Source organism: Mercenaria mercenaria, chromosome 3 (assembly GCF_021730395.1).
Source record: "Mercenaria mercenaria strain notata chromosome 3, MADL_Memer_1, whole genome shotgun sequence".
NCBI lineage: Eukaryota > Metazoa > Mollusca > Bivalvia > Venerida > Veneridae > Mercenaria > Mercenaria mercenaria.
The window spans coordinates 80,871,025-80,943,113 of record NC_069363.1 but is presented as its reverse complement, the minus strand read 5'-3'; the positions used below and the strand labels follow the sequence as shown (position 1 = coordinate 80,943,113).

General features: G+C 34.3%; 1 protein-coding gene across 2 annotated transcripts; it reads left to right on the top strand.

The window, feature by feature from the left end:
• The first annotated feature begins 53,749 nt into the window (after positions 1 to 53,749).
• LOC123525054 (gelsolin-like protein 2) lies at positions 53,750 to 66,487 on the top strand. 2 transcript variants are annotated; one of them, XM_053539037.1, is made up of 11 exons: positions 53,750 to 53,901; positions 54,087 to 54,161; positions 54,629 to 54,703; positions 55,208 to 55,335; positions 59,232 to 59,340; positions 59,762 to 59,872; positions 60,856 to 60,942; positions 61,357 to 61,441; positions 63,365 to 63,443; positions 64,349 to 64,444; positions 66,004 to 66,487. In XM_053539037.1, the coding sequence occupies exons 1-8, from the start codon at positions 53,788 to 53,790 to the stop codon at positions 61,420 to 61,422; spliced, it is 765 nt and encodes a 254-aa protein (XP_053395012.1). In that variant the 5' UTR covers positions 53,750 to 53,787; the 3' UTR covers positions 61,423 to 61,441; positions 63,365 to 63,443; positions 64,349 to 64,444; positions 66,004 to 66,487. The 2 variants fall into 2 exon arrangements, with proteins under 2 accessions (XP_053395012.1, XP_053395011.1); XM_053539036.1 differs by having other exon boundaries at positions 60,856 to 61,441.
• Positions 66,488 to 72,089: the final 5,602 nt, after the last annotated feature.

The following is a 72,089-nucleotide window of genomic DNA, read 5'->3' as shown; positions in this document are numbered from 1 at the left end:
TATTACAATAGAGGGTTGTTTTACAACGGAGGACGGTATACAGATATCATACCCTTTCAGCGCTGTGGAAGGTCTTTGACAAAACGTGATTGTCCCTTGTTCAACTTTGGATCAGATTTAGCCACAATGGAAGACTTCCGAAATACGGTTAATTATTTCAGTTTTTTACCTTTTAGTAACTGATATCTGATATTAGCTGATTTTAAGATAATTAATAATCTGTTCAATCAGTCTTTTTTGTCGTTTTACTGAGCAACAACCAATTTCATTTGACATATTCAATCGTTTGAAATGTTGCATCATATCTTAGCACTGCCTTCCTTCAGCATTTTTCCAACGGCATACAAAAAACGGTATGCCAAAATAATTAAATCACACGGGGTTTTCAAGACGAGTTTTTGATGCATGGCATCAAAGAAGCCGCAATTTCTTTGTTCCTTAAAATGTCTTAGACATAGAAATATGAAAGCTGTCTATGAAGTAAAATGCTTAGTAGAATAATGATTATAAAATTGCTTCATGTAAAATTATGATAGGTGCACGTTGATGTTAAGATTCCATAATATATCGGTTTCTTTCAAAAACTGGCCAGATCCCATTATGGGTTTTAGAGTTATGGCCCCTTAAAGGGTCAAAAATTGATATTTCTGGCTTGTGAACACGATAGAGACCACATTTTGCAATCAACTTTAATCAAACTTGCACACAACTTGTATTGGTATAATATCTCGGTTCCTTTCGAAAACTGGCCAGATCCCATGATGGGTTCCACAGTTATGCCCCCCTTAAAGGGCCAAATTTGCTATTTTGGCTTTTGCAGCCATAGAGACTTCATTTATGGTTTGATCTGAAACAAACTTGTAAAATATCTCCAACAACAATAAATCTTGGATTCCATCATGAATCTGTCAGATCCAATCATAGGTTCTGGAGTTACGGTCCCTGACTGACCCCTGAAAGAGCCAAAATTTGTTAATTTTTAGCTTGTGAAGACGATAGGAGTGACATGTTATATTTGATTTTAACAACACTTACACACAACTTAAAGCCGGCTAGATTCCATCATGGGTTCTAGAGTTACTGCTATTTTGACCCTTTCAGCCATATAGAGGTTTCATTTGTGCTTTGATTTGAGACCGTTGCCCGAGACACAGATATTTGGCTCTACAACTCAGTTCACGTACATGATTCATGGACAGACAATTTCCACAGGTAATGATGCAAAATTCCGCCGAAGATATAAATAGAGGCGCACATTAACGGGTAAAACAAACATGAAAAGAACACTTGATTCAAGAACATATAATTACGCAGACCGTATCGGCAATTATAATAATACTAATTGTTTTTTCTGTGAAATGTTTACCACATATGTACTATCGGAAGCACAACATATGATTTTAAGCGGTGCCCATTTGGGAATACATATGTTGGATCTCTCCACCCCCTCCCCCACCCCCGTCCCCCCGCCGTGAAACATATGTTAAGAATATTAAATGTTATTTTAAAAATTTAGAAATAAAGATTTGAAGAAATAGAGCCTGTGAAAATGATGTATTACAATATGATATGAGAAAAGAAATACGCTTTAAAAGAATCTACAATAATAATGGTGATAAAGTTAATAATAAGAAAAGAAATTAATGTTAGTATTATTAATAATAATAATAATAATAGAAGTAAATAATTTTCTAAAGAGGGTAAAACGTTAAGTTCTATATATTACATACAAATCTTATTTTCAATAGCAATTTATATCAGAGTAGAAACTTTGTACATGTTCGTAAAAACTAAGAAGGTTATTTAAAGTTTGATTTAGTTTTTGCTATAAATTTTGGATGGAACAAGGCAGCATCGTAATAAGTCAAACCTATAAATAAAGACGGAGCTACTGAGGGCTAAATGTGATCAAAAGTGTGGAAGAAGTCTTTATTCACATATTAAAAGATAACACAATTATTTGAATTGACCTTTTGTCCGTCCGTGACAAAATAGTATTTGGCCATTCTGACATTTTCAGCGATATGTAAGCCCTGAAACAAGACGTGTTTGTGATGCATGGCATCAAAGAAGCCGCAACTTCTTTGTTCCTTAAAATGTCTTAGACATAGAAATATGAAAGCTGTCTATGAAGTAAAATGCTTAGTAGAATAATGATTATAAAATTGCACCACGTAAAATTATGATAGGTGCACGTTGGTGATAAGATTCCATATCATCAATACTTCAGATTTATACATTTATTCAGGACAGGTGAAAATATCAGCCAATTATCCTTCTGCATGCCATACAAAATCTTAGTAATTGTTTTACACTCAAACTAGATGTGCAACATGTCAAGCTCGACAGGTGTCAAAAGGACTAACAGCACCAAGTTTTGACTTTTGACCACTAAGTATGACTTTGACCTTTGACCTTTGAGGTAGGGGTCTCCGTAAGGAAAATGAGTTTCATTTAACTCTTTCTGTCTAAAAATTATTTTAACCCGAGTTATGTTTTGAACCCATGTGCACACCGGGACAGCAGTTACTAGCAACAGCATTTGTAACAAAATGTAAATTTATACCACTGCATCACTGAAAAGAAACGGTAACTATGAAAACTGCTATCTAAAAAGAATTTTAATTCAGTTAGCAGACGTCTTGAGATATGAAATATAACTTGATTACATTTTTTGCACGGTTTGAAAATCTCCCCGATTTAAGGTTTTTAAATCATTAATACCATCTTCTGCTAATTTCAACCAAAGGCTTTACGGTGGTCATTCAGGAGATTATCTTCGATGGAATATTGGGGCTTTACACCTCTATAATTTGTCATACACGCAGAGTTAAAAATTGCCGTTAAAAATCTGATAAATTGGTGCCTATTTTGCAAAAGTCACACACATACTCCTTTCATTCCAACACAAAGAAAATTATTCTTCATTTAAATCAAAGTTATCACAATAGCAAATGTGCAAGACTTTGAAACCAAGTTTTGCAAAGTAAAGGTACTGATCTCCAGATTCCGGCTACAAATGATCTTTCTTTAGTTGTTTGGTCTGATTATAAACGTTAGAAAATGAGATTTTGTTTCTAAACTATCTTAAAAAATCAAGAAAAAATAAAGAACATCATTTCCTTTTAATTATGCCTTAATTACGTCTTTACACTTTATATTGTTAAACATCTAATCCCTTTTCTAAATCTGAATCCATTGTTAAAATATTCATTCTGCCTATGTCCACCTTTAACTCGACATCATTCAATATCTGTTTAATATTATTCTTAAATATCATTATTTTATATAAAAACAAATATTTGTTTGCAATACTTGCTATACTTGCTGCTGAGGATACATTGTTGAATATATTTGGATCAAACTGTTGTATAATGAACGGTAATTGACTTCTTATCTTATTATGCACTGTGCTATTAGATAAGACTTACTGATATCAAAGTAACATAATGCACTTCTAAATAGTTTATACATATTCATTAATCTAACCAATAAGAAGACTATTTAATATGTTTTCATTTAGGTGTCAAAGTTTTTACATAATTGTAATTGAAGATTATGGGCAATTCAGACCTTTATGATTTTTTTGGTGTATGATTTAAACTAGCCAGATTAGTAACCCAAAACTGAATCTCAACTCATGAAGACGCGCTGACCACCTGCTACTAAATGCTGATTAAGATCTCTATCCACAGATAAATTTATTGCAGTGTCATGGTTCCCGGTAATTCGACGCCGCAAGTAGGCGGAGTCGAGTATCTGGAATTTCTTATTTTGGACCATGTAAAGATGGTTTTGAATAGTTTCGAAACGATAAATTGAACACAGTGAATAGTTTATTAAAGGACCCACGATATATTGCACAACAGATTTTAGTGAATAAACAAAAAATGGCAAAAAGAAAACATAAAAAATGTATGTAATGCAACTTATTATGTGATATAAAACATTTTTATTTGTCATTCCTCTCCTTACTTGTAGAGCAGAAAATATTTTTTTTTGTATTTATAACAATCTGACTAAAGTACTTGATCTTCTAAACGAAGATCTGAGAACGACCCATTCACATTCGTCTTCTGTATATTTTGGATTTCCAGTATTGCTATTTTTATTTTATCCAATCAGACGACATGTTCGAATGTCAAAGAGTAAGAAAAATGTGCAGTTATTCCAGGGCTCGAACCCAGGACCCCTCGCTTACAAAGCAAGTGGCCTACCGACTGAGCTAACCGGCTATCTGATACATTATGACATAAGAATTGTAAATATCAAAAGGCAAGGCTACAGGTAGATGTTGTAAGTTAGGCTCTGATTGGCTAGCGAAAGGGTCGTCAGAACGAGGCAATGAATAGGTCGTTCTCAGATCCTATGCGTAGCGTAATATGATATGTACTTTAGTCAGATTGTATTTATAATATCGTCAAGATGTTGATCCGATTCATTTATAAGGGAGGGTACTCTAAGTCAAGTTTTCTATTACCTTACTATGACCTACTTACCTGATACAATGGTATAGCGCTCTCTCGTATTCTATAAATAGAACACATCGCAGATATACCATAATGCAACGCGTGAATTGCGGACAAGGAAGCGTTGTTTATATATTACGCATGTATTTTACATTAACCTTTCAGTAAACTTCGAAGAGAACTAAAAAAGTTAGAATACGGAAAATTACTTTTTGTCTGCATAAAATTCCTTGAAAACCCTGTTAACAAATTTAAGAAAGGAATCAATAAGCATATATATTGAAATGAACGTAGGAAGTACCACAGTTAACTTATTTTTAACCTTTTGTCTTATTTTCTTTGTTGATAGGTACAGTGATGTAATTTCAGAATGCGCACAATTTTGCAGAGTCCTTTAACAGTTGTTTGTGTGTGTGTTTGGGTTTAACGTCTTTTTCAAAAAAATTTCAGTCATATATAAACGACGGTGTCTACTTGTAGCAGTGAGCACAATGCCTAACTTTATAGTGCTGCCTCACTGGAGTATCACGCCGTAGACACCTGGCATGATACCCCACCCAGTCACATTATACTTACACCGGGCTGACCAGTCCTAGTACTATCCTCTTAATGCTGAGCGCCAAGCGAGGAAGCTGCTAGTACCATTTTTTACGTCTTTGGTATGACGCGGCCAGGGATCGAACCCACGACCTCAAGCACTCGAAGCGGTCGCTCTACCACTAGGCTACCGAGGCGATAAATAAACAATGTGACAATGAATATTATAATTATCAAGAAGAAGACTGCACTTTTATACAGGTAGGTGTCAGTATTTTGAAAATAAATATAACATTTACTCAAGCATTTATTAAACTAACTATAATAATTTGCAGTCGAAGTGGACGCTCTACCACAAGGCTACCGAGGCGGTTTTTGACAGTTGTATATTTAAATAGTTGTTATTGTTACCTTAACTTTGAAGCATAGAGTTTCCCATTTGTGACCACATGTTCAACTGGTCAGAATATTTGTAAATATTTTATAAACTCATCTTGATTCTAACCTTTGACTTTCATTCCTATTTGTTGCTTACGTATCATATACATGCTCATTGTTTACAGATATTCACTGTCAACTAAGGTACAATCAAGGGCTATTATTTGCCTGAATTTGTCAGTGACAAGTTAATACTTCTTTAAAATGTGGTTAGACCGAAAGATCAAAAGCCATGGGACCATAACTTATCAAAGCATCAGTGACTTTCAAATAGATTTCCTTGTTGAATTTATATTTTCTTTAATTTTATATGACTAGTCAGTTGCTCTGGTTGTATTATATTTTGTTACTTGTTTCTTTCTTTTTTACTTTTATAGATAGTTTGTTTTTGTATCTGTCCATTCCTGTCTAACTAAAAAAAAGATTTTCATTAAAACATTTTCTTCACTTTGGCAGTGGGTTATTATGCTTGCTAAATTTCTTGTAATATTAGATTTGAATCCAGACACTGACATATTCCAAGTAACCTTACGGTTCAACCAAAGATGACTTCAGGTTTACCGTTCGTCCGAAAAAACTGAATTCTATGATATGCTTTGTGTATAGGGGCAATATAGAGATTATGCATGTTATATCATTCTTTTCTTGGACAAAAATTTTGGTTGCTTTTGCAACGGAAACAGTAAAATGCTGTGTATAATCTGGGACCTACTACTCGCTATGTCAATGTCATTGCAGGTAGAGGATTTGTATTGCATGGTAATACTTTTTTATCGTGTTTATTCTTGACTGTTTTTAACAGTTTATAACATATATTGTATTATGTGCTATTGTTGATAATTTGTAACCAGTCAGTCTAATACAGTAATGATTAGGTAATTTCTGATATTGCAATAAATGTACTTCAGACTTCAGACACAATTAACACTTGGCGGCGTCTTTGATGCTAGCATCAATGAATTTCCTTGTAACTGGTTGTAAAGCAGTGGAGCCATAAATTCGAAAACCAGTCTGTATATACTTGCATTCCTACATGTACTTTATTAGAGAGAAAGAATTTCAATCGCTAATTTTGCGCGAAGAAGATCATTTCAAATATCTATTACCTTATAAATATATTTACATTTTTTACTTAAGTCAATTTATGATATAAAAATATGCGAAATTCACAGAAATAACCATCAAATAAATTGAATAAAGTGTTTAAGTAGAGGACCCTTGACAAGTCTACAAAAGTGGGGAAAAGTTCTTTTACAATTGTTGCTGACAATTTATTGTTATAATTATGTTTATATACCTGCATTAAAAAGAAATTGAATGATTTAAAAAATCAATTTAATTTTTTACTTTCAAATTTTATTAAATCATTTCGTGTTATGTACAATTTTTATAATCTAAACTCGACAGGTAATGCAACAGCTGATCCTAAATTAATGACGGCATCTCCATAGGAGAAATTTTTAAGCGTACCTATTGGAAGCCGCCTCCTGGCGGCCTCCAATGAATTAAGGTCTAAGGAGTGAATTTGATTCAGCCTATGGCATCGTTGCACAAAGAGTGACTTATACAATAGTGGGTTAAAAATGATAGCACTAGCTATGCATCTACTAAGAACTTCGACGCACTCATTCTAGGTAAATTTTGCAAATTTTATTTGAAGTAGGAATATGCACAGATGCAGATCAAAACGGACCCAAACTATAATATACCAAAACTGGTCAGAATATACCTACCAGTTTATGACGAAAATGAATGCAACCAAATGATATTATTTAAAGTTTCAATTTAATGATATCTAAATCACTGTCATAGTTAAAACATCCAGATATAGTCCTTCAACAAACTTAGATTGTCATTTGGATTTGGGTACGTTTCGGTTGTTCATATGTACAACAAAAACATTAATGATGCATCACTGTTACGGTATATGACTTTAATAATAAAACGGGGGTGGGGGTTGTAGGCGTCCTGGTAGCTCTGTCGGTAGAGCATCGGAACGGTATCCTAAGGCCCAGGGCTCGATTCCCGTGCTGGCTGCACATTTTTCTCACCCTGTGACGTCACTATTGATGTATTTTTGACATCGATGCAGGATGATAGAACAGTATTCAAACTATGACGATATCGGACAAGGAGAAACATAAATTCGCCATTGTTATTCGTGACCGGGTCGTATACGTATATAATGTCTATATTGACCAAACATTTACATAAATTTACTGTGGCTTTCATTGACTTGCATTAAATTCAAATGTGGTGATATGGAACAAAAATATACATTTTTCCCACTGTGAACATGATCATTATACACTAAAACATAATGATATTAAAAACAAAGATAAATACCACTTTCATATTGCCATCTTTTCACAGTAGATTTCTGGCGATACTGAAGATTAATTGTTGCGCAAATACTTGACCTGTCTAATTTTTAATATACAAACCTGGTGGTACCGAACTAAGTATCTGTAGCTATCCGTGACCTGTTGTATGCTTAAATTCTGGTGATATTGACAAAGACAAAAGTCATTTTGCCCTAGTTATTTATGACAGGTAAAATCCTTACATTCTGGCAATATCGAACATTTCACCGTGGTCGTCCGTGAATGGTTATAAACTGTTGATATAATTATCGAACAAAAACAAATATCATTTCACTGTGGCCATCCGCGACTTGTAATATACATAAATGAAGGTGAAAACAAACAATTACTATAATGCACTTAAATGCTGGAGTGAATGAACAAAATCTAAATTATTTTCACTATATTTGACCCGCAATATACATAAATGCTGGCGAGATCGATTAAAAACAAATCTCATTTACAGGAGCCATCCGTGACCTGTAATGTATTTTAATGCTTGTGATATCAGAACAAAAACAAACATAATTCCTCTGTGGTCATTCGTGACTTGTCATAGTCACATTCTGGCTTTACTGAGTAAGAAGAAATATGCATTTGCTAGTTATATCAAACGCTTACAAACAGCATTTTATTGTTGCCATTCCTGACCTGCACCATACAGTTACAATCTTGTGCTACTGAAAGAAAACTTGCTGTATGGTAACATTGAGAAGGCATTCATCAATTTGCTGCAACTATCCATGACCTATCTACCACAAAATTATGGTGCTATCGAAGAAAATATATATCTGTCAAATTTTTGTGCCACATATGGAAGCGATGAAAATGATACTTGTTTTAATTCGATATAACGAGCTCTTAAGCAAATTACAGGTCACAGATACCAACGTCGAATTAATCTTTTCTCAACAGAGTTCGAATTTGAATATATCAAAGGTCAAGGATGGCCACATTGAAATGACGTTTGCTGCAATACATATCCACATGGCCACATAAAATGATGTTTGTTTGTTTTCGATTTCTTCAGTATTATAGGTCCAAATTTCAATAATTTCATTCTCAATAAACTTTGTTGATCTCATATTTGCACGCCTGGTAAACTACAGAGCTACCTCTTTAAGAGGTATACGGTAAATTGCTCTGTCGCAACTTCCGAGGTAGTGCACGTCGCGATAAAAGAACATCAACAAAAGTGAGTGTCGCCATATTTTTGCATTTTTACAAGCAGTGTATCGAATATCAAAAATCGGGGAATGGTAGGCGATGTATATATGATTTAACTTTACAGAGAACTTGAAGTTTGCTAATTCATTCTTAATTTGTGGTCGTGGTGATGTTTACTAACAAGCTGATTTTGCAGTAAATTTGGCCATTTCGTCATGAAAGCAGTTTCATTGTCAAATATTTACATTTTAACTAATATTAAGATGCAAACCGAGTAGGCGTGAGATAGCTGTAAACTATACAATGCATTTGGAAATAAAATATGTACCGAAAATGGTTCGGGAGTAAAATTATTCACTTCTTATTGCGAGAGATAGCTCTGTCGTGAAGGAGATAGTCATGTCGCTAAGGAGATAGCTCTGTGTTGCATTAACAGTTTTGAGCAGTATTGAATGTATATTATTTATGTCCACTTACGAGATACAATTCAATTATCTCATTTTTATATTTATACATCATTTGTATGATACATATAGCTTATATTTTCTTATATTTATTTTGCTTGTTTTGTATTTAGTATTGTTTAAACAAGTACTTCTGGATTCAGCACCAGTACTAACTTGTTCTCAGCAACTAACTATCAAGTCCTCCTACAGACACATTGTAAAATAGTCAGGGGGTTCATACTCAAAGCCCATGATCAATAGATCTGCACTTTCACTATTGATCTAAGCTAGCGGGCTATATTTTCTAAGAATCGGCATGTTCTACTTTTTCTAGGAAAAAAAGATAAATTCAGTTAGAGAATAATTAATGCGTGAAATCATCTTGTGAAAAGAAAGGGTTGCCTGTACCTTTAGTGGAAATGGCTCTGATACTTGTTTACACTACCTGTTGCACTATATTACATTCAAATATGATTTTACAAGGCTTGTAAAATCATATCTGAATATAATGATACAATAATTGCTTTTTGTTGAGGACACGGCCAGTTTGTTTGTACGTACCTGTAAATAAAATATACTTTGTACAAATATCAGAGTCGCTGTGACTTCTCCAATGTACGAGCACGTTCAAATGCACTTATGAATCTAAAATCTGAAAGTTTTAAACAGTCATGCTGATTCGAATTTATAGGACAACTTTACGTAGCGGCTAGTCATAATGCATTTAATGTTTTGATAATGTACGCATTTAATTAGCAACCTCAATTAAACACAGTTGATGGCATAATTACTGCAGTGATCGAATTCTAAAGTCAAGACCTTTCTTTATAATTGAAATTATAATATTCTCGGCTATTTTCATTTCTATCAATTTATCTTTTATCTGAACCAATCAGACGCGTTTGTCGAAAGGGTCGAGACTTCAGATTTTGAGTAAAATTATCTTTCTTTAGAATTTTAATTTAGTCATATTATGACGTAAGACCATTAGCATGTTTAAACTGCGAAATTATGGGAAAAAAATTGCCCGGGCCGGTAATCGTATTTTCTTATTCATATACTGTGAATTCATTTAAATTCGCTAGCATGAAATTGCGCCAAACGGCAAAAAGGCAGTTTTGCTCGGGCTTTAATTAGCCCAATTTCACTTTTTTTTTCATAAATCGCATTGTCCGGTATAAAATACAGTTCAAGTTGCAAACACATTTTTGTTTTTGTTTTATTTTTCCAAGTGGCCCAGTTTTTGATCCAAGTTAACCCATTTTAAAAGCTGAACTAGATTTCAACATTTCAATCATTCTGACCAAAGTTCATGAAAATCAGTTGAAAAACTTCAACCTCTATCACATATTCAAAGCTTTCCTTTGATTTAACCAGATGACCTAGTTTTTAATTCCAGTTAACCCATATTCAAATTTATCCTAGATTTTATCCAGACAAATATTCTCATTCTCATCAAATTTCATACGATAAAGTGTAAAATGCAGTTCCTGCATTGCATTGATAAGATATTTCTTTAATTTGACATAGTGACCTAGTTTTTGACCCCATATAATACATTTTCTTACTTGACCTAGAATTAAATAAGACAACCAACCATTTTGACTAAATTTCATGAAGGTCAATTGAAAAATACAGCCTCTATTGCATACACAAGCTAAATGTTGACAGAGAGACAGACAGACGACTGACGACGGACATCGAGTGATCACAATAACTCACCTGAGCAAAAAAAGTAAACATAATGTACAACTATTCAAAATTTACAATTATAACTTCGTGAAAAACATATGTATATCAAATGGAACAGTAACTTTATATTATTCCAAATGAGGACAACTCAAAATAAATGTTAAAACGTTTAAATTAGGAACACAGAGCTCTGTTCATGCAACACAGAGCTATCTCCTTAGCGACATGTCTATCTCCTTAACGAGCTATCTCTCGCAATAAAAAGTGAATAATTTTACTCCCGAACCATTTTCGGTACATATTTTATTTCCAAATGCATTGTATAGTTTACAGCTATCTCACGCCTACTCGGTTTGCTTCTTAATATTAGTTAAAATGTAAACATTTAACATTGAAAGTGCTTTCATGACGATATGACCAAATTTACTGCAAAATCAGCTTGTTGGTAAACATCACCACGACCACAAATTAAGAATGAATTAGCAAACATAAAGTTCTCTGTAAAGTTAAATCATATCTACATCGCCTACCATTCCCCGATTTTTGATATTCGATACACTGCTTTTGAAATTGCAAAAAATATGATGTCACTCACTTTTGTTGATGTTCTTTTATCGCGACGTGCACTACCTCGGAAGTTGCGACAGAGCAGTTTACCATATACCTCTTAAAGAGGTAGCTCTGTAGTTTACCAGGCGTGTATTTGGGTACACATGTGTGACTTTTCGAAATAGTAACATTAGTTGATATATATATAGTATTGTTTTTATCTGAGTAGCATGCTGCATTTGTTGTTGTACACTCAGCATTGTCTTAACACTGTTTCATCATGTGTATCAGGGTTGTCATCACATGCATATCATATGATTTGATATGAAAATTAACTTGAAACTTAAAACAAATACTCTCATTAGACCTAAATTTTAGTGATTTGGAGCCCAAATATTTCAACCAAATACTAAACAATCAGTATTTTGAGCAACCTGTTCTATGTTTAAAAATTGTTTTTCCAACAAATTCAATTTCCTGTGCGTAATTTTAGAAAAAAACTCTTTCAGATTTTAAATGAAGATGAGGGCTGGTTCCCTATTTTTATCTTTGAGACTGGTCCCGCTGTTAAGTTTGCAAAGTGCAGGATTCGATATAACAACCCCGATGCGGATGGAAGTTTTTTGTTGGAAGAGATATGTCTGTAAGTATATAAAAATCTTTATGCGACATTTTAATACATTAATGTAAAACTTTCTAATTAAGAAAAAATAACTGATAAAAGTTTGAACAAATTATAACACTATTGTTCGTGGTTCAGTCATAACAATAGTTTACATATTTTCATTTCTTTGGAACAATGAGATGAATACTCCTATAGAAATATTTCTCTTTACAGCTCTACTTCTTCCAGTAAAAGCACTATGCGGACTGTTCATAATGTATCAACCGCCGTTTAGACTATGAAACATAATTTTCAAAATGTGAACATTCTACATATCTATCAACGTACATGATCGAGGCTTTCTATCTAAATGTTTTTTTGAAATACAGCATATATACACAAAATGTTAAATACGTCTGCTAGGTTAGTATGACAATAGGATAATGAAAAAAAAATGTTTGATGAAGGAGGTCAACCTATTTGTTGTACTAATTTGTTAGGTATAGGCTAAGTTTTGAAGCTCGCTATTAGACTATGTTAGCACAAAGGCGGATACTCCGTCACAACACCTGTTACCATTATTGATGTTTACGGGCATCTATCATCTTTTGCCACCATATTTCGATTCTGGTGTCACTTTCCCTTAGAAATGGTATGTGAACTGTTACAAATACTGTATAAGACAGCAACTATTTCTTCAGTATGAAATATACATATTTATTTCTGACTAAATCTCAAATTCAGGAAATAGTTTAGAGAGAAATAATTATAATAATTATTGTGCGCATGTCTCACGGATGACGCCAAAACGACAAGGCAGTCTGAAAGACATCTAAATCCCCCGCCACTGCTATGGATAGTGAAAGGGTAAACCTTTGATTTTAGCTGTGACCTTGACCTTGAACTGACATGGCTGACTCATGAATTCTGCACAACGTCTTGATGAGGTGATCATTTGACCCAAGTTTATGAAAAGCCTTCAAGCGGTTTAGGAGATACAAAGCTGAAACCTTTGACCTTCAGTTGTGACCTTGACCTTGAGTTGACATGGCTGACTAATGAGTTCTTGATGAGGTGAACATTTGATCCAAGTTTCATGAAAATCCTTCAAGGTGTTTAGAAGATATAGAGCGGACACAAAATGGAAGGCTCAAAACATTTGACCCTAAGTTGTGACCTTGACCTTGAATCGGCATGGCTGACTCATGGGTTCTGCACATCGTCTTGATGAGGTGATCATTTGACCCAAGTTTTATATAATTCCTCCAAGGGGTTTATGAGATATAGAGCGGACACAAAATGGCAGGCGCAAACCTTTGACCTTGAGTTGTGACCTTGACCTTGAGCCGACAAGGCTGACTCATGGGTTCTGCACATCGTCGTGATGAGGTGATCATTTGACCCAAGTTTCATGAAAATCCTTCAAGGGGTTTAGGAGATATGGACCGGACACGATTTTGTTACGGACGGAAGGACGGACGCAGACCATTCCTATAATCCCTCCGATAAAAAACACAATAACTCAACAAATAGATATTTAGATAAGATATTTGTCGTGTTGACGTCCCGCCAAATAAGGTTTTAGTGTCGGCGGGGCGAAGTCATGACAACATTAAAAATTTGAACATCATATATTTTTTAAAAATTGGCGTCAATGGGAAAATCACAATTTTGATATTTTTTCGCCAATAGATTTTTTTTCTACCGTCTAGATTTTAAAGAAACTTCTCACGGTCGTGAATGTACATAATATCGAGGGCTCAGAGCGAAACTAGTCTATCTCCTTCTATTTCTATATACACTTAGACTAGTTCCGCTCTGAACCCTCGATATATTATTATGGTCTATAAAATGGTGAAATAAAAGGTACAGGTCCGTGTGCTTGTTTTTGAGATTATTTGCCCATGATGAAAACGATCCGCCCATTACACGTCGATGACTCTCAATTATACCTATCCAATAAGCCGATAGAGGCTGTGGCTAGAAGTGAGGCCTTGCGTCGCATTGAGAGCTGTCTTGCTGAAATTGTCTCGTGGATGCATAGCAACATGCTGAAACTCAGTGCTGATAAAACGGAAGTAATGCTATTCATATCAAAGCGTAACTCCAAGTACATTGATGACCTCTCTGTGAAGGTCGGTGATAAAGTCCACAAAATGTGTTAGGAATCTTGGCGCAATATTTGACAACAGTATGGATATGGAACAAAAAGTCAACTCTGTGTGCCGGGCTGGATATGCACAACTACGCAGAATAGGTCACGTCAGACGGTATCTTACCAGTGATACTACAAAGACCCTTATCAACTGCCTGGTAACTTCACGGTTAGACTACTGTAATGCCTTGTTAAGTGGTATCCCAAACAGCACACTTAACAGGTTGCAACATGTCCAGAACACGGCACTCCTTTCCCGTAAAGATCAGGGAAGCTGACACGCTAGCTGCTTTCAAAAGCCTGCTAAAAACCCACTTCTTTGTACAATATATTGTGAACTGACCGATACATTGATGTCTTTTTTCTTCATCATAAAACAGCGTAGAACAGTATTTTATCCTAGGGTCACTTAAATACTTTTAAATATGTATGTAGGTTTATCTTGTTTAATCTATACGTTTTACATTCATGATTTTCGTTAATGTGGAATGCATTATTTTGTATGCGTATTTGTTTGTTTTTTTTTTGTTTTTTTTGTGGGGAGGGGGTGGGGGGGTGCAATTTATTCTGTAAAGCACTTTTGAACGTGTACATGTGCATGAAAAGAGTGCTATATAAATGTGTTATAATAAATAAAAATAGATAAATATTAAGACCTCGTTGGAATTAGTTAGCATGACAAACGTGTTAATAACATCTTGTATCTTTAGAAAGAGAATAACATTTCATAAATCTGCTCACAGGTTACCATTAGTTCATAAAGTGTTTTTCATCTCAGTTTACCGAAACCCATCTTAATTTATTCTACGTTATCCGGATAAACGAATATACGCCATTACTCCAAACGTGATCAACTACCTATTAACACAAAATGAAATTAACAATGCTTTAATCATCACAACGATATCATGTTGACGTCACGTCGACGTATTATTTAGCACAATGTACGCATCGAGAAATAGCGCTTTCAAATTTGATCAATTATTTTGCTTTAAAACATGTTTAAAAAGAACAAACTGTCTTAATTAATATACACACTCTGAGTTGTTTATTAGCTGTGCAGAATAATTCGCCCTCATTTGCGCCTTAATGAAACTATTCCGCAAAACGTATTATCATTTCCGGCCAAGGCGTGTATAAACAAAGGAGCGTGACGACTTACCATTTGGCGCCATACATGACAGTTCTGCCATATTTTAGATATATTAGAAACGAAATAATTTATCGCAAAACAAAAACCTTGAACAATTACTTCGTATATTTTATGTAAACACAGAATTAAGAAGTTTATGCATAATATTGTCCGTAAGTATTGATATTGCACTCATTAATCTTCGCCAATATTTTCGGACGTTTTCGTTATTTTACGCGATATTAATCGAAATAACCGATAAATCACTGTTAACCGTTAATCAATGGCACGGTGGCGTATTGGTGGGATCTCCAACTTCTATGCGCGTTACTATGGTTTCGAATACAGTTTAGGCCATTTTTTTAATTCAATATAACGTAATTGTGTCGATATTACTTTTGTTCTTACTGTAATTTACGATTCTTTTTTCTTTTTTGTGTACTGACGCCAGATCCTTGAATTGTCTTTTGAAGAACGAACACTTGCCGGTCACTAAGATTTTAGTCGACGTTTTTAGAACGGTTTACTGACATGTACTTAGAAGAATGTTAAATAGTAGAGTATTTCTTTCAATAATAAATGTGACAATTTTCCGGTCTATCAAGTTTACAGAAGAAATAGAAACAATATATGAGCCGCGCCATGAGAAAACCAACATAGTGGGTTTGCGACCAGCATGGATCCAGACCAGCCTGCGCATCCGCACAGTCTGGTCAGGATCCATGCTGTTCGCTTTTAAAGCCTAATGGAATTGGAGAAACTGTTAGCGAACAGCATGGATCCTGGCCAGACTGTGCGGATGCGCAGGCTGGTCTGGATCCATGCTGGTCGCAAACCCACTGTGTTGGTTTTCCCATGGCACGGCTCATATGAGCAGACAGAGGACTTGAACCAACAACCCTGAGACGCTTTGTACGCACAGCTATATCTGCACATGTTAAGAAATGTATATTACTGGTTTTTCAATAGTTATATCGCTATTTAGGTTCTGAGTCCGAATATTCATGAGTGCCAGGTCAATACTTACGGACAATATAACGGTTTTATGCGTTAGGTTTATAATAGTACACACTGTATACATGTTTAAAACACGGTTGTGACGTAATCCTTTGTTAGTTTTTTCCGTTATATAGGTTATTGTACCGATACCGCTATATACACACGATTATTTTATTATAACTACCCATTATTAACCTGTAACTGACCATTCTTGAAATAATGGATACTTTAAGAATGGACAGTTATCAGGTAATGGACATGTATAGTAACAACCTTGTGCGTTGAGAGGTGTGAGTACATCAACCTATGAAACTTAAAAAAAATCGAAATATAAACAGCAGCGTTTTACAGAAATTGTAGCTGCAATAAAAAGTCTGAAGGGGAACGTTTGACTTTAGCCAAAATCGGCCCCAAAGTTATCAGAAAAATTAAAATCAAAGACTATGCCAAAAGTAGTTACAGATAATTAGTTCACATCTGCCTGGTATGGCATTTTCGGCCTAAAACAGCTGAAATTAGGCAAGTACGTAATGCACAAAAATATCCTTTTCCTTTGCTGCAGACCTAGCTTTCTCATGCAGTGTGGGCGTAAAATTGGTTAAAGATTTTGCCAGACATTTATTGAAATCCTACCCAGAAATGTGCAATTTCACCTTTCTACTACAAAGTCAAAAAAAACAACGAAAACAAATTCCCGAAACTTTTACTATACGTTTTGATATTACGAGAAAAATTGACCTTCATGATCTCATTAAAATGATACGGCTTTCTTGTAGTAACAATATTATTTATTGTAATAGCGAAATATTTTCTCGTAAAACGAGATAGGAAGTCGTCATAACGAGGAAAGATCTTGTATATACGGGTAATGTTTTTGTAATAATGATAGAAACTCTCGTAATTACGGCATAAGACTCTCATTTTTTCCAAATGTTGTGGTTTTGGAGATTGCTGTCAAAATTCCATTTTCTGTTTCGGAAAACGCCACATGCATTATCACTGTACATGGTTTCATGACTCTAGGTGAAATATTTTTAAGATATATGCAACAAAAACTTTTACGTGTATTTTTCACTAAGTCAACGACCATTACTCTGGTCTGTCTGAGTGACTTCACATGCGATGTTATGTTTTTTATGGCCCTAGGTCTAATACGTTTTAAGATACGTGCGAAACAAACTTACATGTACTTTTATGATATATGTTTGACTAAGTCAAGGTCACAACTGTGGTCTGGCTGAATAAAATCTCTCACAAAGCCCCAGGTGCACAACTCCACGTGCTGAATAATATTCCTGTAATGTTTCATAATCCCAGGTCAAATACTTTTTGAGATACATGCAACACAAACTTTAAGGCCATTTTTATGCATGTTTTTTACTAGGTCAAGAACCATAACTCTGACCTAGCTGTGGGAGATCCAAATTAAAACACAGGTGCAAAACTTCACATGCTGAATAACAGTCCTGTGAGGTTTGATGACTCTGTGTCAAATATCTTTTTGAGATATGCATGACCCGCATTCGGACGGACAGACGGACGGACAGGGGCAGCTCTAAGAACCCCGCCACTCAAAAGAAGCTTTTGCAGAAAGTTCAAGTCAAGCAGAAAGATTTTCCTTCCTAGCATGATAGTAAAACAGAATTTCAACAGAATACAAAAAATTTCATAAATTAAGCGATTGTTATGGTAAAACATCATTTTCTGGGAATGTCTGTTTCGTGGTTTGATTAAAAATACTATAAAATTTGAAAAAATACATACGTTTAAGATTGTCTCCACCTGGACCTGTCATTGCATTAAATTGCTTGACTTATATAAAACTGCAAACTCAGCATGGACAAAACATGGGCAACTACTGACAAACGTATCATAAGGCCAAGTTAAATTTAAGTTTTGTAAAGGCACTTCAAAACATTTAAATGCATCAAAACGAAATTTTTTAAAAAACTTTTCTAAGAATGAGCACTGAATGTCAACAATGTTTGAAAAATCTTTAATTTGCAATAAACCGTTATATGCAATTTAATTTTAGCTCCGTCTGACTTGTTTATAGGTCAGTACAGAGACACAAATCAATAAATTGTCTTTGCCTTAAAGAGGACAATAACACAGAAATTTTACAATATCACGAAAATATTGACTTTTTCGTGAGGACCATGTTTTAAGTATAGGATAGACAACGAGTGCCGTTGTCTACGGGATATATACAACGAGCAAAGCGAGTTGTATATATTTCGTAGACAACGGCACGAGTTGTCTATCCGACTAAGACCACGTGACATAAAAACTGCAATTATTGAAAACTGTCCCACGCGTTCTATAGAAATTAGGATTATACCCGTGTTTTTATAGTCATTGTACCGTAAGCGCTTATTTGTCAGTAGGGCATATGAAGAATGCAGATTAATTTGTATAAATTAAGCTTTATCCAAATACAGTAAACCTCACTTATAAGGAACTCGGATATAAGGAACACTCGGTTATAAGGAACGGTTTTCAATTCCCCGATCTAGTTCCTTCTTTATTCAATGTAAAAATCCTCGGTTATAGGGAACTCGGTTATAAGGAACACTCGGTTATAAGGAACACTTTTTCTAGTCCCAAAGTACGAAATTCAATGGAAAACCCCTCGGTTATAGCGAACAGACATAAAGAATAAAAATTACTGAAAACTGGAAATAAACAGGGGAATCGCTGATGATGTCAGAGTAACGTCGGCACTTTCACGCGCTTTTATACATATTATTTCATTTCTATGATCTTTAGTTTGTTATTTCGCGGATATGATAAAAAGAAAATAAATAATATGACCATTACTCGAGATTGTGTTTGAGAGCCACATGTATTAGGTATTTCATGTTAACAACAGTAAACGAAAATCAGTCGTGGACACGGTCATGTCATACTATCCTAAATAAATGTGTTAATTACGCGTGATTAACAATAGCAAACAATCTAGTTTATTAAATTTCCAATTGTAAAAATTATAGCAGGTGCTAAAATGGACAGTAGCAAAACTATAGGTATAATTTACACTTTAGTCCGTATGTATGGCGCCGTTGTCTATTCGTAATGCACTGTATGTCATAAACACCCTACTTTTAAATTTTAATTAGTACCCTAATTTAACATTTTTGTATGAATTATTTGAACATTTATTTTATATTAGTATTGATGCCTTTTCACATAACATGCTGCCGAGCAAGGTAAGGGCTGCAACATATCATATAATCAAAATCAAACGTCGGTATGTTCGCTATACAAATTGTGTTCGTTACACAAACCTCGGTTACAAGGAATTAGTTCGCTATACGGATATAAGGAACCTCGGTTATAAGGAACAATTTTTAGAGGTCCCAAGCTGTTCCTTATAAGCGAGGTTTACTGTACCGGATTTACTAAAATTTGACGTTCATTAACACTTTGAGTCAATTGCAATCGCAAGTGCTAAACAGTGAAATATGGAATTCCCCAAAATAATCAAAATTGAACTGCTGAACAATAAGTTTTTGTGAGGACTTGCATGTTGGCGAAACACGTTGACAGATACGTTGATTAAGAAGATAGCCAGGTTCCGAAACTACAAAAAAAGCTGACAGCTAATCGGAGGTAAACATGTTGGATAAAAAAATTACTGTTATTTGAAGTAATCTGGTATTTTAAGTATGGACTAGTGCTTACTGGTAATATATTATCAAATTCTATTTGAAATCACTTTCAGCAATCGGTATAAAATGACAAAATAATTGTGGTTAGATTTATTTTTGTTCCTATAAGAACACTTGGGAACCTTGTTTATTTATTTATTTATTTATTTATCAGGATATAGTTAATGCGTAGATGTTCGTAGGAATACGAACCAATATTACTATATCGTGCCTTTCTTGTAAGAATGTTATAGTTGTTCTACTTTCTAACAGGGCCAAGTTGTTCGAAACTTTAATGGGCTGTTAAACTAACCGCCTGTTAAATTTCGATTCAACATACTAGTCTTGGTGGGTGGGAAACACTAGTATGATGTTTTAAGTTTACTGTAAAGATGATTTGGTGTTTATAATCCTTACCAAGTACATTTGTTTTTCCAAGATTTCTAAACTGTCGAAATATAACTCTAAAAGTTAATCGACGGTGAGCTCAGTCGCCTGTTCAAGTTTCGAACAACTGGATCTAGTTGTTTGCAAATGTAAGGATCGTGCTGACATGTCTTTTTTATAACAGTTGAACCTAAAAAGTTACAACTGTTGGAAACGTTTCAGTGAATGTGTGAATTACTTATTTACCCAGTTTGTTCTAAACTACAAATAGGCATGGGATGGGGTTTCTTGTAATTTAATTTGATTTTTACAAGTCTTGTATTTCAGTCATGTGAACCCTTTTATTGATAGCCAATAGCATGGGGTCAACTGAATTTATCACCTAGCACAGGCACCTGAAATTCTATCAATAATCAAGCCAACACAAGTATGAATAAAAATGTCCCTCTACGACGGTGAAAAACTGTGTTTTTTATTTAGAGAGGGGGTCTTTTTTATTCAGACTTGTGTTGGCTTGATTATTGATAGAATTTCAGGTTCCTGTGCTCCAAGTCAGTCTTATTTTTATCCCATTTATAACTGGTGAGAATATTGCAAGGTCATTTTACTCCGGCGTTAGCCTGTATTGTTAGATTGTAAATTGACACGAAATTCACGCGTTTTTTGCCCCAGTTTCCCCCCGATATATATGCAACGCTACTGTTGTATATGAAATATAGACGGGTACTAGTCTGCTTTGCGATTGGCTATTTACGGATTATCGTGGTGTAAGTCAGAGAAAAACTATGTGAAAGAATGGAAAATCTCGGCGCATAGCGCCTCGATTTGTCCATTCTTTCATATAATGGACAGTTTTCGACTTTTCGACTTTACATAGAAAAGCACAGTATACAGGCCATTTGTAACCCGACACCTATATAATGCCATGTAGTTTGATTATTTGTGAATATAAATAATTTAACACATTAGACTTACTTCCACATAATTCAGTCCCAATTGATAAACATTTAGGTATAAAACTTAACAAATAAAAAATGTCACAGTAAAATCCGAATTCAGAAAAAATGGCATACCGCAAAATTCTAGCAATGTGAAATGTCACTGAATCACAGAATAGTTTGTACGTCCGAGCAATTAATACTTCGGTTCTCACAACATGCATACAACTCTGCCTCATCAACATAAAATAGTTCCGGATGACCCATTGGGGAATATTCCTCCATTACTGCACAAGGCCAAAGACTCGGGCAACCTGTAAAAAAAGTCACTCAATATTAAAATCCACTGATAAATGTACCCTTGTATTATAATTTATTGTGAATAGATTTATTTTGTTAATATTTGCAATTAAAATATCTTTATATAAATAAACTCAATATTAAAATTTCACTGATAAATGTACATTTGTATTATAATGTATTGTGAATATATTCATTTTGTAAATATTTGCAGTCAAAATATCTTTATATAAATAAAATCCGATTTACTAATAAACTTTAAAATGCGGCAGTTGACCTCAATACAATCGACACTGTTTATTTTCCAATACAGGTAAATCCAATACTTGCTTTATAATGGATCTATGACAGATTATCTTTGAACACCCCTGGACTTACTCGACTCAACTGCCACATTATCAAAGCTTATTAGTACTTACTTGTCAGGGTGCAACATGCCGACTGCGCAACCTCTCTCTTGAATATTCATCCTAACCACTGCAATTTTAATAACTACATTATGCCGAGTTTTTTTTTCAGGGTGAATAGAATTCTAGAATAACTAAATGAAAATAGAAATCGATATTTTTACTTACCAACATTTCCTCGTGTAAAGTGTTGAAATCGTGCACGTACCAGGATCGTCATGGTTAAAAGATTTTATAATTTCTGAACAGCTTATACAGCCAAACAATTTTATCTATAGTTTCAAACTTATACATTGAACTGTATTTGAGAAAACGGAATTGAAAAAGTGTCGGGTTAAAAATGGCCGTATAAGTGTAAGGGTGTACTACCATTAAAATACTCATCTGGTTGTTCTTTAACAATCATCTGCTATTGTATGACATTTAATAATGAACGTAACTCTATATCCAAACTTAATTCATATATTTAAGTTCATTGGATTTCTTTAACTATTTCAGTAATCTGGAAAGCCAGATGTGTACAGACTTTACCGAACAGTCAACGCTGAGGACGAATGTGGCAGAGTAATATTGCGGAGAGGTAATAACATTGTCAAAAATAGACTTGAATGCAAGAATGAAAATAGATACAGATGATTAAATTAGTGTATACATATACATGAAGTTGAAACAAATAACACTTATTACTTATGGAAAACCTTCAGCTTTAAAGTGTTTTAGTTGAATTTAATGAAGTTTTTACGATGTAGTAAATTTCATTTTCAATAGTATTATTTGTCCTGGTCCTATTTATTCAAATTTATTAACTATTTATCTCCCATATAAAATTGATAAAAATCAACAAGTAACAAGTAATCAAGTCACGTTTTATTCTGCAATATTATCAGTATATCTTTATCTTAAAATACGTTTTTCACGTTTTGTAAGGTAATCTAGTTTTCTACAGTTTTTGTTTTAGTTTTGTATTTTTCTTCATACGGCTTTCATCCTTCTTTCTATTTTCTTATATCAAAACATGCTTTTGGCCTCGGTGAATATCATCTTGGACAGGTCTTTAAACTTGGATATTCACCTTATCATTATACAATAACTCTTTAATATCTAAAATTCTATCGGCGCTTCTTTTATGTCACAAATTGTTTTTCCGTTAGGTGATACAAATGAAGAGACGTATTACAGCCAGGATTTAAATCAGTACTTTTGGTGGGACATTTGTGACGGTAAGAACGCGGCCGGAGAATGTGAACAAGGGCACTTCATCGACCTAGCTATCAGATCGAACAGATTAGTCGGTGAGTAAAACACATGAACGTACATAAAACGACTTAAATCTTTTCACACTGTCTAAATTTATTGCAACAACAGACATATCAAAGATGTTTTATTATAATGTCATGAGGAAATTCTGAAATGGTAAGGACTTTTAAGATTTTTGTAATCATTTCACCAAATTGATACAATACGAATTATCTTGAAAAAGTAAATTGTGGCTCTGTTATATACTTAAATAGAGTATTTTCTGACAATTAAATCCTTATTTACTTTAAATATTAGAAGATAAGTATTCGCAATATTTTTATGATATCACCTATCACTTTGTTTTACTCTGATAGTGCACGGTTACAACCATCACAGATAGGACTGTTCTTCAATGAATTTCTTGTAACGCTCTCTATTCAGCAGATAGGCGAATTGTCGATATTGGTTCTGCATTACACTGTACCCTTTTAGCTCATATGAACACGAATTGCTTGGGGTGAACTGTTGTGATCACTCACCGTCCGTCGTACGTCGTCCGTCCGTACCTCCAACTGTCCATACTTTTTTCAAATGATTTTTCTTCTAAAAACATTAGATGGAAGTTGATGAAAATTGGCTGGGATGTTTCTTGGACAGTTTTCAAAAATATTTCATGCAGAACTAAGGTTGCCATTGCCACGAAATTGGAAAACTTTGAAAATCTTCCACTTAGAACACTCAGTCAGATTTCAAAATTGTTAAGAAATTTTCCTGTTTCATATTAATTTCACAGGAATGATCTTTGTTTGACCAAGATTGATCTTTTTTTCCGATTCGTAAATACGCATTGCTGCAAGGGGGCATTTTGGAAAAATAATACTAAATAGGTAATCAAGCATCATTTCCGGACTAGTCGGACAATGGCGGAAAGAAAAGATCCTAAAATGTTTTCCCTGTTAAAGGGGTATTTTCATGTTTTATGTAAGCCACTTTTTGTTTTTATTTCATTGTGGACCTATACTTGACATTTTGGAAGCATTTTAATGAGATATTTTGCATTTAACGAGATGTAAACAAACCTTATTACTCATGTGTTCATACTCACATTTTAGCTGTCAGAATGGAAGATTTTCCATAGTATTGACCTGCCAGACAAGAAATCTGTCTTAGAAGATACATGAAGCCTACTTTTCTTCGTGTTTTTGTTGTTGTCGTTTAAGAACATAAGGCTATGTGTTACAGCTCTCAGAAGAGCGTTAATTTCTTATAGATCAACTGTACAGCCTGTACACTTTTCCTCTTTGTATAGTAAGACATTTAAAAATCTTCTTGTCAGAAACTACTTGTCTGATTTTCATATAATTTCACACAAGTATTTCGTGGGCGACCCACTATCAAGATTGTCCAAGTAATTCTGTTTCGTTAAAACATGGCCGTAAAAGGGCGTGTTTACACTTCACAATATTTATTTAATGGGAATTGTAAATCTAGAGGTCACAGTTTGGGCCCAATCGCTCAGAATATTTGCCTCAATAAAGTCTAGAAAAATTCGAAACTTGATAATCTAGTTTTAAAACCTATGTCATTAGATAAAATCAAAAACACCATAGAAGACACATTTTCTGCTTGATTTTCATAAAACTTTGTTTTGTCTCTATCAACTCTTAGTCAAGTCTGAAAATTTACTTAAGGGTAAAAACGAGATCAATATGTCAAATCATAGAAAAACATTTTTAACACACAGGATGCCACACATTTTACATGATCTTCACAAAAGTTTGTCAGATTGTTTGTCTCTATGAAATCTAGGTATCGAAAATACCTGCCGTCAGAAACGATGTCAAATCATACAAAAATCCTTGTAAACAATCTAGAGGCAACATTTTCTCTTCCTGTTCTTCATAATTATTCGCCAGGATATTTGTCTCCATGGCAGATGAAGTTCGAAACTTAGTTTACTTGATGACAAACTACAGGGTCACCGGCTGAATCACTGAATAACCTTGTTAACACTCCTTGGATTCTGTGTTATTAATTTTCTGGTCCACTCAATGTTCATGGGTAATAGAGTTCCGCTTGTAATAGAGTTCCACTTAAGCCTGTGATAGGGGGCGTGAAGGGTGTTGCACTTTCCACTACCTCTCATGAAAAGATTCAATTAAACCAAGTCTGCTATTATTTTGCTTGGTTGCATTCTATGCTTCAAAAGGATCTTTCAGATTTTATTCTTCATACAACTTTGCTATAATGTTTGTCTCTATGAATTTGTGCTAAGTTCGAAACTTGGTTATTAAAGATGAAACCTAGGTAACGGTCAGATCATTGATAAACCTTGTTAACATTCTAGAGACCACATTTTCTCCCTTATCTTCATAAAAATTGTTACAAAACTTGTCTCAGTGGAATCTAGGGAACATTCAGGTGAGAGATTAAGGGCCATCTTGATCCTCTTGTTTATTTCATGATGTAGATACAGAAAATGGCCGTGTTCCTGACTTGACGTCACTACCATGGGATTTGTTTGCTGCAGATTTGAAAAATATTTATGGCAGAGATTTCAGGGATCAAGAAGTACGATATGCTGAACTCGGACAAGGTATAAACAAGTGGTAGTTTGAAACTGGTTCGTTTCATGTAAGAGTTCTGTGCTACAACCTTTCGTTGTTTTCAGTATGTAATCTGTATCGTGGCTGGCAGCATCATATTGGGTTCAACATCCGCTCTGGCCGTTGAACTCTTGTACCAGGTGAAGATATCTAGTTAAATATTAGATTGAGAATGTCTTCGGCACTGTTATGACGCCATTACAGCTAGAAAGACACCATACTATTTCAGTTGTGTTAGTTTGACTAAAATCCATCAAAATTCCATAACCGTTAGAATTACGTAATTCAAAACAGTAAAGAATAGAAATCGTCAATTTTGCTTATCTCAAAAGTTACACAATGATATTTCATTTTTTTTTCAGAATGTACACAATAGAAAGATTACTATCTCGTTAAGGTATGCAAGGATATGATTGCGAAGAAGACTTGTTTGGATAAAGTAGCCTGACCTCTATATTCGCGAATAACTAATCACTGTTTGTAATACTTAAAGGATTTCCGAAAATGGCTTTAAAATTAAAAGAATATATATGTCTTTGCTGGAACTACTCTCAGTCTTATTATATGGAACGGTCCCTTGTGCTTTTTGCTTTTTTTAAATTTTCAATATTTTGCGATTTTTAAATGTTTCAATTTTGAAATTGACTCGAGGTTTATATGTTATGGTATCGTTCTAAAGCCACACTGTTTAACATTTGAGTAATAACAACCGCGACTTTTAATTTACAAGAAGCTTTATTTTGTGAAAACGCCTAGTACTTCTACAATATATTCAACTAAAAGAAGTATTAAAAGGAAAGATAGTATTTATATATCATGTATATCAAGCTTTTTCGATATCACATCGACGCAAGTTATTCATCGATTTGACTAGGTACACGGTTATTTCGCACGGGAAATGCTCTTTTGAATGTAACAATTTAATTCATTGTGGAAGATTCAAGAAATTGCAAATTCAATTTTTGGGGTTTTACCCAAAATGATTATTTCCAAGTAATTGAAAAAATAAACGGCCAGACAAACTCAAAGGCGAAAATAAAACAACCCTTTTGTTTGTTTGTTTTGTGTTTAACGCCGTTTTTCAACAATATTTCAGTCATGTAACGGCGGGCAGTCAACCTAACCAGTGTTCCTGGATTCTGTACCAGTACAAACCTGTTCTCAGCAAGTAACTGCCAACTTCCCCACATGAATCAGAGGTGGAGGACTAATGATATCAGACACAATGTCGTTCATCAAATAGTCACGGAGAACAAACGCCCCGCCCGAGGATCGAACTCGCGACCCCGAGATCCGTAGACCAACGCTCTTACCTTTTTGAGCTAAGCGGGCGGGCTGTTGCATGACTAATCCAAACTGTATGCCAATTCCTTCTCATCGCAACAGTATGTAAACTTTGCAACATTCTTATTAAATCTTGCCTTGTATTAGATGTTGATCAAACTTAATAATATATTGCAACTGCAAAGTTTCCTAGTAGGCTGTTGATAAATGCTACGTGACGCAATCATTGATTTGAATCTTAAAGGTTAAAGATTAGCAACACTATCACGATTGAAGTCCGAAAACCCCATGTAGAAAAAAAGGATGACGGTAACATAGTGAAAATGTATGACATTCTTGTTTATTAACCACAACAGAACCAGGCAAAATACTTGTTGTGACCAAACCTAATGTAGTTACATGTTTGACTGCATGTTTGACTGCATGTACCCGCTTGATTGTCATTTAGTATTTTGACGACACGCTGATTTTCAATACAGGAACCAGTCTTGCTGTATTTCGCTTCTTACAGCTATTTCCTTCCATTAAAGACAAACAAATAAAACTATATTTAAAACGTATAAATGCAATAATTACTGTGTACAACATATATGTTTTAGCTCGATTACTGATTGTTGAAAATAAGTACTTTCGGTTAAGGTAGGCAATGGTGTATGCACTGGACATGGATATATTCTTACCGAGGGGAATTCAAAGCTATTAAAAAGAGGAAAAAACATGGATTTGATATATAAACGACAGACGCAAATTAAATCATGGAATAGGTCAGATAAAAATATTTGGAATACGTGAAATCTTTATGTTACTTAATTCTTATAATTATTATAATATCATTATTATTATATTATCTGTTGTTTTAAATACTGCCTACTAGGTAGAATCTACAGCACATTGGATCCTTGTCCTGTTATAAATGATAATGCAACAATATGCTTGCAATACCTTATTCTTTACATGCAGTTTAGGTTCAGACGAAGAAATTGTTCATTTACTTTTCATTAGGTTAGGGTGACAAATTTTTAATGAACGTAACTGTAATAGCCCCCATGTATGATATAGATACATGATAGATATTTGAACTCGTTACTCACGTTGACATTATAAAGTTACATTCATTGAAATTTGTCAAACGCGTGGTAGCTGTGACCTCTGCATTATACAGCCAACGTGAATAACGACTTCAGATCCTTATCATGTTTCTATATCATACATCGGGACTATTACGGTTACATAATGCAGGGGTCACAGCTATCGCAAACTTCTCTGTATAGTAGTTAAATGAAGTTTAATTATGATAAAATAGTCCGTCATGACAACACGTCAGTGAAACTATCTTATGTTCAGAGAAGTTATGATCAATTGTCAGATATTAAGTAAGTAAATTTCCTTATGTGTGTTATCTTATCCCTTTGCTTTCTACTGTCATCATATATTATGCTGAAAAAATGTTGCTCAGGTCAATACAATTCCCGACAGATCCAGTGAGTCGAAAGTAGACGAACGCAACGTATCAAACTGAGGGTTGCGTTTATTTAGGATACTTGCCGTTATGATAGCCGAACACCTCGAACTAATTAAAAAACACTTATTCCAGAAGTAGTAGAGTGCCCGCTTTGAGTGCGAGCGGTCGTGGATTCGCACCCTGGCCGCGTCGTACAAAGACATGAAAAAATCCTTGCCCGTGGTCATTATATTGTGTCTACGTCGTGATACTCCCGTGGAACAGCGCTATTAAGCTTTGCACTGTTCTCACTGCTACAAGCTAACACCGTCGTTTATATGACTGAAACATTTTGAAAAAAAGCTAAACCTGAACACACACACGCACACACACACGTACGCGCGCGCACACACACACACACACACACACACACACACATTAACCAATGCTGTAGAGTCATCTTAAGATACAGACAATTTGAAGCTTTACCGTCGATATGCATGTATCTTAACATGGTGTCCATCAAATTTTGATCGTGTACGACTGATCAGTTTTTACTTATTTATATTACCTTAGCTCGTAATACATGTTAGATTTTCAAATAAGGTATTTTTAAAATATGATATTTTCTAACCTAGACTGTCAACAAAGATAAAAGTTTCGACACACATATAATGTGATAAACATACTTTGCATAAGGAATGATGGGGACATGAAAGCAATTTTACTAATTTCTCATAGATTTACACTTACAATTACATTAATTGGTTGTACAACCAGGCTACACTGACAATGATTTAGTTCGAAGCATTCAAACAGTTTTACAACTTGTAATTGTTAAAGTTGTCCAATATCTATCAAAACTAGAAATTGTGTTATAATCAAAAGAAGAAGGGGATACATTTTTTTGTACTTGGTGTTTTAATGTAAGTTAAAATATCTTTCACCGAGTGGTCATAAGATGTAAAAAAAAAACTAGTGTCCACGAATGAGAGATATTTAGATCTTACATGTAAGATACAGTTTTATATCATGTATTTGCAACTACTTTTTTCTATACATTGTCGGTGTAACGCGCACTGGGCAAGATCACACGTCACAATGTTAATATTGAAAAATAGTTTAAAATTTCTTTGAGCTTTTTAAATTTCTTTTATATTTTGATATGGTGGAGCGCAAATCTTTATGTTTTTGTGGGTATTTATATATTTCTTTACTTTAATTGATGTCTATCTGGAAAATAATGTCTGATTATTTATAATGCATATTATTTTGCGTTCAAGTGTAGCTTCGTAAAAGTGAAAATTATCAAACGAAAATCCCACTGTTTTATAATGAACAATACAATCTACCGTCAACTGAAAATTTTCAAATAAGTAAATATCTTTTTGAATATGTTCACCTTAAAGATGGATTATTATAAAACAAATTCTGATGAGATCTACTTGTATGCGATTGACCTTTTTGTTCCTTTAAACATAATATATGATACGTGAAAAAGTCACAACATGTTACATGTATTCTTAGTATGTATAAAAGTCGCGATTGCTATTCTATATCTCGTTATTCTTTTGTTCGTCAATATTTTCTTTTTTTTTTTATGTTTGTAACTGCATTTCAGTGTTACGCCTTTTCCATTGTAAAACTTGTCATTCATATTTCGAATCTGGTAATCAATGTCGTATATCTCGCTTTTCTTATTGCATATTTGATATTCATATTCAAAGTTTCCTTATTCTTATGACTGATATTCAATATTTCCGAAATCATGTTGTAGAAAACGTGTCATTTGTATTCAGTCTTGAGTGTTATTGTATATCTTGTTATTCTTATTACATGTTGTTCTATATTTTAACTGCAGACGTTCGTCTTTGTAACAAGACTTTTCACTGGCAAGGTCGAGATATACGCATACATAACAATGACGAAATATATGATAAAAATAACAAACTTTACAATATGAATAAAAAACATTGAATAACAATAATAATATAGACGTATAAATTAGCAACGCTTGGCATGCCATAGTCAACTGTAAAAACAATTTAATAAAATATATTTTTATAAAAGTGGCACGTACAGATGAATATTGCAAGTGTTTTGTCAGTTCATAAGGAAGACGTTGAAAAGAAATAAAATCCAAAAATCAACAACGACAAAACAACAACAACAACAACAATAAATCTGATATTTGTTTCATCTCATTAATTTTCCTTTGTATTGTCTGTTATGATACCCCTTTAGTAAACAATATTTAAAGTTGCAATAGATTTCGGAGAATGTGCAATGTCATCTGACAAACTCTCATGAGTTCTCTAGACTGGTAGTGTAATAGTACACACCCGTTAACCGGCTGCGAGCAAGTCAGTGCGTGGCGAACTATTTTTGCCAAGATAGATCTGCATTTGGGTAAGTACATTTATTTTTGATCCAACAATCAGCTGGGTCGGACAATGTTAAAGTTCATTGTTTCTATAAAAAGTTGCATAAACGAAGAATATGCTATGTGTTTTCCGTTTAAAACCAACTTATATTTGGTACGTTATGGCGAGTTAATTGTGTGATTTTGTTGGAACAAGGCAAAAACGGACAATTAACGTGGTATATTTTATTCACTTTTCAATTTAGGGCGGTTGTATTAACGCCCTCCTTAAAACTCATGTTTGCTCTGAATAATGTTCAACTTGTAACCGACGAAAATATCCGACCAGTTATAGACTTCATACATGACACGGTCGAAAATAAAGTGTGGCGGCATTGCACAGTTAAAAAGTATTTGTGTAGCGAGCAAGTGCAGTTTTGTATCTTAAAACGGCGAAGTACTATGATGTGATGTACCCCCATTTACGAAAGTTCCACTTGAAGTTAAAACAATTATGCGATGTTTCTTTCAGGAACGCAATGCACACGCACCTGTGCTACTACTGTAATATTACAGCTTCCATATACAAGCACCTGTGATAGGTTTGATGTGTTAAAGTACAAACAACTGAAGCTTGACTGTCGTATAGGAAAAGCAGGCTATCGAACAAAAACAACTGTTTTAAAAATATTTTTCCCAAAAATTAAAATAGGTACTTTGCCAAAATTGACATTCAAACCCTTTATTTTAGCTGTATGTAAATCCCGGTATGCTCATCTTTTTGAAAATTTTTTGAGTTATTGAGGAAATGCAGATTAAACGCATAAAATACCCTCATATTTTTCTGTATTTCTAACAAAATTTCCCAAAGAAAATTTCTTTAAATCTGTTCATAATAAAAAGTTGATATTTTATAAACTTCAGTAATTTATGTTTTTATCCCCAAAAACCACTATAAGGGGCCCAAAATTGTCAATTTAACCCGCCCCAAAGTAGTTAGATTTCCCGGCTATATCGGAACCCTGAAAATGAAAATAGGGGATCCAGGGCTTACCGTGAACCCCATGAAATTATATTTGGGGGGACATTACCTTTAAATAACGGACAATAGCCTTCGCACACCCCCTTTCCGACTTTATAGACGAATCATGTCTGAATTATTTTCGGAGAAATTTTGCTCGTCGAGGTAAAATTTTTTTTAAATTTTTGATGATTTTTGCATAACGATTTTTTTTTGGAAAATTTTTGTTCATTCACGAATTCTTAACATTTATTTTTCGGCAATGATTTCTATTTGGGAGTCAGGAAAATTTTAAATTACACTTTTTCAGACTTTTGTAAATTTATTTCGAAAGAGGAGTCTAAATTTTTTCTTTTAAATATAAGAGTAAAATTTTATAAAATTTTGTATCGTGATAATTGTAAAGCACGGATCAAAAACTTATTCAAACATTTTTTAATTATGGAACGCCATTACTGCTTGTATTTTTATGTAAAACTATAGGGCAATCAGTACTGGTATGAATATATTAATTGTAATTTGAATTGTGTGCCAGTCTATACCCAATCTAATTAATGTCCGTTGTAATGTTGGCTTAGATTTTATAGGGAGCCAACATCTATAACGTTTGATTTACATTGAATTTTTTAAATTTTGTAGTTGTAAATAAAGCGCTTTTATCAGTCCGAATCTAAAAGTTTCACAATACTTTCATATCATTTTTATTTAACTTTAGTTTTTTAAGAAAAAAAATTTTTTAAAAGGAAGTAATAATGACGTATTTTAATCATGTACGTTTGAACTTATAGCACTATTTTTGTATAAGAGCAGTATTTTTTAGGGCCAACGGAGGTATGGTGTACCCAAGGAGCAGTTTTGCCCTGACTTTTTTGTTTTGCTATGGGCTTACCAAAAATTTTATATATTTTAGTTTTCTTCCCCCCAGACTTTTTTACCGGGTGATTTCAAACCCCGAAGTACAATCCCGAGGTTCACTTGTCTCACTCGCCTGGATGTGATATTCCCAGCGAGAGTTTTCGTCCCAGGTTGTCCCCGTAAACCGCAAAGCGATGTTTTTTGTTACCTCTGAAGTCAGCTCAGGATAAACCCCTACCACCATAGGGACCCAAATAGGGAATCAACGTTTTCACTTTTTTAAAGGGGACTGGATTTTGAGATAGTTTTTTTTGCTACTTAAAGTTCACAATTACTTAAAGACCTTGTCACGAGATCAAATGGACTAAAGAATTTTTGTATCTAGAGAACTGAACTTCTTTTTTTTTCTTTTTATAAAAATTTTTTTTCTTTTCAACTATTCATTGTTAATAACTTTTAGTAAATAAATTTGTAATATTGAAAAGGGGGGTTTTTAAATTGTTTTATGGTTTGCTGCGCCGGAGGGCCCCTTTCCTTCACAAGGGTCAAAGTGGGTTTGGGTCGACCAGACACAGTACTATTCGAACATTTTTAACACCCTTTTAACTGCGAAATAATTTGTAAAGTTTCCCGTTTTGTTCTTTTGTTACACAAAAAATATTTTTTTAAATTTTCATTTTTTCAGAGTGACGTCTTACCTCAGACAAAAAAGACAGATCCGAGTTTCCCTAACCAGCTTTAGTGGTCCCAGACTAATAGACAGTGCTTACGACATTTGGATTCTGGGTGTTTTCTTTTTCCTTTTATTTTTTTTTGGGGTTTATTTTGTGTCACCCCATTTAAGCACCATATATCTGTGCTAAAAGTGATCCCCCTTTGACAAGGAAGTTATCCTATCACTTTACTTGTGCGTCCCCCTACTTCTCCCAGTATCCTAATAGTATTATGTACTGAACTACAGATAATATTTTACTTTGTTGTGTTAGCAAGTTTGTTTACTTGCATTTTTTTTACCACTTTAATTTTAGTGCTACACAGTTGTGTTATACCAAAAACTTGACGGGGGGATAAAACACTTTGTTTAATTTGTTTATTTTTTTTACACTAAATTTTAACACTAGTTACAGTTATTGATATTTGAAAGCTAGGGTATTGTTGCAGCCTACGGCACTGTCTTTGTTGCTTTTGCCTAGCAACCTTTGTTTTGAACATGTACGTTCGATTTAGTGTATTATTTAGTGAGGACGTTTTGGTTAGTATAACTAAGAAAGTATTTTTTGGGGGGGGCTCATGGAACTGTAGACCTTTATGTAAACTATGTAGCTGTATTCCCTCACGACTTTATTTTGCTCGGGTTGTTATAGAGCTTAGTGCGTTGTTTATATGTTAACGAGGTAATAAAACATACTAGTTAGTAGATTTAACAAAGGGTGGGACGGAGTTGGTTATAAAGGGAAGGGATTACGTAACTTTTTTAAAGGAAAGCGGGCTGGGGAACGTGAGGAAAGACATAGAGATTGGGCAGAGAAAGATAGTTAGCAGCAAAAAGATAAGAGTAAAGCAGAGAGAAAAGAGAAAAGATGGGTTAGAAGCAAGAGATTAAGATAAAGCAAAAAAGGATAGTTAGAACAAGAGAGAAAAAAAAAAAAAAAAGGTTAGAAGCAAAGGGGAAAGATTGAGTTAGAATTTTTGGGTTTTGCAGAAGGAAAAGATGAATAGAACGACGAAAGTTTAGAGGCTAAAAGGAAAATTAGATTAGAACGTAAGTTAGAACTAGATAATTTGAAAGGGAAAAGGAGAATTAATGTTAGCTAGGAATTGAAACAGAAAGGGAGAAGCAGAAAGTGGGAATTAGAAACAGAGCATAAGTTTAAGACAGACTTAGAAAAATGAGAAAAAAAGGAAAAGGTTAAGAGTCTCCCTTTGATGAAAAATTGATTCCATGGATGCGTACTTGAATGTGAAGAAACGTACGCTGTCCAGGTTTGGGGATAAAAATGGGGTCACTTAACAAAACCGTTCCTTCAAAAGGGGTACGGCAAGGGGGTTTTTTTGATAGGCTTCCTTTGGAAGATAGGAAGGATTAGAAAACGAAACCGCTTTCTACGTCATTCGAACCCATGACAGGCTATAAAAAAAAAGTTTAGAACTGAGAGGCCTGGGGATAATGAGCCCTTTGTGAGTTTCTAGCAGAATAATAATATTTAGAGGTTTGGCTTAGCTGAAAAGTAGGAAAACGTACGAAGGATTATAAGATTTTTTTCTAGGGACCAATTTTTAGATGTATGTATGAAAACTATCCAGAATTTGAGTATAAAAATTTTAGTTAAAGCTAAGGAGTAGCAGAAACAGATTTGTTTGCAAAGACTCGGGGAGGCCCAAGTATGTCGGAATCAACCAAAGGGCCCGGGAGCTATAAACCATTTTGAAAACCTCAAGACACTACCTAGGTCGAATGGGGCCTATTAATAGGAAAACCAATTTCAAAAGAGGAGAGGTTATCAACCCTTGGGTCGAATGTTATAAGTGGGTCGAATAGGCAATTTTCATATTACTGTAGGAGGGGAAAGAGGGCGGAAACTGCTAATCAGCACAGATTTAAAGAAGGGGGAAACGGGAAAGTATAAAGGGGAAAAGAAATAGTAAGGAAAATAGGGGTAGAGGCCGTGACCGATCTAGGAAAGGGGTAAGGAAAAATAGAGATAGAATAGGAGTAAGCAATGGGTCAAGAGGGGAAATAGCATTATAAACAAGTGATTTTTGAGGAGTTGGTATGCTTAGTGAAAGTACTTTCCTAAAAAAAACCCCGGGTTTTTTGTAATGGTGGGGATGTAATCGCTATCGAGATCGGCGTACATGTTGAAGTGAAACGGAACTTAGTAAAGCAAGTCTTTTTAAAAAAACCCCGAGTTTAAAGTACTAATGGGATGAACATAGGCTAGAGTAGCTAGAATAATATTGAATTGTCCGTATTTCAAGGTACAGTAAGGCGTTGGTTGTAGATATTCCTCCCAAATATGTTATAATTGGTAACGAAGAGGGAGCAAACCTCAGTTTAAAATTTAGCGCGCGTAAAACTAGGGCGCAACCCAAAAATTAAAAACAGTAAATTTAAAATTCCGCTCAATTTTTTAGATGTAACTAAAGGGGATTCTTAGAAAACAACAGAAAACGCACTTTAGATTGGAAAAGAAGGCGGGGAAGGGAAATTAACATGAATAAAGGTTCATTTGGGTTTGGAAAAGGAATAGATTTTTTAATAGAGAGTATACCGCCCAAAATTTAGACAAAAGTAGACAGTTGTTTGTACCAAAAATGTCTTAGAGAAACGTGATAAATTGCAAAAAGATTCTTTTACTTCGGGGGGCCATTTGGGTAAAGAAAAAAAAATGATGGGGAATTAGGCGAATTTTACTGGCCAGGGAAAATGGCAGAGGTTAGGAGGTACGCAGTCATTAGTTTTTGTCAACGACTATAAAAGGGGTAGAAAGAAAGGGTTTCCGTTGGGAAAATCCCTTTTGATTGATACTCCTTTTAAAGAGAGTTGCTGTCGACATCGTTGTCCGACAACCTATGACTAAAGGGAAAAACAGGCACATTTTGACTATGGGTTTTAGCACAATATCCAAGCTATAGCACTACCAGTAGAAACTGAGAGAGTAGCAGAGGATTAGAATATTACATAGATTAGGAGTGCCAAGGAAATGCTTACCGGGGGATCGCAGTTTACGCAAACTTAGGGCAAAAGAAAGGGGGTTATTGTCAAAGGCAGAAAAAAAACACCGTATCACCCTAGTGAAGGGTTTATAGAAATTTAAAAAACGGATTTGAAGCAAATGTTGAAGCGTATGTGTAGTGAGAGCCCTAGAGTTTGGGATAGATTTAAATGCATGTTTTTGCTTACCGTGAAGTTCCGAAAAAAGTTTTGGGATTTTCCCCTTTGAGTTACTTACGAGAACAACCGGGACCGATAACTGTGCTAAGAAGTTAGGGGCTGGTAAGACGGAAATGAATGGGGTTTAAAACCACTACCAGAAATTATGGATTTGCAAAAAGTTGGAGGATCGTGAAAGATGTCAGCAACAGTTAGCAAAAAGTAGTGCTAGAACAAGAAGTTTTCCCAATGGGAAGGGCAGAGATGGGTTTTTAAGGCGGGTAAAAGGTACTTTGTATTGTTACCTACGAAAATTAATTGTTGTTAAATGGAAGGGGTCCTTACTAGAGTAAGGAGTAAATAGACAATTAAGGTAGATTAAAACGGAAATTGAAAATTTTTCACGCAAACAGCTGAAACAGTACGTGAAAGGAAATGTAGTAAATCATTTCCCGATAAAGGTATTTTAAAGTAAGGGTTTGGGGCAGCTATTGAAAAGGGGGGTCAAGGGGATATGACAGATTAGATCCGAATGAAAGTAGTGATGAGTTTTTTGAGAAGCAGAAAAGGTATAGTTTTGGTCCCATAAAAACAGGTGCAAAACGTACAAAGCGAAAGGGAAAACCAGGTTTCCAGTAAAAGTAAACAGGGAAGTAGTAGATTTTGTTAGACAATTCTCAAATTATTACAACATTTTTTTTTGTATGTGTTTTTTTTATTTATATGTTTAAGTTTTTCTCAAATTTTGGCCCATTTTGCAATTCCGCTCACAGATTTGACGAAAAAGGGTACCAAATCTTGTAAGGGGGGAAAGTCAAGAAAGGCTTTTTTAGACTTTGAAGGGACTTAAAAGGGGCCGCCATTTAAGTGCCAATTTTGATCAGACTTTTAATTGAGAGTAGAGCTTCAATGTAGGTTTAGCTCATATTGCTTCAGGGAAAATGATGGAGAAATTACCTGTAGCGTATGCTAGAAAAATTGCTACCTAGGGGAGCAAAAGTACTTTAGAAAGAAGGAGTGTTTTGCGATAGAAGGGCATAGCTAAGTTTTCCCCGGGATTTGTTCGGTAAAAACTTTGTTTAGAGACAATCATCCCCTCACTTATTTGAATAAAGCAAACTTAGGATTCCAGGCTGATGAGAGGGGGTTGGGGATTGCAGCCATATAGGATCATATCAAAGAATTCCCCGGGAAGAAAATGTAGGTGCAGATTATTTTTGGGAGAGTGTAGACAGGGCTAATTTTATGGTGTACAGATAGTGACAGTGTTTTTCTTTTTTGTTTTCTATTTTCAGTATTCATTTTGTTTTCATTTAAAAAATTATAAATTTTTTTTTTAAGGGGGGGGGTGTGCACAAATTGACATACGGGCCTTATTTTAGCTTTGTGTAAATGCATAATTGCATCACTTTTTTTAAATTTTTGATTTTTGAGGGAAATGTCAATTTTTCCCCAAAAAACCTCTCAATTTTTTTTGTATTTCATAACTTAAATTTCCCCCTGAAATTTCTTTAAAATTCTGTTCAAATAAAAGTTGATATTTATAAACTTCATAATTTTTTTTTTTAAAACCCCAAAACCACTAAATGGCTCAAATTGTCAATTTAAATCCGCAAAAGGTTTTGATTTCCCGCAAAATCGGAACCCCCGAAAAAAACAATATCGGATCCACGGGTTAGCCGTGAATCCCATGAAATTTAGTATTGGGGGGGCATTATCCTTTAAAAAACTGGACTAATAGCCTTTTCGCCACCACCCCATTTTTGTAATAGACAATCTTGTCGTTATTTTCGTCTAAAATTTATGCCGATCGAGGTAAGAAATTTATTTTTTTTAATTTTGAAAATTTTTGCATTACATTTTTATTTGGTAAATTTTTTTCATTCCTACAGAATTCTTAACATTTTTTTTTCGGGCAAAGATTTTTGCAAATTTCGGTATGTCGGGAAAATTTTTTACATTTTCAGACTTTTGAAATTATTTCGAAAGAGGGGTCTAAATGTTTCGTTTTATAAAGTAAAATTTATACTGAAATTTTATCGTGATAATTGTAAACACGTTTCAAAAACATGTCAAACATTTTTTTAATTTTGGGAAAGCCATTACTGCATTGTATTGTTAGTAAAATCATAGGCAAACTAGTACTGTGTATGTAATAAATTATTTAATTTGTAAATGTGTGCCAGTCTAACACACTAATAATTCCTTGTAAAGTAAGGCATTAGTATTAAGGATGCCAAATATCATATAACTTTTGATTTACATTTAAATTTTTTTAATTTTTTAGTTGTAAAAAATGCTGCAGTTTTTCATGCCTATCTTAAAGTTTTATCATTTCTTTTTATACATTTCTACTTTAAAAATTTTAAATCTTTTAAGTAAAAAATCTTTTAATATGGGGTAAAAGTGACGTATTTTAATCATGGACGTTTGAACTTAGTACACAATTTTTTGTATAAGACAGATAATTTATGGGGGCCTACGGAGGTATGGGTACCCAAAAGGGGCAGTTTTTTTGCCCCGACTTTTTTTTTTTGCTATGGTGTTACCATAGTTAAATTTTAGCTTCTTCCGCCAAAGATTTTTTCCTAGATGTCAAAAACCCCGGAAATACAATGCCCGAGGTTCACTTTTCTTTATCGCCTGGGTTTGGGTATTCCCACGCAGAGCTTTCGTCCCATGGTTTTTTGCGTAAACCGCAAAGACGATGATTTTTGTTATCCCTGAAGTCAGCTCAGGGGCAATCACCTACCCCATAGGAGCCCAAAACGGAATCAAAGTATTCCGTTTAAAGGGACTGGTTTTTAATATTTTTGTTTGTGCTATTAAAGTTCACAATTACATTAAAAACCCGTGTCACTCAGATTAGAAGGACTATAAAACTTTTTTATCAGAATACTGAAATTTCTTTTTTTTTTTTCTTTTAACAGTTTTTTTTTTTTTCAATCTATTCATTGTTAAAATCTCTTATTAAAAAAATTTGTAAAATTTTAAAAGGGGGTTATTTTTTTTGATGGGTTGCTGTCGCCCGGGAGGCCTTTCCGTCACATACTTTAAAAGGAAAGGAAAATGGGAAAATGATAAAAAATCAATTTGGGACAAGACGTCAGTTACATTTTAAAAATCAATTCCTTATTTTTTTCAATTTAATAACAAAACATTCAGACCTCATTTTCGCACTTTTTGAGCATTTCATGATAGAAAACCATATAGGTCATTTAGTAAACATGTCCTTATCAAAAATAGAAAAATTTGCATTTTTTGTTGAATTAAAAAAATAAAACTGTTCTGAAAACATCACCCCTAAAAAAGCCCCCCTGAAAACAGCCGTTTAGCAGTTACGCGTGGAACTTTTTCCCAAAAAAAAACTTTTTTCCAAAAATTTTCAATGAAAATGGTCTAATCTATTTTCAATACTATAAGCAATAAAAATAAGCAAAAAAAATAAATGCACCTCCTCATCCCATTAACCAGATTTTTTCCATGAGGAACACATTTTGGACTTCTTCACATGTAAACGAGTAGTCACTTCCGGTTTGTGTAATCCGTCCCTAGCCCTTATTATAAGGTTGTTGCAAAACATCACATTTGCAATTTTTTTCCGGGGTGAATTTAAGCAAGATCAAACAATTATGCCTGTAAATGTTAACAGACTTTTTTTTTTTCTTAATGTAAGGTTAAATTCAAATCTTTTGAATTACTCAAAATTTGCTGGGTTTTTATATTCATTCAAAATTGACATCAACACTGATAGTGTTTTAACAAAAAAACAAAATTTTCTACCCACATTTTTTTTTACTACCCCTGCTTTAAAACGTTCATTTAAATTGGGGTTTCCGCAATTTTTGTTTAACTAATTGCAGAAGGGAAGGGCATCAGGGGCAAGTGGTATAATGTTTTCATAAAATGGGGCAAAGCAATCATTTCATTTTCATAATTTTTTCCTCAACTGAAATTTTTCTCAAAACCGAAAAGTGGTGTGATTAAAATCGATTTAGGGAAAGCAACGTTCCAACAAAAAGCCATGGTTTTTTAAAAACTACTTATCAGGCTATGCACCTCTTTTTTTAGACACATTTAAAGATTAAAAAGCAACCGCTGACAAGAAATGAAAAAACCAAAGCAGTATACCACTTAGGGAAAAATTTTAGAGTTGTTGCAGAGAGGGTTTTTTTTTTTAAAAAGGGCCCCTCTAGAGAATTGTACTGAAGCCCAAATAAGCAGGGCAACCACATAAAAAAACAAATTGATCATTTTACCAAAACATCGGGAAAATTCTATGAAAATTTTATAAATTTACTGTTTTTTAACACTTTGTACAGAAGTGTTTTTAAAAGCTTTAACTCACAAAAAATAAAAAAAATAACAAGTCTCTGAATTACGATGTGACATTTAGAAAATTCTCGCATTATAATAGCGGACTTCTTCTAACAAGAGATCACGAGTGATCTTGGCGCCCACCATTGAGCCATTTTTGAATGTTCCAATTTCAAACTACTCAACAAAATTTTTTTTCGGGAAACAACACTGTGATGGGTCCCTGCATTTGGGGCCAAATTGAAAGCTTAGCTTGAGAATTGAAAGTGTCCAAGATCAATTTCAAGGGCCAAATTCATTTCATATAAAAAAATATCATTGCTTCAAATCGGAGGCTGCATTTGAGAAATGTGAAAGCAGGTACTAGTAAAAATCAATGCAAAATTTTAAATTTAGAACACAAAAAAATCATGTGGTCCAAAGAAAGCCTGTACCTTTAAAATGGAACGTAGGGGCCCAGGGGAATGTCAAAGGCAAAGTTTTTTCGATACACAAAATTAGCATGGGTCCAAATTTGAAAAGGGTGTACTTTTGAAAATGTGAAGTAGGTCACTAGCAAAAGCAATCAAAGTTTTTTCCGTGGGACAAAACTATGCTGTGGGCCCAAAACTGAAGGGTGTCTGAGAAAAGTAAAAATGGTCACTAGGTCAAAATCAAGTCAAATTTTATTTGGAACACGAAAATATCCAGTGGCCAAATTTTAAACCTGACCTACAAAAATGTGAAATAGGTCACAGGTCAATGCAAGGTCAAAATTTTATTTCGAACACAAACTAGCATTGGTCCAAAATTTTTAAGCCTGTACCTTCAAAAAAACGAAAATTTTTGTCACTAGTTTAAAGTTTTTTTTTTCCCCACAAAACTATGCAGCGGTCCAAATTTTAAGGCTGTACTACAGAAAAAGTGAAAGTAGGTCCTAGGCAAAAAACAAGGTCAACTCATTCAAGGTTCAACTTGCCCCTCAAAAAATATACATGTGGTCCAAATTTTAATTTGTAGGTTATTGACAAGAAAAAAAGCTTTTTTCCCCATATAACATATGAACCGTGTGACCCCAGGGCGGGCCCCTATTTGACCCTAGGGGGATAATTTGAACAAACTTAGTAGAGAACCACTAGATGATGCTACATTACAAATATCAAAGCCCTAGGCTTTGTGGTTTGGACAAGAAGATTTTCAAAGTTTTTCCCTATATAAGTCTATGTAAACCATATGACCCCCAGGGCCAGGCCATATTTGACCCTAGGGGGATAATTTGAACAATTTTATTAGAAGACCACTAGATGATGTCACATACAAAATATCAAAGCCCTAGGCCCTGTCGTGTTGGACAAGAGGCTTTTCAAAGTTTTTCCCTATATAAGTCTATATAAACCATGTGACCCCAGGGAAATAATTTGAATCATCTTGGTAGAGGACCACTAGAGGATGCTTCAAATCAAATATCAAAGCCCTAGGCTCTGTGGTTTTGGACAATAAGATTTTCATAGTTTTTCCCTATATAAATCTATGTAAATTATAGAAATAAACAAAGGGCCATAACTCACTCAAAAATTATTGAACCAGTCTGGTTTTCAGTGGGACACAACTAGGGTACCAAGAAATCATTCTGACAAAGTTTGGTCAAAATCCCCCCAGTAGTTTCTGAGGAGATACGATAACGAGAAATTGTTAACGGACGGACTGACGGACGGACGGACCACGGACGCAGAGTGATTTGAATAGCCCACCATCTGATGATGGTGGGCTAAAAACATATTGTAACGTTCACTGAATTCTTGAAAGTCGCTCTTGCAAAGCTGCATTGACGATTATATAAAGCTAAAGGAAAATGTTTTAATATTTAACGTCGGATATAACTGACAGACAACATGACCTACAAAGCTATTGTGCGCGACAAACCAGGTATTCAGATACTTACCTGGGCTGATCAATTTCAAAACTTTATACGGGAACATTCCCACTCCCCGTCTAAATAGAGAAAAAAACTTGAGTAAATCTGTAAGGTTCATGTAAAGTCTTTTGAAACAACGCCTCGGGTAAATTTTTGTTTTTGTTTTTTTTAAGCCACATATGCCTTGGTCTATCATAAAGAATAGACAAAAATGTACATAATAAGTAGAAGAAACTTTCAAGACAGGTTATTTCATTTTGAACAACACATTTTGTCTTATATCACATGTGCTTTGACTGTTCATGTTCTGTTTTGTAGAAGATATCAAGTTTCTTTTTCAAAAATATTTTGTCATTACTTTTATAATCATTGTGTGTCTAACATAATTGTCCAGGTACTCCGGCAGTTGAAAGTATTACAAACCATGTACATTTAAAAAAAATGCAAAAATTGCAAAATGAAAGTGAAAGTAGAGCTGTCAAATTGACAAAAAACTGCAGTATTTCAACAAATATAAAAGTAAACTATTTTTCATTTCCCGGAGTACCTAGATAAGTATGTAAGACACACAACAAAAACAAACTTAGAAAAAAAATGTGTTTGAAAAGGAAGTTTGATATTTTGTACAAAATATTATGTGGACAGCTGAAGTGCATGTTTTGTTAGACAAAATACATATTACCAAACAAGGTAACCTCTATAGAAAGTATTTTTTACTTCTTCTGAACAACTCCGTATATGTATGTTATGAATATTATGAGTCTGTCCGGTATAATTTCCAAAATGAAAATTTACCTAAGGGGTGGTCTCAAACGCTTTACATGAACCTTATATCAATTTTAAAACAGATATGGAGAGATGTCAATCGCAAGCGATTCAGTATTGTACTCTTAAAATTGTTAGTTCTATTTAATAACTGCTACCCCCGGCATAAAAATATCAACTATACGAGCAACGAGTGTCCGTATTTGAAAACATCATCAAGAATGGGTGAATTATTGTTGATATAGTAACCACACCTGACACATCTGAGACAAGCTAGGCAGAAATAGTTCTCAGGAATACTAATTACCTCTCGAAAAACTGCATTTCATAACCGGAAATCAATGTTGTTCAATAAGATGGAGAGGGTTTTAAAAACTGCCTCACAGATTCACATGGAAACTGTTTAACAATGTTACAAGCAGAAAAGGCTTAACTGAAATTAACTGCACAAAATATGCGTTAAATTAAAACAGTTCCTTTGTCATTCTTTAGATTATTTGGTAAACAGGTATAAAGAGTAAAGAAATCATATGAATACGACTAAACAGCAAACCTTGTAATTGTTGGATTTATTTTTTTCTAGGATTTTGCAAGACTTAATCCTGACTACGAATGTTTTTGCTAGAGTTTGCATATACTTTGTCGCAATATCATTTCATGTGCGGTTAAATAGCAGTTCGACATGAAGTTATATGATTAAAAAATAGTATTGGTACATGTTTTAGAGGTTTCAAACATAATCTTGCTCATCATCTATCTTTAAAACTTCAGGGATGTGATTAGTGGCCAAACCCTGTTCATTTCAATGATTCAATGTGTAGGTTTTAGTACTTTAAAGTTCCTTATGTAAAACGTTAATATATTGTAGACGTTAAACGATCATGACACCATAGACCACCTATTATGCTGGACTAAAACAAGAAAAGAGAAAGTTTCTGATGATTCCTTCCGGAGATATCTCTAACTCAGGTTTATGGGGAATCATGTATCAATTTATCAATTATAATAGGAGAATCGACACTATGAAATAGTTTACTTTTTTCAGCTGTTTATGCATTAGAAAGTAGCATTTTCAAAATTGCACCATGTAACAATTTTTTTTTCTATTTATTTTGCGTTCTGACCACAGTGTCGAGGCATTAATCTGACAACTCATACACATAACAAGGGTATATGGATATATATATATTATTTAATTGTGGAAGTGATAGATAATCAGACTATTTCTATTTTAATCGAAGATAATGCACCATTAAACAGGAATTTGCTCACTTAATATCGTCATTTAGTCATTTCTAACATTAATGGATTTGTTTTCATTTTAAGCATAATAAATTCAATTTCTTTTTCATAAAAATGTTTTATCTGCTAGAATAAACATAACTTTCACTAAATATATCATTTTTACAATTATAACATAGTTTTCAAAGATGTTGTTACCTTTAACTATTCAGCAGTCATACATTTTTTGCCTTATTTTCTATTTAGCTGCCACATTTATGACGGCACAACTTTTTTTCAGTCGCGTGCCCGGAAACAGATACATGGGAAATTACGATAATTCAATTCAATCTAGAATGGGGTATAGGTCTCTATATTTCTCATTATTTTTCTCACGGCGGCCCATATCCCCACAAATCATCATATACTACATACTTACTTTTGTTGATGTTCAGAAGACTTTGGTGGTGAAACAATTGATTTTCGCGTTCAGGGGTCAGTTTCTTACACCACCCATTTCTGAATGAACTCAAGCCTGGGATCTGCTAGATATGACCATAAACAGGTAACATATCAAGAGTGCAGTGTCTTACCTTTCATTTGGTACCATTTGACAACTTCACTAACTAAATTTTAATCAAGAAATAATTTGTATAACTTTCATATATGCCCATTTTTATCGAAGTTTGGTCATACTTTTAAATTCTCATTAATATTCATAAATATGCTAATTAGTTAATTTACATAAAATAACTAGAAAGGAAAGGGCAATGCTTGTACATAATTCAAAAAAGTATTTTGATTAGAATTACCAAACTTCACATAATTATTTAATAGCACATGACCTTTACTCACATGTAGCAGTATCACCATTGACATAGTAAACAGAAGTTTTCCCCTTGATTTGGTAAAAAAAAAAATTTTGACACTGTGCCCTTGATAGTTTAACTATTTATAGTTATATCTAGCAGATACCAGGCTTGAGTTAAATCAAAAGTGGGTGGGGTAAGAAATTGACCCCTGAACACGAAAATCCATTGCGTCATCATATCTTTGTCAATTTTAGACATATAAAATCCCAAAGAGGGTCATATCTAGCAGATACCAATCAATCATAAGATCATCATATCTAGCAGATACCAATTCAATCATAAGAGGGTGGGTAAGAAATTGACACCTGAATACGAAAATCCATTGTGTCATCATATCTTGGTCAATCTTTGATATATAAGAACCCAAAGAGTATCAAAATGTACCTAAACCATTGCCCTTTCCCTTCTAGTTATTTTATGTAAATTAACTAATTAGCATATTTATGAATATTAATGAGAATTTAAAAGTATGACCAAATTTCGATAGAAATGGGCATATATGAAAGTTATACAAATTATTTCTTGATTAAATTTAGTTAGTGAAGTTGTTAAATGGTACCAAATGAAAGGTAAGACACTACACTCTTGATATGTTATCTGTTTATGGTCATATCTAGCAGATCCCAGGCTTGAGTTCATTCAAAAAAGGGGTGGTGTAAGAAACTGACCAACATCAGCAAAAGTAAGTATGTAGTACATGATGATTTGTGGGGATATGGGCCGCCGTGAGAAAAATATTGAGAAATATGGAGACCTATACCCCATTCTAGATTGAAGTGAATTTATGCCGTCATAAATGTGGCAGCTAAAGAGAAAATAAGGCAAAAAATGTATGACTGCTGAATAGTTACAGGTAACAACATCTTTGATAACTATGTTATAATTGTAAAAATGATATATTTAGTGAAAGTTATGTTTATTCTAGCAGATAAAACATTTTTATGAAAAAGAAATTGAATTTATTATGCTTAAAATGAAAACAAATCCATTAATGTTAGAAATGACTAAATGACGATATTAAGTGAGCAAATTTCTGTTTAATGGTGCATTATCTTCGATTAGAATAGAAATAGTCTGATTATCTATCACTTCCATAATTAAATAACATATATATATCCACATACCCTTGTTATGTGTATGAGTTGTCAGATTAATGCCTGGACACTGTCAGAACGCAAAATAAATAAAAAAAATTGTTACATGGTGCAATTTTGAAAATGCTACTTTCTAATGCATAAACAGCTGAAAAAAGTAAACTATTTCATAGTGTCGATTCTCCTATTATAATTGATAAATTGATACATGATTCCCCATAAACCTGAGAGAGAGAGGAGAAATGGCACAAATCGGACCAAAATCAGACCAAATAATGCTTTGTTTCTATTGTTGCTACCTTTTGTCACAATTAGGTTTCGTTCATTATAACTTGATCTTTAAATTATTGTTCTTTATTTTATTTCATTTTTACAGAGCCTGCGCCAGGGAGTACCGCAACACTGCCAGGTATGTCAGGTATGCAACGTTTTTTTTTTTATATTTTATTTAGAAACAAACCGTTCATTAAATAGTGTGGACGTCTTGAGGTTAAAGTGTCGGCATCTGGTTCGAGCCAAACTAAGCACATGGCGGAACTAAATAAACATCAGCTGTTTATAATTATACAGTATTACATTTATTTCTTTTTAGTCAAAGTGACAGAAACAAATGCTCAGAACCAGACAAAACATATTTGCCATGAATAGAATCAAATGTTATTATTTACCTGTCATTTTGAGGGTCCTGCACAAAGTTCTGTCACTAATTGGCTTCCTTAGTTTTATCCCAAATATTTTTTAAAACGCTTCATTGTACTTGAATGGCGGGTCCTATAGCTAACGACATCTGTTGAATTTGTGCAAATTGCTTTTCAAACGATCGAGTTATCTTAAATCGAAATACATGCAGACATAATTATACACTGGCCAATTGACTTGTCACTTTGTGAAATGGACGAAAAGACTGAAATTCATAGCTATCTAAATGCCGCATTGATACGGATTGAAAGAAGATGTTTGATGAATTGTGTGGTATATATGGACTTCAGTTTGGCATATCAAAAGGCAGTGTGTAAACAATTCTGAAAAAGCGTTTTGACCTAAGAAAGGTAGTCTCTCATTTGTTCACAAAGGAGCAAAAGAAACAACGCCTTAAATGTGCCCGGAAACTTTTGAAAACATACAAAGGCTGTGATAGTCGGGTTATTTCTTACCTGCTAACAGGTGACGAAACTTAGGTGCACATGTTTGAGCCATAATAAGCAATGGAAGCGGAAAGATAAAAGTGGAAGTGGTAAACCATCCGCCTTATTTACCTGACCTGAGTCTCTGTGACTTATTTGATTTCCAAGGCTTAAGAAAATGCTTTCCGGAAAGAAATATAAGTCAGAAGTTCTCGTCAACCAGCGCCATCTGTCAGTGTCTCCAACAGATACCAAAAGAAGACTATTTTTGTTTTGTTTTTGGCGATTGGGTAAAAAGGTTAAAAATGTATTTCGGTAAAGGGGGAATAATTTGAAAGTTTCTAATATTTGTTTTCTTGATAAAACATAGCGCTTAAGAAATCCGAACCCAGTGACAAAACTTTTTGCAGGACTCTCGTAGTGTTTGTTTGTTTGTTTTGGGTTTAACGCCGTTTTCAACAGTATTTCAGTCATGTAACGGTGGACAGTTAACCTAACCAGTGTTCCTGGATTCTGTACCAGTACAAACCTGTTAGTGTTGGTTTCTCCTGATTTGATTTGATTTTGATTTAATAATATTTTATTGCCTTTGAAAAACATGTAACATAATACAAATGTAAGTGCACAATAGAGTAAATAGGGAAGAAGGAACATGTAACTTCTTTAAAGTAAACGGGTCAGACCACAAGTTTGACCAACTTCCCTAACAAAGTTACGTAACAAAATATTCAGTTCATAGGTCGTAATGTATGAGTAACATTTAATCCATGTGCAGAAGAGAAAAAACAAGAAAAAACAAAAAGAATTTACTAAAGCAAGAGATTAAAAAATACATTTATAAAGTAAGAACGTACTGAGTGTAAACAATTTTTAATCAAAAAAAAAAAAAAAAAAAAAAAAAAAAAACAGCAACAGAGAGAGGGAGACACACACGCATAAAAACAACAACAAAAAGAAAAAGAAAAAATGAAATGAAAATAACAAGAAAAGCTGAAAAAGCAGAAAGAGGTATTTGCTCGCCGTTCCACACCCTACATTAATTGAAGGTTCGTTTTCCCAAAACTCGGGTTACAAGCACAGCGGCTGTGAAGAATTAATTCGGTAAATTTCGATTCAGTTAAAACGTTTACTTTTCTTAATATAACCTTGTACATGACCAAAAATGATGCCATGATTTTTTGTGATAAGTTATCGAATCAAAACAATTATTTGACATTTAAGGAACGGTACTGACGGGTATCAATGAATAACTATTGACGTTGTTGGGAAAAGAACGGACATCTTAAAAATAAATGTTCCGCGTCTTCTGTAGTATATCCACAGTAACACATTTGATCGTCACGTAAATGGTTGTAAAATAAGTCTGAATTAAGATTACTACATTTGATACGTATTCTTGCATGATGGATTTGAGAAAATCTGTCACCAGAAAGGTAAAAATAAGGAACCTTGGGCGGTTTGAATTTTTGTTTTAAATTATATTTAAAGGCTGATATAGTGTCCGCATTGTATGATAGATGACGGTATTACAGATTTAGCATAGATTTCAAGCATTGTTTTTCAACGCATAGGTATTGGTTTCAAATACAGTATTGGGAAATTGCTGAGATTTATAAATCAAAATTAATTTTGGCATATGTCATCTGTCGGATAATTACGGAAGAGCATAAGTGCAAGGTGTATTTAGAGTTACTAAGTCGAAATTGTGAGTTACTAACTACAACAGTTTACGTTGATGTATATGTTCTGGCCAAGATTAGGTACCTGGTGTATCCAACGGGGAGCAACATTTGCTCATAAAAATAACGCTATTAAACCATGTTTAAGTCTGGAAGGTTTTCAACCGACCCCATATGGCAAGAAAATATAGACATACCCTACATGAACGTGTAGTAATGAGTCTGACCAAGCTACCTGGATAGATCTAGCTTTTAAGGAGAGGTCATAGAAGGTGACTTTGAAAACTTGGAATATTTCATTATTATGACCATATTTGGAAGGTTTTCAACCTAGTTTGAGCCCCTACCACCTGAACATATTATACATGTAAATGAATGTATATATCCTGGATAATTTTGAAATTTGGATTAGCTCTAGAGGCTATGGAGTAGGTCGTACATTGATGACTACATTACGACTTCTAACCTCTAGCTCCACCTCCAAAAATGGTGATAAGAGGAGCTGTCGACATTTCCGCGGTGCAGCTTTCAGCGGTTTCAAAGCGTAAACAGCTGAGTAAAATTTCCATTTTACGTTAAAGAAAAAGAAAGAAAGTTTGCCTGTCCCACAAGTAAGATCAAAATATCTTTTACTCAGGAACACCATGTCTTAAATCTTCAATCTCGGCTAAGCCAACTCGTGACAATGTTGCATATTATGCACTGACGTGAAAGATACTTCTATCTTACACTACAACAACCAAATAAACAAACACATTTAGGTCAGTGGTTGAAAAAGATGTAGGGTAAACCCGTAAGAATTAATGAGACGTAAACTGATTGGATGAAAAGGATATGTTTACAAACCATAAAATTTGTGTCAAAATGAAGCAATCCAATATTTCTTATGAAATTTGGAATATTTTACACGTGTCTGGCTGAATGCTTGACTTTTCATTCTCTCTTTAGAACAATAAAGGTATCAGTGGGCATTTTGCCTCTGAATGCCATTCAACAAATGGGGTATGTTTGTCTGAAGAAAAATCGTAAGAAAATGGATTGGATAAGCCTGTATAAAATTGCTGTTTTTATGTCTGAAATGCTGTCTTATTGAAAAATCGTTTCTCAATTTTGTGGTATGTGACAGGATCATTTCTTATAATGGACGTTAATGGAAAAGACAACAGCAGTGTCTGATTATTGCCTGCGGCCTAAAGGCTGCAGGTATATTGGAATGCAACAAGTAGTGTAGCACATGGGGACTGGGTGATTTCACGTGACTTTTTACCGATATGCGATTGGCTTATCGCATTTATGGAACGCCGTTTTTGCAATAAAGCTGGCACTCTATATAGAGAAATATTTGTGACCAGAATTCCTCTTTCATTATTTCATATAATTTATTCAAACTTTCAGCAATGATAAATACTGATACCTAGTTGTGCATAAAGGATATTTTAAATGGCTCTTTAGTTCCCTGGATTATTGTCCTTTGTTGTCTTGCTCTATATGTTAACGAATTCCAGGTGAAGGCAGAATTACTTTTGTGATAGCTCTAGTAAAGAATTTCAATAGTCAAGGAATGTGAGTTGAGTTTAAATTTATGTTATACATGAAAGGGAATATAGTTATTTTTGCTCAAAACAATAACCTTCATAAATTAAGAAATACATCATAGATCTACCTGTAAATCATGTAGAATGGAGTAATATTTCCTACATTAAAGCGTAATTGTAGTAATTGTATAATAAAAAAACAAGCACGTTATTCACCCATAAGTTTCTTTTTTTAGGCGGAATGGTCACACATACATTAATAACAATTTCTGGTCTGTATAACTTCCGGCCGCAGGAAATCTTTTGACTTGTTACATTTAGGGTAATGCAACAGAGTTAACGTACATTCACGTAGAATAAAAAATAAATAAAGATCAATAACTTTTGCACTAGAAACATTGTTCTCGTATGAATTGTTTCCCTTGGCTTTGTCCAACTAGGAGTAAGTGTGATTTTTGCAAGAATTGATTTACGGAGTCTTTTTACATTCAAAGAAAACTGGAATACGTAAGAATGTACAAAATGGATATACGTGTGTATTAATGTTTTGACTCTTGTTCATGAAAAGTGTATTATATGTAACAAATATACATCGATTTCAATTTCGTCTGCTATGCTATACAATATACGTAATAAATTAGATATTGTAGTGAATCATGTAGCTATAGATATATACGCTATGTTAATATTCTGTATTTGTAAACAAATGTTATGTATTTGTAAACAAATGTTACAGTATTTCACAGCTGTCAATCTATGCAATTTCTCTGGGTTGTGGACCTTTGTCTCTAATCTGGATCCCATTTGATCCCGTTGATAATTTCATCTCTGAGCTGAGCTTTCAATTCTTTTATCAGTATGGGTGCCAGTTGCGAACCCAATTCTCTAAGATACTCCTGACTGAACTTTGCCATACTGTATATTAATGAGGGAGGGGTAACGACTTTTAAACTTCACCCGTTTAAATCTCTACCCTCACTATCAATACTTTGAACGTTTGGAAATATTATCGGTTTATGTTTCTTGTTGACAGAGTTTTGGCCTGGTGAGGATTGGTTTCGTTTACGATTGCCCAATTATTAGCGTTTATTGATCACAGGTAAATAATAGGTTATAATTGCATAGGTATATTTGTCTGATAGAATGTCATCTAATAACACATTCATCTCGTATCAATGCTCATATAGATGACTCTGTGTCAGTAATTGTCCCGAAAACTGTCCAGCTTCACTTGAAACTTTACATTTTTGTTAGTTTCTCTTTGTCCTGGAAAAAATCCCCGACATATTGTTTTGACCGGAAGTTATATTATTAATATATTAAATTGTTTTTCCTGAAGCTAAATACTGCGAAATCATATAAATGTGATCGTTATGGATCTGATTTTTACGGTGCCCCTAAAGTGACATGTTACGCACTTTTTTCCACTTAGGTAATGTGAGACTTTTTTTATTTCGTTTAAACGAAATCATTTCGTTTTAACGAAAAACTATTTCGTTTAAACGAAATAGTTGATTTCGTTTAAACGAAATAAAAAAAGTCTCACATTACCTAAGTGGAAAAAAAGTGCGTAACATGTCACTTTAGGGGCACCGTTAAAACGAAATGATTTCGTTTAAACGAAATAAAAAAAGTCTCACATTACCTAAGTGGAAAAAAAGTGCGTAACATGTCACTTTAGGGGCACCGTAGATTTTAGAATAACTTCATGTTCTATTTATAGTTTATAGAAAATGAAATTATCTCGGAAGTATATAGGCCTACATATAACATAGTGAGATCATTTTACAACGAACTCGAGAATCGAGCTTTACGGTAACGCAAGTATACTTTCACGGTTGGTGGTGGATTTAAAACGTGTCGCCCGCCCCAAGCGGACAGGAAGTAGTTCTCTACGCATAAATACAAAACTTCATTCGATTGTTGAAAATCAGTTATCACTCAAAAATCATGCAAGAGAGCTTTCCAGTAAGTTGAAAAAAATAATTTTTTCCTTTTAAAAGATAAAACATAGGAAAGACATCGGAAAAAATTGCCATAAATATTTTAAAGCCAGTAATAGGAAATGACGCTTTGCCTTATTTCATATTACAGGGAATCAAATCTGACTGCCGCACATATATTCTTACTTTATCTTTTTTTTTTGTAAACGAGCTACTATGAATACTAGCAAGGTCATCCAAGATGGCACCGGTTTATTTGCCTCCAAAAAGGTGTCTTTACTACTCACGGATCTGTGTCCCCTACGAGCATTAATGATTTTGCTATAGAATCTAAATCACTGACCGAATTAGATTAAAAAACTTTAAGCTCTGCTGATGTATTTTCAGGTCTGAGAAAAGCAAAGAAATATAACTGGAAGGGCAGCAATATGGTCCAAACATATGTATTATTCATGTACTGTCTTGCAGAAGCGTCCGTCCTGGGTGAACCAGGATGGAAAAATGCAGGAACGCAGCCTGGGCTTCAGATCTGGAAAATTGTGGTACGTTGATTCTCTTACAAAATATGCTTGTCGTCTGCTCTTGAAAAAAGCTGTCTGGGGTGATCAATAGCACATTAATGGAATATTTTTGAATTTTGTTAGTTAATCGGTTTTTTTCTGTGAAGGGACATATACACTTCAAAATGACCACAAATTGTAGTGGCAAATTTCTTTGCATTTTCTAGAACTTCACAGTCACAGAGTGGCCCAAGGAAGACTACGGAAAGTTTTACAACGGTGATTCATACATCATCCTAAATGTAAGTACGCCACATGTTTTTCAAAGTTATTTATTTGTTGTCGCCCACTCATGTACATGTAAATGCATTAAATTACGAACAGTATTTTAATTTCATTCCATAGTTTACCTCTTAATTATTACTACTATTTTTTTGCAACCAACTGTCAATCAGTTATTTGTTTTTTGTTGTTGTTAAAAATAAATAGTCGCAAATATACTGCAATAGTCTGTGGGCATGGTACCCTTGTTTCCAAGGGCATGGTACCTATTTCTTTCCGTCTAACATTCCGTCAGTGCCCCGTTTGTGGGAACAAGAATTTTTTTTATATGTACTAGCGCTGGTGTATTTTATTTCTGTATGGTGCATGTAGTAACGGGTATTATATTTCGCAATATTTTTGTATGAAATATATAACAAGTAATATGCATAACTTGCTTGACGTCTTAATTTATGAGCAAATTTCACTTTACTTTTGTCGCCTCCAGAGCTATAGAGAAGGAACTTCTGCTGAGCATCTGAAGTACGACGTCCATTATTGGATTGGTTCGAAGAGCTCAAAAGTAAGTTGAGCCGCGCCATGAGAAAATCAACATAGTGCATTTGCAACCAGCATGGATCCAGACCAGCCTGCGTATCCGCGCAGTCTGGTCAGGATTCATGCTGTTCGCTAACAGTTTCTCTAATTGCAAAAGACTTTGAAAGCGAGCAGCATGGATCCTGACCAGACTGCACGGATTTGCAGGCTGGTCTGGATCCATGCTGGTCGCAAACGCACTTTGTTGGTTTTCTCATGGTGTGGCTCATTTGTTACGTATGATTCTTCGGAGGAGAGTCTTGAAATGTCACAACGTAGAACAACAGCCTTGCTATTTAGTAATTTAATTATCATGGATGTTCATAATCTGCTAAATTGGACTTGAAAATTTTGCTGATTATATATAATTTATGCGCTGTTGACGTGCATTTCAATAGGTCATATTAAAATTCATACACATCCTTGCTTGCTAAAATTTAACATTCGACCTAGATTGTGTCACATACAAGCAATATTTTGTTGTAAACAGGACGAATACGACGCGGCAGCGTACAAGACCGTCGAGTTGAAAACATTCTTGGGCAACGGGGCTGTGCAGCACAGGGAAATCCAGGGATCCGAGTCCGAACTCTTCAGGTCCTACTTCGAGGAACTTGTGTATGTATTTTGTTTGTTCCTGAGATTTATCATGATATTTTTCTACTGTGTGGCAATTGTGACATTCATTTTCCTTAAAACCGATCTTCAGTTCATCTTGTACGGTATTAACCAGGTTGGACCAGAATGACTGCGACTCGGAGTCCCAGTCTAGACCAATATCCGAACTATTGTTCATCACTTGATATGGTGGGGGTGGTGGGGTTAGGGCCACTTATCCTGGTAGTGTTTCCGACAGTATCAGTATAGACCTGATTCAGGGCACTGGCACCAGACCAGAAAGAAAATGCCTCTGTACATATTATACCCTACCCCTAAGTATCATGTAAGAACCTTGGTCATGACGGAAAAATACACTAACCCATTTCAATCACGCATTTAGCCCCATATGGTTCTGTGACGATCTGTGTATGAAAAGAATTGGAACCACTGCCTTACCCTTGCATGACCGTAAGAGGCGACTAATAGGGTCTTAACACTTTGTTTTGCAGTAACTCTGTGATTCCAGCAGGTATGCAAATTTTGATTCCATACCTCATGTTTTTATTTCGATGTAAATGAGATGTTGAACCAAAATTTGTAGTAGTCTTGTTTGGCGCCATATAACCTATACTGTGTTGGTGCGCCGTAAAATCCAAATAAATAAATAAATATCTCAATTAAAACGTGCAGTTCGATAAATGTGTACTATGAATATTGAACAAGCGACAATTTATCTTCCATTGTGTACCGGTCACACTTCTTCAGTATTTCTTCTCTTCGAGAAACAATGCGTACTTTATAGTTTCATCAAACAGAAAAAACTTTGATGAACTTCCCTGTTGAAGTTCCGGTCTAGATTACAAAACGTGTCTGATTGGTTGATGTGAAAATGTAGGCCAGTCGTCATTTAACTACATGTGTTTGCTAATATGTGTATATGCAGCATAAACGTGCAATATGAATAAATGAACAAAATAGATGTAAACCAATGTATTACTTCAAACTCAAAATCATTTCTAAGATGAATTTCATTCATCATTTTGAGTTTGATTGTATAACTGTGAATATTTTGCATTCTGTTTTTGTTTGTGTACATTCCGCCTAACATGTGCACATCGCTGTGACCTTTAGACCGGATGTGCATTAGAGAAGTTCACGCAAGTCTTTTTCTGTAACGTTGACGAAAGCATAAAATATGCGAAGTATCTCTGCAGTATGAAATATTGAGACAGTGTGATTGGTGCACGATGGACGATAAATTACCGCTTTTTCAATATGCTTAGTACTCATTCATCGAACTTGAAATAGGTTAGTGCATTTTCCCGTTCATGACCATGGTTCTTATATATTACCTAGGGGTATGGTATAACATGTACAGAGCAGAGGCATTTTCTTTCTGGTCTGGTGCCAGTGATTCAGGGGAGGTAAATATGATAGCTATTATATGCTCGATTGGAAATACATGTCAGCTGGGTAGTCCTTGGCTAAGACTGTAGTCTAGCTACAATATATAAGAACATTTAACACCAGCTAAAATTCCGAAAACATTCCCCACCGTATGTGTAACCACTAGCTATTATTAATAATAGAATAAGATGCTACAACAAAATTATGGTAAATTTTGTATAAGGTTGCTAAAAATGAATGCAATATTTGCCATTTAGCATTAATATAAATTTTATTCTCCTAGAAAACGATTTATTCGGCTCACCTGAACACAAAGTGCTCGTGGTGAGCTATTGTGATCACGCTGTGTCCGTCGTGCGTGCGTGCGTCTGTCCGTCAAGTCGTCTGTCGTCAACAATTTTGTTTAAACGACATCTCCAAAACAACTGAATGGATTTTAATGAAACTTGGCCTGGATGTTCCTTGGGTAATCTTCTACCACAGTTGTTCAAACGGTACCGCTTGGTTGCACCTAGGGACCAGAGCTAAAAATAGGGAGAAAAACTTCAAACGAAATATTCTCATAAACCACTGGTCCGTTTTTGAAATAATTTCACGCAAATTGACCTTATGTCACCCTTTACCAAGATTGTTCAAATTATACCGATTTGTCAAAAAAACATGACAGCCAGGGGGCGTGGTCACTTTTCCATATATGTTGATAGTGGAAAATTAAAAAATCATCATGAGTGAAACTGTTGGCCCGATTTGAAAATGATTTTACACAAATCGTCCTTGTGTGACCCTCTACCAGATTGTTCAAATTATTTTGATTCCTCAAAAAACGTGGCCACCAGAGGACGTGGTCACTTTTCCATATATATATAGAGGAAACTCTTAAAAATCTTCTTGTGTGAAACTGCTAGCCCGATCTTAAAATAATTTGAAACAAATGGTCCTTGTGTGACTCTCTACCAAGATTATTCAAATTATTCCAATTTGTAAAAAAAACACAAAAACACATGCCGCCAGGGTGTGTGGTCACTTTTCCTTATACATGTATATGTATATTGGAAATTTAAACAATCTTCTTGTGTGAAACTGCTAGCCCGATTTTAGAATAATTTTACGCAAATGGGCCGTGTGTGGCCCTCTATCAAGATAGTTCAGATTATTTTGATACGTCAAGACATGGCCATCAGAGGGCGTGGTCCCTTCTCCCTATATGGGCATAGTAGTTAGAAAGTCTTCTGGTATAAAAACTTTTAGCCCAATTTTAAAATAATTTCAAACACAATGTCCTCATGTGACCTTCTACAAATACTGTTCATGTTTTCAATTCGTTAAAATACATATCCACCAGAGGGCGTGGTCACTTTTCCATATATATATATAGAGGAAACTCTAAAAAAATCTTCTTGTGTGAAACTGCTAGCCCGATTTTAAAATAATTTGAAACAAATGGTCCTTGTGTGACTCTCTACCAAGATTATTCAAATTATTCCAATTTGTAAAAAAAAACAAAAACACATGGCCGCCAGGGTGTGTGGTCACTTTTCCTTATACATGTATATGTATATTAGAAATTTAAACAATCTTCTTGTGTGAAACTGCTAGCCCGATTTTAGAATAATTTTACGCAAATGGGCCGTGTGTGACCCTCTATCAAGATAGTTCAGATTATTTTGATACGTCAAGACATGGCCATCAGAGGGCGTGGTCCCTTCTCCTTATATGGGCATAGTAGTTAGGAAGTCTTCTGGTATAATAATTTTTAGCCCAATTTTAAAATAATTTCAAACACATTGTCCTCATGTGACCTTCTACAAATACTGTTCATGTTTTCAATTCGTTAAAATACATATCCGCCAGAGGGCGTGGTCACTTTTCATCAACAGTTTCTTTAAACAACATTTCCTCCAAAACCACTGAATGGATTTTGATGAACCTTTACACAAATGATCTCTGGGTAGCCCTCTTTCAAACTTGTTCCGGATCATTGAACATACGGGTCGTTTTTGTTAGAAATAGGTTTTCAGCTATAAGACTTCTGTTTCTCTAGAGTTACGATATTTGGCATGTATTATAAGGGTGTGATTCTCTACCATCATTATCCAAATTATTGCCCCAAGATCAAAAATGGCCACGCCCCTGTTTGTGATATGTACTAACGATAGGCTTACACATAAGAAACATTGAACATCTTCTTCTTTGAATCAATGATAGTTAGAGCCTTGATATTTGGCATGTGATATCAGAGTTGTACTTTCTACCATAATTACTCAAATTGCCCTAAGTTCAAAAATGTGTGTGACGCATATAATATAGGCTATCTTAGAAGAAACCTAACTCGGTACTTGTACCATTACGTTATACAGACTTGAAGCCTTGTACACAGGTGAGCGCTTTTGGGTTAATGGCCCTCTTGTTTTTGATCTTTATCTGGTATTATCATGTTTCTGTGTCTCGGAAAATTTGTTGTGTACCATGTCCCAATACCGCACCACTTTTCCGGTTTCTTATTTCAGTACAATGGAGGGCGGCGCTGAAAGTGGCGTCCGCCACGCGGAACCTATTAAATATAGAAAAAAGTTGTTGCAAGTGTCCGGAATGGGAGCTGACCCGTCAATCACAGAAGTTAGTATCCAGTCTTCATATTAGACTCGGCTTTATGATAACTTTTCTGTTTTCGAAACTGAACATCACTCAAAGTTTGCGTTCTTTGATGGGTATCTACCATTGTGAGAAAAGAGTTTCCTGTAAACAATTTCTTTGCAATTTTGACCGGACACCTTTTCAAATACGCAATATGTAGAGTGATTATTATAGGTGCCCTTTCAAAAATGCAATAAGTCTAGAAATGCAACAAAACTCCAAATATGCAAAGGCACTAGGTTATATATCATAACCATCTCGTTTTGATAAGCGTTATTAAAACGTGAAGAATTTGCTTTTCACATGTATTTTGTTGATAGCAGTTATTTTATGGCGAAGATTTCAAGATGTGGGACGGGATAGACATTGGTATAAATAATCATACTTTTCTATGAACTTGCAGGTTCCATTGAGTAAAGACAGCCTAAATTCCGACGATGTCTTTATTCTAGATGCTGGCACAACTCTATGGCAATACAACGGCATCGGTGCTAGTAGTTTTGAGAAAGCTTGGGTATAAATCATTTGCTTTCCTTTGAAATACGGACAGTTCTGAGTAAAATTATAAATATTAACAGCTTACCTGTGACTTGATTTTGCGTACTAGTAAACAAGACTCCAAGGTTGATATCAGTCTCAAAACTCAAAAATATGATAGGTTCTTAGTTCATCAGAGCACAAGGTGAGCCAATGTGATCACTGTATGTCGTCCGTCTGCTGAAACAGTGTCTATAAGTTGTGTCATTGTCTCCTCTAAAACGTTTTGGTGGAAAGTGTTGAAGCTTGTTTGAAAGTTCTCTTCCAAATTTGTTCAAACCAGCTCCGCTTGTCAGAGCTAAAATAGAAAACTCTTCAAACACCACCACCTCCTAAACCACTGGTCTCGTTACACCAATATTCCTTTGATGTCCTTCTACAAAGATTTTAAAAAGCTAACGATTCTTAAACAAACATGGATACCAGGGGCGTGGTTACTTATAGCAGAACTTTTAAAAACAGTCTTGTAAAAAACATCTGCATAGATTGTACAAAGTTAAAAAATAAGACAATATCTATGCTTCATCAGTTCTCCTGTACGATTGATCCAGTTGTGAAATAATTTTGGTGACCATAAATCAAATGTTCATTTTATTCCAATTTGTCAAAAATCACAGGTCCAAATTTAAATGATTAAACAGAAATGTTGCTTGGGTGGCCCAACGCTGTAAAACTCTATTGAGCAATGTAAGACCAGCATAAACCCCTTGTTTTGAATTCAGTCTTAGAATTGACCAATGGCATGGCTGTACTCTAAGACTGGCCTCCAAACTCAGTTTTTTCATCTTAGACCAAGAGTTATACAGGAAGGCCCAGTTGAGTGAATGTCTTCTTATCCAGTGCTCCAGTTTCACTACACTAGGAAAGGAAACTATCACTGATAACTGATATTCATCATTGTGATAAACAGCCTTTATAGATACAGTATGGGTATTTATGTTGTCATGTTGTATACTTTAGTCGATGGAATATCTGTTGCAAATTGAACAACAGAGGGGTGGCCATATCAAGAGTGTAGTTGTTGATGAACACACTATCAGGGAGGATGTATGTATAAAACGGTCAAACATAGATGATGAAGACTTTTTTCATTTACGAAATACACTTTACCGTTGCTAATGTTTAGTGGAAACTCCATAATGCTTAAAATATTATGTTCAAAAGATAAAGCTGCCGTCCAGATAATGTGCAAAGTTACTTGTTCAGAAATGTTGTACATGACTCAGTTTTAAAAAGGGAGGTAATAAAACAGTAAATCAGTAATACTTTCTCTTAGGTTAATCATATATTCAAATGTATTGCAAATTATAAAATGAAATGAAATAGTAACTAATGAGAAATTAAAGTATTATTTGTTCATAACAAAAATGTGGCAGCCATATTATTATCAAAGCTGTTAGTGTTCCATATAATTATGTGATATAAGAATACCTTGCAAGCGTGTTTTGCTTCTTTAACCAGGATGAGTTCTACAAGGTACTTGAGGATGATGAATCTGGAAGTGAAGAAGAGGATGTGAAATACTAGGAGAGAAAAAACTGTTCTGGTAATTATTTCTTTCATCTCAAAAGTACAAAAACATGTGCTTAAAGGTGGTCAGCATATATCTGTTTTGTAATTTTTATGACAAAATTTAATTACTAGCATTTAGGAGAGACCTGTCGCTTTTATTTTTAGATTTGGATTTTCCAGACTGTTCCATTTATTAAATAAGGATTTGAAAGATACTTGACTTATTTAAAACTATAAATATATTTCAAATAATGTGCAGATCGAAATTGCCTCGGTAGCTCAGTTGGTAGAATTGAGGAATCTTGCTAGTGATTTAACTTTTGCGATTAGGAGGCTGTGGGTTCGAATCCCACACAGGGCGATTTGTTTTATGATTGAATTTGCTTTATTTATATTGACAATTTGGTCATTCAACTAGCTGATGACACTAATTCGGAGGAAACGGACACCGCCAGCGAGCGTGAGGATGCTGCATTGGACGCGTGTGTTTGAAATGTATTGAATGTATTGAAATTGTATGAATGAAATTAAAAATGAAATTGAAATGATGAAATAAAATAAAATATAAAAAAAAACATGAAAAATATCAATAAAACAAATTCAATCATAAAACAAATCGCTCTGTGCGGGATTCGCAGTCTGGTCAGGATCCATGCTGTTCGCTTTCAAAGCCTATTGCAATTAGAGAAACTAAAAACGAACGGCATGGATGCTCAGGCTGGTCTGGATCCATGCTGGTCGCAAACGCACTATGTTGGTTTTCTCATGGCGCGGCTCAAACATAAATGATTAGTTGTTTAAGTTTTAAGCAAATCCATTGCCTGACTAAAATCTGATTAACCACCTTTAATCATAAATTTATGTGTATCATTTTAAAGTTTGATTGATCTAACAACTGTTTTGCTTTTCAAACACGCAAAAATAATTGTCTACTAAGACTGATACGTGTATTGTTTTGCAAAGTTTCAGCGTAAGATTAGTAAGTCTGTGTATTTAGCTGCTTATATTAAACATATTTGTTGGTAACCGTGCAGTCATTCCAGTCTGCAATGTTGTATAGCGTCAAATAATGTTTTCAGATCTACCAAAATTCTTCATGACTTTAGATTTTAAAAACAGCAAAGACGTTTTGCTGTTTCTTACAAAAAGAAGAGAAAAAATCCTGCAGTTCTACATTCACAATTTGTTCTTAAACTCATACTTAGACCAAATAAGATTTGGGCCTGGTTTTCATCATTCAACTTAGACTTAAATTTTAACTTGCTGTAATTTTGTTGCATAAACCTTGAAAGTTTTCAGCAGAAGTGTGACAGATGAAACAAAAACAACACTGATTTAGAATGTGAGTAAATACGGGCTTGTGTTTGCATCTTGTTTGATACCATATGTATAAAGACAAAGCGCTATTTGGTGCTGAAGATATATGCACCACAAAAATGCTTTGTCATGTTTCCTTTTCTAACAATGTTGCTTTTGTTTGTTTTGTACAAACTTCTGTAGGTTGTCTTTTATTTCAGAAGTGTTTATTATGTAAAACAGTTTTCACATGGTTGATGTTGTGGGAGTGAAATAAGCTAATATATAATTTTGGTTTTACACTATTGTAATAAAGCGTTGACGTTGACGGTGTTTTAATTATAAGAGGCATTGGTCAAATTGACTTGGTCTGTAATAGGATTATGATGTGGCCTTTTTCAGAACTGTTGGAAATCTGGTCTTTTATTGTTAGTAATTTTTATCCTGACTTGATCAGTCGATGTTGTTCCATAGATTTAAGACCAAACCATTTTTTTCTTTGGTTTTATACTGCATTAGTTGGAAAAAGCAATTTAGAACTAGGCAGTTGCAAAAAACCTCTTACACAGATTTATGAACTAATAACTTTTTTCAGGTATTTAGCTGAACACATTTTGTTTGGGAAAAATAATAAATTTCTAATTATGTGTTTTTTTTCCAGTTTGTCAGATGAATCAGGAGAAATAAAATTCAGCGAGGTGAAAACCGGAAAAATTGAAAAGAGTGACCTCGGAAGTGATGTAAGTTTTAAAACATTGAGCAGTCATAGAACTACAATAGTTGTTAGTTCAGTGGATAAACTATATATCTTTATGATCTAAACAGAAGGGTCCAATACCATACTAACTAAATGATTTTTTTTATTTATAACTTTTTGCATCTGGAACGTAACAGAACGTATTGGCGTCTGATGGCTCTGTCACGCTTCCGTAGAATCAACATTTTTTACTCAAGTTTATTTTGAAAATATTTCTGAAATCTCTCAAATACGGAAATATCTGATATCCGATGCATATACTGACACTTGGACAACATCAAAAAGTACGTTTTGAACGATTTGACGAAGTTCTAAAGATCGCCATATACACTTGCTCTATTACGGACCCCTGTGGTATTTGTGATTTTATTTCGAGTGCAATATGTTTTTGTAGATGAAAAGCTGACATGTCGTACTAAAATCCAATTATTTTCAAATCGTAAGAAAGTCCACGCACATACATTTTGGCGGGGTGACCCTGCGCGTGGACCCTGACTATAGACCAATACAAATGCGACTTTCTTAAGTTTAGCCTGTGTACTTCTATGTTTTTTCCTTCCGGGAAAAGCTGAAGGTCGCCTGACGTAATTTTCTGTGTGTGTGACTGGCGAGATTGTATAAAAATGTACCGACCGTCCTAAGGATAGTCAATGCAAATCAAAGTTATTTATATTTAAAGCATAGATCTAAGTTGGTTTTATTTTTTCCAATCGTATTCCTGACTTTAAGAATTCCTTACTTAATAATGAAAATAATTTTTTATTAAGTTTTCAATACCCTGCATGTAAACTCTGATTTAATGCAAAGATGAAAACAAATTATAAGATGATTAACCACGGAATAAAAAAATATGTATCAATGACTCAGTGAGTTCTTATATTGCTGTAGGACGTGTTCCTGTTTGATTCATGTGACCAGATTTTTGTTTGGATTGGTAAGAATGCTTCGCCGGCTGAGAAGAGGAATGGAGTAATTTATGCCAATGTGTGTATTATATCATCTGCAATTTTTGTTTTGATTTTTCAGTTACACAAAAACAAATTAAAACATGCATTAAATGTGTTTTTTTTTTGTATCCAGGATGTTCAAATGCTACAGTTTATATGATATGCGGATGTATTTAAGATATTATGATTAAATGTAACACGATACTCATATGTAAAAATTAATTCAGTATAAACATGATTTTCTGCAGTAAATACACGAATGGATATTCTGATATAAACAAGTTATTTTGTCTGCCCTCTACTGGGGGAGACATATTGTTTAGCCACTTCATTTCCGATTTATAACTGGAGAACCATTTGATCTTGAGCCTTCAAACTTCGTAGGATAATAGGACTTATAGAGTAGATGGCTCCTATTGTTCTTGAGGTCACTCCATCAAACATCAAAAGTGGCCTGAACATGGAAAACCGTTTCCGTTCAGTAACTTAGAACTACTTGACCTAGAATGTTGAAACTTCATAGGATGATTGAACATGCAGAGTAGATGACACCTACTGATTTTGGGGTTGCTCCATCAAAGGTCAAGGTCACAGGGACCAGAATCCGTCACACTTTATTTCCGATTAATACCGGATAACCATTTGGCCGTAACCTTTAAAATTCATAGGGTGTTAGGGCTTACGTAGTAGATGACCCCTATTGTTTTTGTGGTCATTCAATCTATGGTCAAGGTCACAGGGGTCTCTACAGGGAAAACCGTTTCCGATCAGTAACTTAGAACCACTCGACCCAGAATGTTGAAACTTCATAGGATGATTGGAAAAGATAACTCCTATTAATTTTAGGGGTCACTCCATCCAAAGTCAAGGTCACAGGGGCCTGAACAAGGGAAACCGTTTCCGATCAGTAACTTGAAAACTATTTGACCCAGAATATTGAAACTTAATAGGATGATTGGACATACAGAGCAGATGACTCTTATTGATTTTGGGGTCACTCGATCAAAGGTCAAGGGCACATGGGCCTGAAAATGAAAAACCGTTTCCGATCAATAACTTGAGAACCACTTGACCAGAATGTTGAAACTCCATAAGATAATGGGACATACAGAGTAGATTACTCCTATTGATATTAGGGTCACACGATCAAAGTTCAAGATCACAGGGGCCAGAACATGGAAAACCGTTTCCTCTTCATAACTTAAGATTCACTTAAACTAGAACATGGAAACTTTATGGGATGATTGGACATGCCGCGTATGTATATGATCCCTATTGCATTTCAGGCACTAGGCAAACCATCAGTGTCTTTTTGATTTTCGCTCCTGTCCTCTATTCACTTTCTGCCTTTTACTGCTATGCTTTTGGGGATACATGCGCTTTCCTACCCAAACATCTTCTAGTTCTGATGTAGATATTAACTAAATATTTTGATAAAAATGTAAACAGTCTGTATGAATTCAGAGTATTTCGATACAGATGTAAGCAGGATATTCTGATGTCGATGTTAATAGGGTATTTTGATTCAAATGTATAAAGGATATTTGTAAATGATACAGTGTGTATAAGGATATCATATCATATTATGTTTTTCAGAACCACCTTCGTGAGACAGATCGTCCACATTTGCAAATTCATGTAGTCGTCGAGGGTCATAACTCTGAAAGTCTCGATAATGCTTTGTCAGCTTAAATATTCTGCAGGATTTATAACGAGGAGGAATGTCGTATATAGCTTCTAGACAATTTTAGGCACTTGTGTATAGAGATTATATCATATAGTAACTGTATATGTCAACAACATGGTGAAATATACCCGCAGTTTTTGTCTTCCAGATTCTGATATCTAGCTTGAATTTTAGCAAATACATGTACATGTACATTATTATTTCTTTTTTTATAAAAAGCTTATACTAAAAATAACTCTGGGGAGTTTATATTTCAAAGCAGAAATGGTATTAAATTATGTACTTGTGTAAAGAGAGGTCCTATGTTCTTTTTATTTTCATTGTTTTATTTTTTATGCTATTTTATTTACCTATAGAAAATGTTATAAGCACACCCAGCTTAAGTTTGCAATTTAAGGTTCAAAATAATGTTCTAATTCTATCTAATATCTAATATTTTTAGGTTATTTAACATTGTTCTGTACAATACGGAAATATATTTGGACGAGTACCTAGCTGAGAAAACCATATTGGACGAGCCGCTAGACGAGTTCAATATAGTTTTCTCAGCTGGGTACTCGTCCAAATATATCTCGTATTGTACAGTACAATGTTAAATAACCTTTTTATTCTATATCTATTTTATCTTACTATAATAATAGTTTAAATTAAAAATGTTTCACTGAATACTGTATTCTTGCCTTTTCTAGTTTTCGCTGTTCCAAACATATTTGTACGATATATTTTCATATATTTTTTCGTGTTCTGAACTATTTGAACAAGGATTTTTAAACGTAAACATAAAATCAACTACACAATAACCTTTTTATTCTATATTTATTTCACTTCATACGTAATATACGTAATTCATTGAATGTTGTTTTTTTCTGCGTATCATCATTAAAAAAGGTATATGGCGCAACCTCCCTACAACAGCCATTTGGCGATTTGGGCGGTAATAATACTTGGCTGAGATAATATGCCCACAAACACTGTCAGCAAGTTTGGTGAAGATCAGATGAAAACTGTTCGACTTAAAAGAGTGGACAAGGCTAAATGCCCTGTTTTTCGAGTAATTCAAGGACTATAATCAAAGAGTGCCTGGTACAATTTGGGTGGTTATCGAAAATGGCCGAGATGTAATGCCCATAAACATTGTCAGCAAGTTTGGTGACGATCCGACGAAAATTGAATTATAGAGCAGACATGTTTTGGATGCTGACCGCCCGTCCGTTGCCATTCATAATCTTCTCCATTTTGTTTCTTAACCGTTAAATAAAAACTGCTGAGGTAGCTATTCAGACAGTCAGGGCGGCTGATACCAATTTCTAGGTTTCGTCCGGAACGGCTTCTTTAAGTGACTTTTCAAATATTCCAACATCTGATGATCCTTTTTACTGTATTTTTAAGTTTTTGATTATTAACGAACGTTTTAATATCTAAATCAGATAGCATTGTTATCCCTTGAATCGTTTTTGTGTGTTGTAAACAAAAAAAAGATGTCAAGGCGCATAATCAAACTCTGTACATGAGCGCCTACTTCAACCGATTTACATTCGGAACATTTTCACGCGTTTCGGGCTTTATCGTATGTTTAACATGGGACTGTTGAACCGTCCAAATACAGAAAATACAGATTTTTTTTGTACGCGCGTGCGTCCAAATACAGAAAATACAGGATTTTTGTACGCACGTGCATCCAAATACCGTAATATATTGTACGGTCACGTGTTGCAAATGAACGTTCGCGATTGGATAGATAAAATAGGTATAGAATAATTGGTGATATTATATTTGTGTATTTATTTCATGTCTGTTAATCTTTCTCTTTCTAATAAAATGTTGTGAAGAAATGTGTTCACTGAGCTTGTACAAAATCATTTTGTCATAGTTATAAACAAAAGTTTCAACTTGTTAATCAGCTTCCTAAGTGGCCTAAGGTCTAAGCAAACATCTGGGTATAATTTTGAATTTGACCAATGGCGAGGCTGAAGACTGGTCCCTATAGTCACTGTAAAAACTTTGGAACCAGTCCCCAAGTTTAAAGACTGTGCCAAGTCTCAATCTCAGATAGATGAAATGATATAAAAAAATAATATAACCTTGTCACCAAACTTAATACGAGTCTCACAACGCATGTCAAATATTATTAAATATACAGCATGTTTCAATAAGATTATATAAAGTCCTGTTGAAGTATTTATATGTTTTTCACTTTATATATGCAATTATATATGAAATTTCATAAAATATATAACATGGGAGTGATTTTAAATCTTATCAAATAGTTTTGCTTGTAGAATTAAGACACAGATCCTTGAAGAAAACCCAGCAAACTGTGATTTATATAAAACCATTAATACAAGTGCTGTAAATTTTAACCTATTTAAGTTGCAAAACAACCCATCTTTCAAATGTTAAAACATAACACTGATATTAGACCATAAATATATTATCTAATGCAGAAGAGATGTCATACGTGAGTGACACCCCAAAAGATGCTATTAAGGTAGTGGATCCGTAAAAGTAATGTTTAAAAAAACTGCATTAACTTGATACAGTCTTAAATTTTAACATTGTTTCGCAATGTGTTGCCATTACCGTGTCGTTTTTTTTTTAAAAATTGTATTATTTATGATATTTCCTAAAACCCAAATAAAGGCAAACTTCAAAGTGATAACCACTGTACAGAACGTTCGCAGAGAATTCATTATACCAATAATTTTGATAAAAGAAACCTCAAAGTATTGATAAACAATAATAGTACACAAAATAAAACTGCCCATAACATTTTTTTTCTAGGGAGCCTCAAGTAAAAGTATTCAATCGGACAGAAATTTAGCTCCCACACCGAAAAATAATGACAGAGTCCTGTGAGACTGTTTTAAATTTTGTTCTCTTCATTAGAAAATAACCATGGAGCAGAAGTAAAACCTACCTACATTTCTTCTATAATTTGTAAACTAAAGAGTAAAGGTGAAATAAAGAACTCAATATTTTCAAAGACGTCTTTCCCCTCACCTTTCTGTATCAGCGGTAAAATTCACTTTAACAGCACGAAATGGCTTATCAAATGAAAAATTTCCATTTTGTACAATAAATCAATAGTAAGCCTTGAAAAACACTTTAACTTACTAGAAAAAAAGAAATATAAAGAAATAAAGTTTGGTCTTCGTGTGGTTTGAACTTACGCCCTCCTGAAAAACGGCGTTAACCCATTTAAAACATATGAGAATACATACAGGGGAGAAATGCTTTAAATTGATTTTGTGATTATGCATGCAGACACAGAAATTATCTCAAAAGACATATGATAAAACATACAAAAGAGAAAAAATGCTTAAAATGTGATAAAGTTATAAATGTTAGGTGTATAAAAATGGTGTTTTTCAATGGCTTAATGGTTAAAGTCACTGGCTTCGAATCAGTTGTCCCCTCGCTGCAGTGTATTCGACAATTTGACACGTGAATAGAAGTCATTCATGCGAGAAAACCATCCAGCTGGCTTATGGAAGGTTGATGGTTCAACCCAGGTGCTCGTTCGCCTCTGAAACAATGAATGCGGGGGCACCAGTGCTTGTGTCTTTCTCCGCCACCAAAAGCTGGAAAGTCACCATAGGACCAATATTTGTGTCACTGTAATGTCAAGTTCGATAAAGTACAAAATAAAATCAGTGTGGTAGAAATGTGAAAATATATTAAGGAGAAAACATCATTATGCATGTAATCTGAAGAAACCATATGTAGAAAGAGAATGAAAATTTATATTGGTTTGCCAATAAACACATCAAGGCTTGTGACATGAAAGACATATATGCACAAGTTCAGCTTCAAATAAATTGCATATCTCAAAACAAAATGTTTTCAATGCTTAATCAGAACTTGATTCATAATTTAGTCGTATATAAAGCTAGTGATTTTACGAAATCAGCCATACATAAAGGCATAGATCAACTACCTTATAAATGTACCCTCCGCCTCCCAATTTGATTCACAACTCCAACTTTTATATACTACTTATCATCGGTTATGTAATTGGAAAGGATCCCTACTAGACCATTAAGATGAGTGCTATGGAGTGGAAAGAAATTCTTTCAGTGAATTTAGAATAATAATGATAATAATAATAAATCACAAGTATAGCGAAAACTCAATGTTTATTTTTGACTAACAGTTTCTGCCAAAAAGGTGACATACCAGTGAAAGGGATCATAATGTTACATTTATATAATACAAGACTTTAAAAGATGCTAAAACTTTTATCATAAACTTGCAATCACATTAATTGGAATATAACATAAAGGGATAAAATCATATTAAAGTGTTTCAGCTGTATTGAATTTTCAATAATAAGTTGCATAAGGTATACATTTCTCATGCTTTAGTTTAGTACATAATACTTTGAAATGCACATGGGGTTGTCCATCTTAGACAAACATTTTTTAGCAATATTCAGAAAGCAGTAAATTAAATATTCAGATATGTGAATGTCACATTTTCTTAAAATTTCTATTTGAATTTGTGCCACTCTCAAACAAATGTACACCAGATAATTATTTCAATTCATTCTGAATAAAGTTGACAAAATAAAAGTAAATTTCTTTTTTAGCTCGTCGGAACTTTGTTCATGGAAAGCTATAGGTGGATGGTTAGTCGTCGGTCGTCCTGCATCAACATTTTTACTTAAACTTCTTCTCATCTGAAAGTACTGGTCAGATTTACACCAAAGTTGGTCAGTAACATCCTGGTTAGACCTTAATCAAGTTTGTTTAAATGGTTTACCTTTGCCCCTTTTATGAGCCGCTTTTAGGAGCCGTCAAAGCTAAAAATAGAAAAAAAAACAACTTTTAAACAACTTAGTGAGTAGACTCTTATGAACCGGGTGATGGATCTTCATCAAATTTGCTTTGTAGCGTCATTATAAGGTTCTCTCCAAATTTTATTCAGGTTGGGGTATATGGCTCCTTTTAGAGCTAGAGTTGAAAATAGAAAAGTGGTTAAACGCCTTCTTCACATGGACCATTTGACTAATCTTTATCAAACTTGATTTGTAGGATCATTATAAGTTTTTCTCCATCTTTTTTACAAATGGGGACATTCGATCTCTTTTAGGGGCAGCTAGGGCTAAAAATAAAATTGCCATTAACCAACTTCTTCTCATGAACCGTTTGATGGATCTTCATCAAACTTTGCCTGTGCCATTATTAAAGGTACTCTCATAAATTTATTTAAATGGGGGCAACTGGTCCCTTTTAGTGGCCACTAGAAATAAAAATAGAAATACCTTTAAACGACTTCTCCTCATGAACTGATGGATGCATCTCCATCAAACTCATTATAAGGTCCTCTCCAAAAATTGTTTAAGAGGGGGCAAACGGCCCATTTTAGGGGTTGTTTGAGCTTAAAATAGAAATACCTTTAAATATCTGTTTGTTCGTTTTTAATGGGTTAACGCCGTTTTTTCAACTGTATTTCAGTTATGTAACGGCGGGCAGTTAACCTAACCAGTGTTCCTGCATTCTTTACCAGTACAAACCTGTTCTCCGCAAGTAACTGCCAGCTTCCCCACATGAAACAGATGTGACCTTTAAATGACTTCTTTTTATGAACCACTTAAGGATGTAGGAACGAATTTTTTTTCTAACGTTAAGAATTTTTTCATACTCTTGAGCTTGAAGAACATTAGTTTTTAAGACAAACAAGGGAAGAAAAAAACACAGGTCACCGAACTCGTTTTAATTTTATAGAGCATTTTCTTCACCCTCTGTTTAAGCATTTCTGAAATTTTGTAAAATTGAAAAGATGGTTGTACTATATAAAACATATAATATCCCATTTAATGTTATAGGGATTTCATGTCTTACAGGTTAATATGAATACAAGGTGATGTCAGTATTATATAAGCATAATTTCACTAACAAATCTCTTTCATTTTTACATGTTGACATAATTACTCCACCCACTTTATTTTCAATGGAAAAAAGTTGTATTTCGACCTACAAAAAAATTCTGACAG

Bases quoted from the DNA above. Each gene is read 5' to 3' on its own strand.
- LOC123525054 (XM_053539036.1), top strand. From the start codon at position 53,788: ATGGTCCAAACATATGTATTATTCATGTACTGTCTTGCAGAAGCGTCC. The intron at 53,902-54,086 runs GTACGTTGATTC...TGCATTTTCTAG, and splicing joins TTCAGATCTGGAAAATTGTG to AACTTCACAGTCACAGAGTG. The intron at 59,873-60,855 runs GTATAAATCATT...TGTATACTTTAG, and splicing joins GTAGTTTTGAGAAAGCTTGG to TCGATGGAATATCTGTTGCA.